The sequence below is a fragment of the Fistularia commersonii genome, chromosome 1 (genome assembly GCF_037954325.1).
Source record: "Fistularia commersonii isolate RoL2024-O1a breed Wild chromosome 1, RoL_Fcom_v1.0, whole genome shotgun sequence".
Classification (NCBI taxonomy): domain Eukaryota; kingdom Metazoa; phylum Chordata; class Actinopteri; order Syngnathiformes; family Fistulariidae; genus Fistularia; species Fistularia commersonii.
The window spans coordinates 5,630,366-5,687,370 of NC_141284.1; the positions used below are offsets into that span (position 1 = coordinate 5,630,366).

General features: G+C 44.0%; 1 protein-coding gene across 1 annotated transcript; it reads left to right on the plus strand.

Annotated features, from left to right (window-relative positions):
• The first annotated feature begins 8,897 nt into the window (after positions 1–8,897).
• nfic (nuclear factor I/C) lies at positions 8,898–50,087 on the plus strand. Its single transcript, XM_086145818.1, has 13 exons — positions 8,898–9,484; positions 21,219–21,389; positions 22,436–22,612; positions 26,785–26,968; positions 35,633–35,707; positions 36,949–37,023; positions 39,508–39,640; positions 40,362–40,483; positions 42,988–43,101; positions 43,395–43,549; positions 43,880–44,066; positions 47,564–47,652; positions 49,626–50,087. The coding sequence occupies exons 1-13, from the start codon at positions 9,455–9,457 to the stop codon at positions 49,644–49,646; spliced, it is 1,533 nt and encodes a 510-aa protein (XP_086001944.1). The 5' UTR covers positions 8,898–9,454; the 3' UTR covers positions 49,647–50,087.
• Positions 50,088–57,005: the final 6,918 nt, after the last annotated feature.

The window sequence follows — 57,005 nt, forward strand, 5'->3', positions numbered from 1 at the left end:
TCATGATTTAGATCCTGCTAATGTTGCCACCCAGGTAACCGATGTGAGCAGGGTGTGTGTGTGTGTGTCTGAGTTTCGGCCTGAATGTGGATCCTGTTCCGTCATATTACATAACATGCGTCTCGAACCTGCGTTCCAGTTCCGCCGTAAAGCCGGGATTGAAACCGTCGCGCACGCGAGACGGGAACTTGGTTTCGCCCTTCAGAGGGTGTTACAGAGTTAGAGGCTCAGCAGCAAATCCCCAAATGGGGTCAGCCGTCCCAGTCGGTTTCTGGGCCGCGTTGACGCCCCTCCCCGGCCTCCCCGTACCCGTTCACCCTCCGGTCCTGCGGGTCCCGCCTGACACACTGGAGCCAGGGCGTCCACGTCTCGCCCTCGCCGTCCTCCTCCTCCTTCTCCTCCTCTCTGCTCCCTTTATCATTTTCCCGGCAGTGAAACCCTCCTTTTAAAGAGAGAGATAGAGAGCTGGAGGCGGCGCGTGCGTGTGTGTGTCTCTGTGTGTGTGTGTGTGTGAGTCAACACTTAGGCCTCCAGGGGGAGCCACTATGCAGACTGGAAGAGGCTGAGTCAGCTTCTCTTTTGTTCTCTGGACACACACACGCATACACGCACACGCATACACGCACATGCGTACGAGTGGAGCTATCCGTGTGCTGACGGTGTCCAGCGGTCAGCAGTTCACGCAATACACATGCACACACACGCACTCACCCGGATTAATAAAGCAGCGTCGTCCAGACGGAAGTACTGGGGATGGTTTGCGCCTGCGCAGTGGGCCGCCGGTGGCTGTTTGCCGCAGGAGGTCTGGACCTACGCGGTTCCGGGTCGCAACGCAACGAATTTTTCCCCCCTCTTTCCTAAAACCATCAAAAAAGCAAACTCGTGTATCAATGCCGTCGTGTGTTGTGCAGGAGGGCACAAACATGCACACACACAAACACACCTTTTCAAACCGATGTATGAAGTACCATTGATTGTGCAGGAGAGACGTCATTTAAATGCCAAATATTTAAATAAAATGCAAAACATTATGATAATGATAACAATGAATATAAAAATGACGATATTACTCTTAGCTCTAATAATATGCAATAATTCCTTCTGTGCAATAATCCATCTCAAATGCTAATGTAGTGCAATAACCAAGCGTAGTACAAAGTGTAGTACCATAAGTTGTGCAGGGTACACATAATTTCAATGCCAAATATTGAAATGAAATGCAAAAAATTATGATAATGATAACAACAACAATAATAAAATTAACAATAATGATGATGATGACAATACTACTTTTAGTACTAATAATGTTCAATAATTCCTTTTGTGCAATAATCCATATCAAATACTAAAATAGAGCAATAACCAAGTGTAGTACCATAAATTGTGCAGGATAGACATAATTGAAATAACAAATATTGAAATAAAATGGAAAACATTATGATAATGATAACAATAATGATAATATTAATATTAGTACTAATAATGTGTAATAATTCCTCCTGTGCAATAATCCATATCAAATGCTAATATAGTGCAATAACCCAGAACTATATATATATTTACTTGTGTATATACTTCTACATGCTTTTATATCTTTAGTTGCTGTATTGATTTTTATATATTGTAGCAATTTAGTAAGGGAAACACCCAGGTGACAATGAAATGTCTGTTTGATGAGCAATAGTTGTTGGCCACAGCCGCGCCACATGAATCTGCAATATAACTAACTGTTCCCGCTCAATTCCAGATAAAAAAACAAACAGAATTCCTTGCACCCCAAACCACACCCACATCATTCCCAGCGACCCCAAAATCACATAGAAAACAAGCATCAACATAAACCCCAACATTCCTGACTCGCTACGATATGTTTTATCTTGTACCCTTTGATTAGGAGTTGCTGCTGTAACAAAAAGCTATTTCTCACTTGGGGATCAATAAAGTAATTCAGAGTCTGATAATAATGATAATAATAATACTCAAAATGGTAATCTCCTCATAATGACATAAAGGTAACAATGAGTGGACCAGAAAATTGTAAAGAATTCAAAATACAAGAAAATGATTTTGATAATAATACCAACAAAAATGAGAAGAAAAGATTTAATGATGATAACGTCATTTATATAAATTATCATTATTTACAGAAGGGCAGCAGTTAATGAGTCATATGCTTTGTCTTTATTTAATTACTTTATTGAAATTAATAAATAGTTTTATTGATTTACTTTGTCAGGTTATGTTTTGCTGTTTTCACTCAGGCGATGAATTTCAGACTGAACCTGCATGTTTGCATGTTTCCTTGCATTGTAATCCCAGAAATATGATTCTCCGTCGTGTGTTTGATATTGATTTCATTCAATGAATCAATATCGATGCTTTTATGTGACAGAGTTCTTAATGGTGTTCACTGATGTTTTAGGAAGTTTCCTGAATCAGATGAACTATTCCATGGTAATCTGCAAGAAAATTGACCAAAAACAAGTTAGAAAAGTATTAACAAAGGAGAAAATGTTTCACAAGCATGACATTTGCAGGGAAAGAAAGAGGATGATGCAAAAATGGAGTGAGCTGCGGAGGGGGTTGGAAGGTGGAGAACTTTCCTGAATTAGCAGCGGTGGCTTCGGCTGGGATATGTCGGGTTTACAACAGGGTTATCTGGACAGATTATCTAGTCGGGGGCGTGGTGGTGCTGGAGCCAATCCAGGCTCTCATTGGCTGAGAGGTTGGGGCATAACCTGGGCTGCTCACCTGTCATTCACAGGGGGACGCTTTTGGAGACATCCAACCAGCCGCCCCCTCCTTCACATCTCTGGGTGATGTACTGTTTGCACTGTGCAAGGAAGAACTTAGAGAGAACCCGGGCAGGAGATCATGGAGAACCCATGCAGAGATAACCCAGTCAATCATTGGATAAGTCGGCGTGTTGCCCTCAGAAATTCTAATGAACTTCCTGTAATTAGCCCATAACTGTCTGAAAAATATGGATGCTTTGGGTCTGTTTGAGGACCACAGAGAACCTGGAGAAAACCCAAGCAGGAGAACATGGAGAAACCCAGTGGAGAAACAGGGAACCTCCATGTGCAAACCACTGCTAGATACCATATCGCTCGTGAAGCTTGATGGAGAAAAGACCTGCACGTGTTGTAATCTGGGTTTGGTCCATGTTCCCCCAGCATTAGCATCTCTTTTAGCACTCACTTCCGAGGTAAAGAATAAAAGGTCCACACCCGACGTCCCCAGCTTTTTTTCGGTGCAGCTTTAAAATGTTTGTCTTTTTGAGAAAGGTGTTGATGTCATCGCAAGCGTCACGAGCCAATCAGATTATTTGACTAAATACAAGTTGTGTCTTGTGAATGCCCCGAACACGGAAACCAAGGTATAGCTTGTGCAGTGGATCATTTTATTTTAATAGGGAATATTTCTTTTAGGGGGCATGGAAGTTAGCGCCTCTGCGCGTTCCGATTCCTGTGTGATGTGCTAACGCTGAAAGCTAAAAGCTGCATCTAAATTACAATTTCTGTGATTGGCAAGAGCGGTACAGGTCAAACCCCGCCTCTCAAACCAGGGAAAACTGGGACAGGCTACTTTCTGCAGGAGGTTTAAGGGTCAAGGTGATAGACTGACTCAGACTGGTTCCTCAAGGACGTTACAGTATTTAAAAAAAAACCAAACAAAATAAAGCCAAAAAGTTGGTGAAATGCAGTTCTTTGCTCCTTGTATTTCTATTACCTTTTTATCTTTGCAGTTCTAATAATAACAATAAGAGTATAACAGTGTAATTTCATTGTGACAATGTGTTATATGAAGTTATATGAGGTATATAGAGGTTTACATGAAGACAACAAATAACCTCAAAGTAAAAACCAGCCACCAAAATAAATTGGAAACGTTTGACTATAAAACATTTTATCTGTGTCATAAAGTGATTTATTTAAGCTTCTGATCACTGATGTTTGATAACAATTGTATGATTTAATTGCAGCATTGAAAGACTCTGGCCATGTGAGTTTGGAAGTGTATGGATCATGTTTGGGGAGATAGATTATCTATCTATCTATCTATCTATCTATCTATCTATCTATCTATCTATCTATCTATCTATCTATCTATCTATCTATCTATCTATCTATCTATCTATCTATCTATCTATCTATCTATCTATCTATCTATCTATCCATCCATCCATCCATCCATCCATCCATCCATCCATCCATCCATCCATCCATCCATCTACAGTCATGATATACAATGATAGAATGTTTGATAGTCAACCACATAAAAACAGAATATAGTTTCCATTATTTTGAGTAATTTTCATGAATTGCTTCATCTTCTTGTTTTAAAACTCATGGGGAATGCAACAATAACAAAAAAGAATGATGATGATGAACTCAATATTAATAATAAACACAGAATGGGTGTACTCGTTGAAAGGAAGTCTGATCATCTGGAGTTGGACTGAGATTTCATCTGGAGATTGATTTATTTTGCAAATATTTAGAAGTTTTGGAGGGTGGGGGGGCAAAGAGGAGGAGATGGCAGTGCAGATTTAACGCCATCTATTTAGATTTCATCAAGAGATTGATTTATTTTGCAAATATTTAGAAGTTTTGGAGGGTGGGGGGCGAAGAGGAGGAGATGGCGGTGCAGATTTAACATTGAATGAAAGCTAAATAGCCAAAACACATCTTCTGGACTATTACTGTACGCATTAAAATATCACCCCCCCCCCCAAAAAAAGAAAACACTTTTCTGTATTGTTTTATAACATTCTTGCTGATATTCATTGCCTGAAAATGAAATGCAATAAAACTGATGAAAGTTTTAAAAATGAATTGGATTTTAATCGGCTGAGATGCCCCAGGACCCTCGACTGCTAAGGGAGGCCCTGCAAAGGGCAGAACCCATCCCACCCCCCCCGCGAACTCCACATAAGAATTTCTTTTTTTATATCTATTTTTTTTTTAATATTATTAAAGTTCGCGGGTGGGGGCGGGGGGTGTGGGGTAAACCGGAAGCAAAGGAGTAGCGAGAAGCACCGGGGGATGCACGGAAGCAAAGCCGGAGCGGGGAGGAGGCGCGGGGCCGGAGAAGAGCCGGAGACCGGCGGGGAGCCGCGGGGAGGCGGAAGGTGAGAGAGCCACCATTCTCCTCTGCCGCAGCCTACCGGGCGGGGGAGGGAGGGAGGGAGGGAGGAGGTGGGGTGGGGTGGGGGGGGTGCAAAGAGGGGGGTGGGGGGGTGCCGTGAAGCCGGATCTTGACGCGGGACGTTTTTCTGATCCGGAGCACCGTGGGTTTACTCCAGCTGGCACCGCACCGAGACCCCGGGGTGGATATGGAATGAGAAGGAGCGACGGTGCGCGATGGGCAGGCGTTAAAATCGGCGTGAACTTCCCCCGGTGGCGGGTCGGCTTCGAAATGGTAGGACAAAACCGGTTCCGGTACAATAATGTAGTAGAGTGTTCCTTCCTATTGGTGTGCTGTTTCCTGTGCCCCCCCCCTACCTCTTCCACCCCCCCCTCCTTCACAAAAAAAGACGCAATGCGAGGAGTTGAATGTGTAACATTAGCTACGCAGCAGGAGCCGCGGCAGCTCGTTTCTCCCACCGTCAGCGAACGCGCTTTCCTCTGTTGTCCTCCCTCCTCCGCCGCCGCGCCGGAGTTCGCTTTGCCTGCCGAACTTGCTTGAGAAAGGGGCCGAATCGGAGGCGGTGCGCGTCCGCGACGGCCGAGGAGAGGCACGGGGGGGCCGCCCGCCACGTTTGGCACCCGCGCTTCAATTCGGCGCGGGAACGGGGCGTAAAATCCAAAGCGCTTTCGCTAAATCCAAACTTTTAGAGTTGGGTCGTCGCTTAAACCGGCGGACGGGGGCTCCCGTCTAGCACAGCGAGCTAGGCGAAAACCAGCGGGTTAGGACGGGATATAACTTGACTTTTTGTGGATTGAAGCCTAATCTGAGTATTGCGTTTACGCCGAATGATCCCCGGCGTGTCACAGAACGGGGTTTATCGCTGTCACGTTTGGGACGCCAAGTGTTTTCATCCCCGCAGGCTGTTTCTCTAAATGTCTGCCTTTTTTGACGGCGGTTCGGAGCGAGGTCGCCCCGGCGCGGGGAGACGGCACGCGCTGGCACAACACCGGCTCCCCCCCCCCTCCTCCCTCTCCGCCAATGAGGCTCCGAGAACCGGCGGCGCGCGGTTCCGGTGGGCACGTGCGGCGGCGTTGACTCCCGGTACAACCGCGGAGGCGCGTGCAGCCGCCGCCGTTCCGATCGTCACGCGGGACGGCGGAAGGCCAAGTTGAAGTTCACCCCCCCCCCCTTCCCGCCTCCGTGCGTGTACTTGTGTGCGTGTGCGTGTTACTCAGCAGAAAATGGCCGCAGCGAGTTCCAGTGGGCCGAGGCACAGTGACAGGCCGACAGAGGGCCCCCCTGTCCCGGCGTGCAAACGGCCAGACGGCCGCAGACCGGGCGGCTGTCCGGTTACCGGTTACCGCAGCCCGTCGGCTGCAAAACACCCGCTGCAAGACTCCGGGGAAAGTTAGGAAGCGACGAGACACTTCCACAGCCATGCACGACACGCAGTAAACTCGTGTTCACGTCCTGGCGTGTCCGTGTCAGTAGACTGATAGCCTGACGTGCACGGCTATCTGTGCTTAAATCGTTCCCACGAAAAAAAAAATTGAAACTGACCACAGCGAAGGGGGGAAATTAACCTGCTTTGCCCAATTTGGTTTTACGACACTTATAAAAACTACAGAAATAACCTTATTTGTCAGGGATTACATCACGTAAATGTAACTTATAACTGCGAGTAAGTCAGAATAGCGTGTCCGTGCAGGTGCGCGTGAACGTGGCCGTGTTCTGGGCCTGAAAAGTTTGGGAACTCCCAATTCGAAGTTTTTTAGCTCCCAGGACGGGGCAGACGGTTGGAGGAGGACTGAGGTAACGCCGGCCTCCGGCTCCACCTCACGCTCAGCAGTAAAGAGCGGCTTGCTTACTTTATGTGACAATTTAATTGAATCCATTTCTGTGTAATTCGTTCAACATGCAGCCTGTCATGCTCCTGTTTGTGGGAGTCGTTTACTTCGGCATGTCAGGAAGTTACAGTTGCCCCCCCTTTTGTGGTCAGATTAACCCATTGCACTTGAAAAAAAAAAGTATTCACTATACCGCAGTAGTATCCTGTACATGCTGTGTTTACATGCGCGCTAATCAAGCAATCATCAGATTAAGTAAAAGGGTATCAGATTAAGAAAAAAGTCCTGTGATGTAAGGAGTATTCTGTTTATTCAGTGCCTGAGGAGCTTAATCTGACGGTTCAGTATTCTTATTTTTAATCTGAGATACTGTTGACTTTCGCATCCTGAACCGAGTAACAAAGTGTTTTTTTTTTTTTTTTTTTTGTTCAAACAGCATCACATAAAAGAAAATGCATCAGCCGGTTTCACTGCCAGGGTATGAAGGGAGCCAGTAATGTGATGCAGTGACAAATGCGGTGTTACCGAAAATCTAATTTGTCTTGCTTTTAATATATATATATGTATGTATAGTGAATCGGCAGGGTTTAAAATCGTCAGGATTGACCTGGCAACGCACCCCAGGTCTGGCTTTCGTAAGTGAGCATTTATTCTCTCTAGCTAAAAAAACAATAACTTGAAAAGCTTTTCAGGAGTATCTCTAATCCCTTCAGCCACTGTTAATTTTAAAAGAAACGCAAGTGGAATAAATAAATTGTTGTTTTCAGAAGTCCAGGGGTTTTCATATGCTCCCCTCAGTGGTCATAACTGGAAACACATCAAATCCGGAGCAACAAGATCACGGCGGTCAGCTTGAGCCGTTGGAACAGGAAGATTTTTTGGATGATTTTGAAAAATGTCCCATCGCTACTTATAGCGTTGCATATGTTTGCACTGTGCTACTTTCTTGAGCAAGCAACGCCCATTTTGTGTATGATAATTCACCTACTTCCTCATTACAATTTTGTTGTAATGTTTTGTTGTCATGTTTGTGCGTGTGTGTGTGACAGCGGGCTGGTCAGCCTTCTAAGGTCACATGTCCTCCTCCTGTCTAATTTCACCCACTTTTACCTTTTTTAAAGTCACGTTTTTCACACTGCGATTCCAAGAAACATCACTGCTGCTGCTATCTAGAGTTTGGGAGGCATAAATGCACCCATACAAGGAAAATATTAGATTGAGCAAAAAAAAGATAAAAAATTGGAAACTTATTTAAAACCTTAAAGATAAGATAAGAGAAGATAATAATGCTTTGTTGATCCCCATTGGAGAAATTCAATTGCCACAGAAGCAGAAAGCAAGAGGACAGGTGACAAAAAAGACATGAGTGTACAGACAATAGATAAATACATTAAATAAGACAAGATTAGCTATGTAAAATGTATAAACGGCTATATAATGGATGAGAACATCTTGATATCAAAAGAACATTTTAAATCGCTAGGAAAATGACTAGAATATTATACTCTTTTAATATAAAACAGATAAGTGCTATTTTCAGTCTTTGTTTCATGGTCATTTTTGATTAAAAGTTCAAATACTCTCATAATTCGCTTCCAAAAACTTTTTTTTTCCATGTTGAAACTGTTCCCATGGTTACAGCCCCGCAAGGAATGCGGGAGTAAAAAAAAAAAAAAAAAAAAAGTCAGTTCCAGAGAAGCGCCAAAGTGTCCTGTGTGTGTGTTTGTGTTTGAAAGGGGATGAGTCAGAAGTGTGTTAAGGCCACAAGCGCAACACACACACACACACACACACACACACACACACACACACATACACACACACACACACACACACGCACACGCGTCCGAAGAGGCTGCCGCTGCAGCTTTAAGCCGCTTGTTTGGGATGGGCTGAATTTCATAACGTCATTTCACTTCTCTTTCTTTTATTCTTCGCCCTCCCTCCCTCGCTTGGTCTCCTTCCTCCTGTAAATGACACGGCCCGCCTCGGCCCCGGTCGTCAGCACCTCCGGTTGGCGCCCCGCTCTCGGCTCGGCTCGGCGATGATCCTCCCAAACTTTATCCGGTTCTCCCCCCGCCGGGGCTCCGCTCCCGGGGCGCAACTTTTCCGGCGCGTCACCGTTTGCGGACTTTAGAAGGCGGTCGGGAGTCATCCGAGGGCGACCGGAGCTTAAAAAAAAAAAAAAAAAAAGGAAAGAGAAAGAAAAAAAAGAAGAAGGGTGAAACACCCCCTTTCCCAACAGCAGCAGCAGCAGCAGCAGCAGGAAATAAATGCAGCGTTTTCTCTGAACCGGAGACGCCGCCGCTCGGGGGAATCGGCGGCGGCGGCGGGGGAAGCGCGTTGCCCGGAGCCGCGGGGGGGAGAGCGGGGTGCCGCTATGGAGGCGGCGGACGCCCGCTGAAGCCGGATCCCGGACCGACGACCCCCCCCGCCCCCTTCCTCCTCCTCCTCCTCCTCCTTCCTCCGCCAATATGATGTTTTCCCCTCTGTCTTTGTCTCAGGTAAAAAAAAACAAAACAAAAACAAATTTATTAACCTTAACCTTCCCCCTTTACTCTCCCTTTTCTTGATATTTGATACACATGCACGAACCGGGAGAGTTGACCCTACATGGAAGCGGCGCTGTCACGTACGCGGATTATTGTCGGGAATTATTGTCGGTTTCACAACTTTTTTTTTTTTGTTTGAGCAGAGAGAGTATTTAAAGTATTGCAAAGTAACGCGTATTTAAAAAAAAGAAAATACACTGCAGTGCATCTATAACTTTTACTGACTGTAACTTGACTGCCAGTAATTTGCAGTGTTCTTATTTTGAAAGGCCCCATTATGACAGGAATACCCTGAAATCAGAATTTTCCTTAAATTATGTGTTAAACCTAAGTCGAACACTTTTTAAACAATTATGTGTAATTTTACTTCATTCAAGAGACTTTCCCTCAAAATGATCTTGACAGCGGTTGGTCTTTATTTTTCATTTAAAAAGAGGAGATAATTTCCCCTGAGAGAAACCGTCTGAATAATTGAGCAAGGCTTTGCCTTTAAGTAAGCAAAAAAAACAAGAAAAAGATAAGATCAACTTTATTGATCCCCATAGGGGAAATTCCTCAAACGCGATTGTATTAATGAGAAATCACCAGAAACTACCTGAAAATGAGATGAAGTGAAATGACAATGATTGAAACAGTGTCCTGAGCGTGAGCAATGAAAGAAATAGAAATGGTTAAATAAGTTAAGCAGTTAAAGATAAGGTAAAAGTAAGTGTATATATTTAAAAGGATATGTGACACTGTGACGTTCCTTCCATTTGAATGATCCTGAAAGGTCCCTGAATGCAACACAGTGTTTGTAGCGCTTTTAGCAACGCTCCTGTGGTTGCAGGTGGAGGCAGATGAAGGTTCTGCTTCTTAATGATGCTGGATTCTTGAACCTGCTGCTTTGTTGTGGAAGCGCTCCCTCATTGATATTCCAGCAATATCATGGACACAAGCATTAAATTTATATTTACATGTCTTTAGAAAACAGGATGCTAATGCTAACAATCCAACACTGCACTGATGTCACACTCCAATGTTCAAGCCTCCAAGCCTGTTAGCTTGGTTCTGTTAGCTCTGGTGTATCACGATATGTAACGACTTGCAACTGGTTGCGCTAGTAGTGTGTCCTGATCCGGTAGCGTCGTGCTTCTACTGTCCCAAACTGCATCAGCTTCCGCCCTGACTTCCTGCTAGGGGTTATAGCCACAACTACACATGAAAAAAGGCTATCTGATCTTATTTTGTTAGCTTCTCCTAGTTAGCTCAATATAGCATATTACATTAACTCCGGTCTTTCAATTACAGGGGGAAATTTCCATTGCCAAATCGGTTTTGACACAAACACTTCTATAAGACTGCAAATTGACGTGCACCTCTGTGTGAGCAGCAGCAAAAGTGTAAGCAGTTATGTCAACAGAGTATTAGCAAACACAAAATACATGCACACAAATCTTAGCTAAGTTACTGTGCATAAATCGACAGCTACCTCCCCCATGGGGGATTTACAGTGATGCTGCGTTCAATGACAGTCAGATGCGTATTAACGGCATCCCACTCTCACTGGCGTTTTTGTTATTGATTTAAAAAAAAAAAGAAAATTAGCTGTTTAGCAAACAGAGCTAATTTTGCTTGACTGCATTCTTCGTGCATGCTCTCATCAAAGTTTGATATTTTGGTCTGTTTCCCCACAACTGTCCCCTGGAGAGGGAGATGGTTGTTTTTGCCCCCCCCGCTTGTCGTTTGAAGTTAATGCTTTGACTGTCGCTAACAAGATTTCGCGCAGCTCTGGCACCGTCCCTAAGTTGTGGTTGGTTAATTAACGCGGAAAAAAATAAAATGCGAAAGCCTTTAGCGTTATGCTGCATCTGCAAGTTTTCCCCGTCTTAAGTTCTTAAGAAGTTTCCCGCTAGAGCTTTTGACAAAACTATCTGACATCTGAGCGCCCACGCAGCGTTTCGTTCTTCTGATATCTCAACGTAAAGGAGATGAGAACAAGGGTTCTAGCGAGAGAAATGAAGAGATGTGTTCAGGGCGTTTTTTTAAAATGTATTAACTTAAAGTTCCATCGAGCTCCGTCTGTCCAGACGGTCGCAATGTCTTCGCGAGCTGTTTTCGTTTTGATTGTGCTCCCTCGCACCGGCTGTGGTGGTGCGAAAGGAGGGTCGGTAGGATGGAAATAACGAAGTGTTTATGATTGCCTGCTTGAGCTGGCAGGGGTTAAACTTGCACAGTTGTTACGCAGAACAATCTGGAAGGGACCCCGGCAGAAACTTGGCTTGGGTGTTCGGTCCAATCACCGGCCAAGTATGATACAACAGTAAACTCGGTACAGAGCCAGTTGAGAAAAGGGCTAAATCATGTTTTCCTTCCTTTCTTTTCTTTTTGGTGGAACCCCCCCCCCAAACACACAGACACACACACACACACACACACACACACACACACACACACACACACACACACACACACACACACACAGACTTGGCACTGATGCTGATTGGCGGAATCCCTCTTGTCTTAGCAGCGCCAAACTAGATCCAACTCTGCCAAAATGGCCTCTGCTGCTATTACCACGTGATCTCGCTAATTTAGCGGCCTAGCATGTTCCAAGTCCAACTGTTTCTGAGGCGCCCTCACAACCATCAGGTTCTGACATTCGGTCGTTTGTTGCGGTAAGCTCTGGTGTAACAGGGAGCTCCACCTGATGGTTGGTGGGATCTGTGGCCAATGAGATGCTTTGGTCTGCTTTGAGTGACTAGCGCTTTCATGCTTGCAAGTTCTTGCAAAATCTGATAAACATCGATGCATTCTGATTTAGGAGCGGTCGTAGGGTCCGTGAACTGAAACTTCTTAGCTGTGTTTTCCTCTGCGACATGCCGAGCTCTTCTTTGGAGGTGCTGTTTTTCATTCACCGTATTTTATGGCACTTGAACTTCCTGTTCCCGCTTCTGAAAATGGGATCTCATGTTGTTGTTTTAGCAGAAAATACAGTTTCGGAGCTCCGTGGTAAATTTAGCTTGCATGGCTCCCTGTCGTTTGTTCCATTTCCAGACAAATGTGTTGCTGTGAGGGTGGACATTGAACTAGTGGAACATGAAAATCATCCATGCATTGTTTCGGGGCAGGAAAAGTCCCAACAAACCAGGACACTGGTGGACAGATGGATTCCCCCCTGGAGCGGGGAGGAGGGATTGTGACGGTTGTTACCGCTGCACCTGTTTGACAGTAGTCTTTAGACATAGCTAACCCCCAATCAGAAGGGCCGGCCCGATGGACCGCAGCTGGTCGGCCATTTTTGAAAAAAAAAAAAAAAAAAAAAAAAAAAAAAAACTTTCCCTCCTCTGTAGTTTGTTTGCCATGTGTCGGCGGCCGTGGCCTTGCTAGGACGCCCCCCCTCCACCCCCCTCTGGCATTTGCCAGAACTGCCAGATGGCTCCAGGCCCTGCTGAACAGGGTCTGGGATTAACTTGTGGCTACGAGGTGGAACACGCTGGAAAATGTGCACGAATGAGGCGAGCTGGATTTGATTTATCGCCCTGCGCGGCGCAGCCTTTCCTGCTCGCGCTGTTTTCTCGGTTGCAGGGAGATTTTTTTAGTTTTATTTATTTATTTATTTATTTTTTTTTAATCGCTCGCGTGGCTCCGAGCATTTGAAGAAGTGAGTGGCGATACTGTCGCGGCGAGGCGCTTGGTTACCCCAGCTCGGACAGAGAGGCCTGGAGCCGCAGTTTATTTTCCGCTGTGGGCATGTTGTGTCTGACACACTGAACTCCCAGCCGGTGATGTTTCCCCGCACCTCTGGAACCGGTCTTATTATGACACACACACTTTCCTGGTCATCCATCGATGCATTTCCTTGAAGCCTCCCGAGAAAGTGGGGCAACGGTTTGATTGCATAAAATGTGACGGTCGCGCTCCCTTTTCTTTCCATCTCACCCAGGATTTGTTATTTTTAAAGTCTGGCCGATGACAAAGCACTCGGATATCTAGGTTCTACCTCCAGACATGTTCCTCTGGGGTTGCAACCCTGTTCCGCTCCCTTCCATCAAGTCACGCAGCTTTCCTTTCAGTCGTGGCCCCGACGAGGTAAAGCCTGTTCCTGTTCCCGTCCTTCAAATCTTCATATATGTGTCTTTGTTTTTCAAGATGTGATCAAGGCATCGGATTGTGAACCCAATTTTTACAGCAAGATATTTGGTTGCAAAAGGCTTCGGACTACTACCTGTACAAATTGGTTTGTGAAAAATATTGCTTACTAAAAAGTACTTCATAGAAGAAGAACACATTGGTTGTCAAATAAATTAACTGTTCACGGGCTACTGACCACTAGCTGAAATACGCTAGTCATGCTGCAGCGTCTGTCGTGCTAACGCCCCGCTGAACTAATTGGCTCTCAGCGCTTCTGTTTTTGATTTTAACTGTTTTTGTGCTTTTTTTCATTCCTGAGAAGGTGAAAGAGATGGTAGTGAGGTGCAAAGGAGGCGTTTCGTGTTTATCCATATCTTGCTCTCGTCGGTCCCGAGAGGTGATGGAGGGAGCTGACACTCTTCAGTATATGAAGCAGAGTCATCAGCATAGAAAATATGCTTTCTAGGCTATCCTGAGCAGAAAATGACCTTAAAACTGTTAATATCTATATTGGCAAGTCAGGAATGGATTGAACCGTTTGCCGTTATTTTTAATTTTTTTTCTTTATGGTTTACAAACAGCAATTAGGAACAAATTTAAATATGTAAACAGAAGCACCGCTGTATTAGCTAAACTGTCACTGGCAAAAAAGTTGTTGACGTTTCGTGCAAGAATTTCTGATATGACTAAAAACGCAGGCAGGAAACTAATGTTACCTATGGTAATTATTCTGGGGTGAACCTGAGTCTTGCTGAGTGCGGCATTGTGGGATCGGTCCACGGTACGATCATCCTCTTGAGTTTTGGGGATCCAATTAAGCCCAGCAAAGTAGAAGTACGACCCGTGTTGTGGAAACAAAGTGGACTACCTTCTACTGCTTCTGTTGCACCTTATGGTAGAACTTACCGTCATGTATGCCATGTATGGCGCGAGATGTCCATCGCCCTGTTTAAAGATGGCCCCCAGTGTCGGCCGTGAACAACCTCTTTCGATGTCCAGCCTCCCATTTCCGTTGACCTTCTTCTAGAAACCTCCCCTTTCTCTTTTTTGGATGTTGACAGCATGGGTAAGAGAGAAAGTTGGTGGTTTGATTCTGACAGGGTTCTTTATGTGTGCGTTAAATCTTCAGTTTGTTGTGAATGAGAGGGTTGGATGTTTATATTTCCCCTTTTGATTGACAGCCGATCTGTCCGTATTTAACCCCGCCCCTCTCCCTGTGGTCAGCTGTGATTGGCTCCACCCTATGTGCAGTATCAACAGCACAATGAATGAATGATTGGCGTCTAAACCCTCCTGCGATTTATTCTGAGCCCTCTGGACTTGACGTTTGATTTAAAATTGAACCAGATTGTAGAACAATAATTAATTCCATATACTATAATTCAGCCTTTGTTCATTAGTCGTCCTATTTACTGCCCATTCGGTCATCGGGAAGTTGGAGCCAATCTCACAAGGGGCTGGGTTTAACCTGGACCGCCCATCTGTCAATCACACCAATGCACAACTTACATTGCACAGTGCACAATTTAAGGAGGAAGTTGGAGAACCTGGAGAACCCATTCCACCTCTGGATGAGAACCGGTAGTCTTGTTGTACCATGAACAGTAAAGTAAACACCCCACTGTCCTGTTGAGGGCGATTGAGGGTAATGAGTCCTCTGCCTCTGATTCTGATTGGAGGGCTACATGTGACGTTCACTTCCTGTATTCATTGTGAGACATAGGACAGAGCCGTTGCAGACGGGACCAAGGCGGATTTTGGACGAAGCTCTGAATCCCGGCCACCTTTTGTGCCGATTTTTAAAAACCGTTATTGGCCAAAGTGATGATTATTGACAGCTGAAGGCCTGACTGGATTATTAACCGCAGGTGATGGCGTTTGTGTTTTGTTTGACATGGATTAGAGATTGGCTAGAGTTCGAGTATTGTTGTGGTGGTTTAAAATATATTTGTTAAAGCAAGCGGGCTAAGCTGACGTAAGGTCATTATTATACATCTGCATGCTACATTATGTGTGTGTGTGTGTTTGAGTTTGGACGCTCTCTCTGGTTGGTAATGCATCAAGTCTGGACCAACAGGGGCGCAAATTGTTTTAAAATGTCTGAAATTACACCATTTTGGGGTGTGTCTGGGGGGTGGCATGTGTGTGGCGGGTTCTCCTTTTTCAATTATAGTCTCTTCTGTTTTCGTCAAAGTTCCCAAGCTCATTTTTTTTTCCTTTTAAAGACAAAAAAATAAATAATCCAATTTAATGCGTGTGTCCTGATTGGTCACCGTCACCGTTTTGAGCTTCCTGAAGAAGCCCTACCAAAATTAAAGCATGACAATGAAATTTGATAATAATTGTGATTATCTTATGAAAACTGCCTTTTTTGGGGTTGGGGAGTTATGGAGCCCACCTAAGACAACGCGTAAGTCCTGAATCTGGTTCTCCACTTGACCGGGTCCGTAGGAGCCACCGGTGTCCGCTAGTGACTCTTATCGGCTTCAAAAACAAACCTCTGAGTAAAAAGCTCTCAGTCCAAAACTCTGGGTAACCAGGGGCGACGGCTGCGGTTCGTAATTGTTTTAAAGCGGAGACAAAGATTCGCCCGGAGCTCCACGTTCTTAATTACAGAAAGATACACAGGCCGAGGATGACTCACCAAAATCCAGATGAAGAACCATTCCAGACTTATTGAATCACTAACCAGCAGAGGCCTTCAGGAATGGCACGTTTTTGTTTTTTTTTTGGTTTCTGTCTCATCCGCCGCAGCTGCCGGGTGTCAGGAATGACCCGGGAGGCAGTGGAGGTGGTGGGGGCGGAACACGAGAAACAGTCGTGGAAGGTCAGCGGACGGCAGAAGCCCGGCAGGTGTCGGAGTTTCCCCGTCAGGGGTTTTTAATCCGTGCCGGAGCTAATCTTTCCCTTGCTGTCTTTATTTATTTTTTGAAAAAAAAAAAGGCATGCCATTTTGGGGTATTTTGAGCAGCGTCTGTGACGACTGCTTCCACTTGGCGACGCTATTTGGATCGGTGAACTCCTTGGACGCCCTTGTCCTCGCTCAGTGTGTTGAATTTACTTTAAGAATCAGTTGATGTTTCCTGTTTGGTCATTTAGTAGCCCGAAACTCAAATTTCAAAACATGGGGATGCTACTTCTGTTTAATCTTTTTTTTTTTTTATTCTGAAGTCTTGAGGGAAATTATTTGCTTCCTCCCATGGCGCCACCTAGAGGTTTGGAGGTGAAACTAATAGAGTTGATGTTCTCTCTTTTGCAGCCCTTTCTGACACACAGGACAGGATAAGAGTGTAAAGATGAATATATGAACGAGTATATTCAGTTTAATGTGAGGAAACTGTGATGATAGTTAAAAGACATTAAAAGTAGTTTTCAGGTTTCGAAACATTATTAGAATTTTTTTTTAAATCTTTCATTTGAATTGTTATTTCGTTGTTAATTTTACTGTGATTTCACATAGATTTTTTTTTTGGCTCATTTCTTTTTCTCAATGTTTTTGAAAATAATGAGTGACCGAGTGGAAAAGTTTATCCACATAGACAAAAAACAAAATTGAATCAAGCTTTATTTTGAAATTTTGATGGTGAAATGAAGACTCGTAAATGTTTATTTGGAAAATCCAAAGACCTCTGTTATTGATATTTATGTTTATATTGGTTGGCATGGTTACAGGATGACATCACATATGGGGGGGGAATCAAAACAGCCCTGGATAAAACGGCCTCGTGTTTTATATCTGTGTTTTTGGCATGTTACTGCACCGTAAACTCGCCTCCTCTCTTATTAATTCTCATTTGTTGTTTCTGCTGTCATTCATGGCGCCTCCTTGCCTTTCCCCCCGTCTGTCTTTATTACTTTTATGCTTTTTATACCGTCCTGCCAAGGCGGCTGAGCATTAGCCAGCTGGCTAGCGGCGGCGTGTGTCGCAAAAACGCCACCTATCTTGCCTTGTTACAGTCAGTTTCTTGCCTTTTTTTTTTCCGATAACAACCGAAAAAAGACGTGCGTTTGTTGCCGTGGGAGAGGAAAGTTGATGTGAGATTTCCTTTCATAATTATTATTATTTATTAACTTTTTTTACGCTTCGGAAGCAGTCAAGCATCAGTGGATTCACTGCTCTGTTGCGTAAGACATAGCTAAGATGGGGGCGGATGCACAGCCCGAAGCGTTTGCTAGGTTGCCCCCGTCACCCTGCTACCCCGATGCCCCCACTGTGACCTTTGACCCCGCCATCCTGCACACAAGCTCGCTCACAGCATGGCCGCCACGTGAGAAGAAATGCGTGCAGGACCCGAGTTTAAATGGAACTGATGTTTGCTTCACATTATCAAGGCCTGTTATCCACATGATAATCATCAAGTAACATAACGCAGCATAAGGTGCTACATGGTAGTGAATAAAATTGTACCTTTGCATGGTGTTACCTGACCGTATGAAGTCAATCGTGATGGAAAGCGGTGAAATGTCATTAAGATGCATCAGGTTGTGAAACAGGATATAATGTGAACCCAGAGAGACGTATCCCATCGGTTCATCGTCCGCACAGGCACCTACGATCAGCAGTTTGGTGGGATCAAGTCCCAATTTCGGGTCAGGGGGCTGCGTTTAAGCTGGGTCCGTCAATCACCGGGCAGACATGGAGAGAAATCCAACTCATTCTTCGATTAACCTTCATGAACAGGCTTACACTTGCACGATATAGTGCGAGTGTAAGCCTGTTCATGCCGGTTAATTCATATTGTCCATGTTCAACTATCGTTTCCGAAAAACCCTCCTTTGATTTCTCTGCCGGGTCTGCATGTTCTCCCTGTGGATTTCCTCCAGGGTCGCCGGTGTCCTCCCTCAATCCAAAAACAGGCAGTAGGTTCATTGGAGATGATCCAGATGTTTGAATGAGAGGGTGAATAGTTGTACGCCGCTCCACAGGGCCCGGTGGACCAGTGACCAGTCCAAGGTGAGGCCCTCCTATCGGCCAGTGACAGCCGGGACAGGCTCCAGCCTACCCCGACTGCAGGATAAACAGTCTAGATAATGAAAGAATGAATAAGTATCTGTTGCTTGGTTGTCTGAAGGATAGCAGGCAGTGTGGGATCCTGCCGTGCCTCTTCTTCGTCGGTGTCAGATTACAAACGACGGAGACTCTTGTTACAATTTTCAGCACTTGTGTGAGCGTGAGCGTGGGTCGTAATCCTGCCCCGGCGAGTGTGAAGTTGTGATTTCGTAGCTCTTTATCCGTCTTATTTTGTAATTGTGTGCGTTCTCTCTTCCGTCTTTCTCTTTCCCTGTGGGTTCCCCGGTGTTTAGCGTTCCAGGAACTCACAGGAAGAAGGTTCCTGGTTTGACCCCAGCTTGGTTTCTCTGTGTGCGAAACCTCTGGGTTCTGTCCAGGTTCTCCGTCTTCCTCCCACAACCCAAAAAACAGTGGGTAGTTTCACTTAAGATTGATTTGTCCGTAGGTGTGAATAAGAGGTTGATTATCCCTACATGTGGCTCTGTGATTGACAGGAAACCGCTTCAATTTAAACCCCGCCCCTCACCCTGCTGTCAGCTGTGATTGGCTTAAAAAAAAAAAGAAACCCCATTCAATTTTATTGCATAACCTAGAAAACACCAAGCGGGGACTCATGGCTGCTATTGTGGAGCTGAGAAACCATTTCTCTCAACCCGCAACCACACACACACACACACACGCGTGCACACATGTACACAAACACTGTAAATGTGCATCTCAGTCAACATACCATATAAATAAAGAAAGGGGAGAGGAGGAAGGTGGTTTACCTCATCGCCGCCAAGTACGAGGAACAGAGGTCACCAGAGGCCCCACAGTGCGAAGTACTCAGAGTACACACAATGCAGTATCACTATCATAGCAATATATTATTTTCTCCAGGAGGGAAAACTCTGTAAACATCTGCTCAACTCTCATTTTTAGTGAATAATCTGCGTGAAATCGCCTTCAAATTCCAAACAAAGTATCTTAAAACTGAAATCTTTATAATTATATAACTATCATTTGGCCAAAGGGGAAGGAACCAATTGGTGATGACATTGAGGTGAGAGGCGGGGTTTAACTCGGACGGTTCAGGTGTCACTCAAATGCAGAAATCGAAAGTTTCATCCTTATTTTCACAACTGAGGACAATCAGAAATCTTCGGAGGTCGAAGAGAAAGACGTAGAAAACATGGATGGAATCAAACCGCTAACCTTGCTGTTAGACCATCTTACAGCCTGAAACATTATTCCTACGCTTTATTATGTCTCACTTACCAAACTCCTCTTATGCATGTTCATTCTTTTGTTTTTGGTGGCAAAACAGAAGGGAGTTCATTGGGTCAATATTTCCGTTTTGCTTTTTATCTTAGCGGTCAAATCGACAGTTTGTCATGTCATGACCGACCCGGCGTTTGCACTCGCAAGGTTGGCCCGTCGTAGAGCCTTCTCTGACGTCCAGTTGGCTGCACGCGTAGCGCGTGTGTGTGTGGTCCCGAGTCTCCCGGGTTTCCGCGACCCACTTATTAAAAAAAAAAAAAAAAAAAAAAAAACGTGTCGAACCTGTCATTATGCTCGTGGTCTCCCACTCGAGATGACAGAACAGTGGCGTGGTCCCGCGGCACCGCGTTCCCTCTGTGGATCCGCGGTTCTGGGCCGACACTCTGGAAGCGCTTCAGAGATTCACTGTTTTTCTTTCTTTTTTATTTTTTTCTCCTTCACTTTCAGGCGTCTCTTTTTCGCCTGCCAGTGCCATTGCGTCGCACCCTGGTGTTTCGATCTTGGGGCTATTTTGTACTTGAAAGTAGATCTGAAAAGTCGAGCCTCCTCTGTTGCCTTTGCTAGGAAGTGCGGTTTTGGTCGGTGCCAGCAGAGGGCGGTGTTTTGATGGAAGGTAACTGGTCGCTTTTGCCGCGGCGGACGAATGACAACATTCGAAACGATATCTGTCTCAAAGTCCTTCTAGTTGTCCCTCAACTCCTGGTTAAATCGATCATCTGAGAATGTTTTTTTTTTTTAAATACTATATTTGTGTGAGAAAGACACACACGCTCACGCAGAAACAAACACTCGAATGACTAATTTTTTTCTTGAACATGTAACTAGCATTTAAGTGGCGTTAAATGTCGCTGATTGATGTGCAAATTAGCTTAAAAACAAAAGAAACCAAAAAAATTCCACACTCAGCTCTGCCCTTTAAAATAAGAATTTAATAAGTAAATTAATTTATAAAAAATCCGGGGATATTGTCAATAATCTCACCCCTTTGTCAAATAAATATTAAACTAAAAAGAAAACAATTGTACTAGATTGACCCCGAAAAAAAAAACCCAACATGATTATTACTAGTCATTATTATGATTAATTAATCACTGACCCTTTTAATTGGTAGTTTTGACGCAAAAATAACCCGTCAGAAAAGAGAAAATAGCTTTTTTAGTTTGTATTTCATTTTCTAAATTCATTTTCTCAAGCGCTGATCGACCGCATGGTGTATCAATTGATTGACGATCAGAAATAAATCTAATAAAATGAAACCCGTTGTGTGTATGTGTGTGTGTTTGTGTACGTGCGACACAGGACGAGTTCCATCCGTTCATCGAGGCTCTGCTGCCCCAGGTCCGTGCCTTCGCCTACACATGGTTCAACCTGCAGGCCAGGAAGAGGAAGTACTTCAAGAAGCACGAAAAGAGGATGACGAAGGACGAAGAACGGGCCGTCAAAGATGAGCTACTGGGCGAGAAGGCTGAGGTCAGAGCGGCTTATTATTTATTTCTATTTCTTCCTTTTTCCGTGTTTCGATCAGTCTACCTCAAACACGGCACACTACTTAGATTTAAGAGAAAAAAAAAGAAGTAATTTTCATGAAAATACCGTAAAGTTAAGCCTCAAAAGCCTCAAAATTAAGACGAAACTATCTTAAATCAAACAGGAAAATACCTGAAGTTAATCAAGAAATTAAAATGATCAAGAAAGTATCTAAACTTCATCAAAATCTTTATTAAATTCATGAAGAAACCAATTTTACCAAACTAAACAAAGTAACAAATTTAAATTTATCAAGAAATTACCTTAAAGTTATGAAGAACTTTATATTCTGTGAGAAATTATTTTACAGTGATCAATTACTTACCTTAATTTATTCAATATATTTCTTTTAATTTCTCAAGAAATTACCTTAAATTCTGTACTATGTTTTTAAATTCAATAAGAAATCACCCTCTATTCTGTAATATATACTTTTCAAGATATTAGTTATTAATATTAGCTTGATAATCACATCGAGATATGACCTCGAATGCTCAGATTTAAAACAACATAACCTCTGTGTCATTTTTCGAGAAAAAAGTACTTCAAGAAAAAGTCATCAAGAAAATACCTTCAGTTAATCAAGAAATTACCTAAACTTAATCAAATACTCATTAAATTCATGAAGAAACCAGTTTCAATCACTCAAGAAGTTATCTTACAATTTTCAAGCTATTACCTCCAATCTATCAATAAAAGTTAATCAAGAAATTACCTAAAATTCATGAAGACATTACCATATATTTTTTGAGAAACAATTTTGAATTTCTCAAGAAAATATCCTAAATCCTGTCATATATTTTTAAATCGATCAAGAAATTACCTTGAATTATTTAAGATAACTTTTGACATTTCTCAGTTCATCAAGATATTAGCTTAATGAATTACAATTAATTTAAATTTCCCAAAGAAAATGACTGGAATCAAAAGTCCGCCAACTCCACAGCTGTTTGGATGGGAGCGTGTCTCAGCTGGATGTGTCCTCGCAGGTCAAGCAGAAGTGGGCCAGCCGTCTCCTGGCCAAGCTGCGGAAGGACATCCGGCCTGAATGCAGGGAGGATTTCGTCCTGTCAATCACCGGGAAGAAGGCGGCGTGCTGCGTCCTGTCGAACCCTGACCAGAAGGGCAAAATGAGACGCATCGACTGCCTCCGACAAGCCGACAAAGTGAGTTCCACTTCCCTCTCGCCAAGCACGAATCCAAACCGCCACCTAAATTCCCGTCGTTCCGTCCAGTTTCCTCCCCCCCCCCCCCCCCCCCCCCCCCCGCCTCGTTCCATCCTGGTGTGAGTTCTCGTTGACCCGAAGACGATCCCCGGCGGCGTCTCGTGTACTTTGTCTTCCCCGAGGCGTCCGAGCGCTGAGTGGACGGCCTCCGAGTCTCCTAGGTCGTCCCAGGGAATCCGGCCTTCTGGCCGGCGAGGGGAAAAACAAACAGAAGCTCGCTCCGGAATAACAGCACGGCCAAATGAATCACATGTGACCACGTGTTGCTATGGTAACGGTGGCGGGAGTTCATGAAATAGACCAACGTGGCGCAGCGGTCAGCGGTCTGGCCGACGAGAAGCAACGGTCACCCGGGATCTTTCTATTTCAATGTTCTCCGAGTAGCTGCCTGGGTTCTTCGGGGTTCTCCACGTGTTCTCCGTTCTCCTCCCACAGTTTAAAAACAGTCATAAATTTAATCGAGACTCTGAATTTTCAGTAGATGTGAATAGTTGCCGCTACATGTAGCCCTGTGATTGACAGGTGGCTAAGCCCCGCCTCCGAGCTGGCGTCAGCTAGAACCCAAAACGATGCAGATGATGAGCAAACATCTTATAAAAGATTTTTAGTCCGGCTGGTTTTCAAACACACACACTGTGGGAATTATCAGTGTGTGTGTGTGTGTATTTCTTTTATTTTGCAGTTTTCCAAAAGGTTGATGCTTCATCATTAGATGGTCTGAGACCTTGTGTTTAGGATGTGTGGAGCATCTGTGTGTGTGTGTGTGAGGTGACATATGTTTTCATTAACTGTAGCCCAAAACCTTTGTTTTCGGGCAGATCACTGTTTCCGTCGGCCACAAAATTGGTTTAACTCTTTCTCTCCTTGATATATGGGGATTCAAACAGCGACAGCCAATCACAGTTGGCCTCTGGGGCCGGGAGGCGGGGTTTAACATGTCACCCGTCAATCATCCAGAGACGTCGAACCAGTCGCTCTCATTCACACCTACGGACAATTAAGTTTTCAGTACTGACGGTTTTTGGACAGGAGGAAAGACGGAGAACCTGCAGAGAACCCGGGGAGGGGAACATGGATGAGGGTACGGGGGCGACTAACTCTCCCCTGTGGGTAAATGTCGACCACAAAGATTTCTGCCTCATATAAATGGACTGAACGGAATCTCTCGTGTGGAGCTGGAGGGGGAAAAAAAAAAAGAAAAATCGAATCCTCAGCCGTTTTCATAAGGAACTATTTTGTCGTGACCACCCCCCCTTCCTCCCCCGATCCATCTGTTCGTCTGTTCCCAACAAAGTGTGCCGATCATCTCCAGTTGCTGAACATCAGTTTTTCAGTTCTCTTCCCCCCTTTATAATGGAAGAGAAAAGACAGACTAGCTTTTAACAGAATAAGAGATTTTCATGTGAAATTAAGCAGCGCTTTTACATAAGTCTTTGTCGGTTATTTCTTGCAGTTTTGCCCTTATTTTTTATTTTGCTAAACGCCAGCATCGTTTTCAAATGTTGAGTTTTAGATGGTTACATCAATTTTTTTTGGCACCACATTACAGAAAAGATTTTAGATTTTGTTTGGAATCATTTTGTGCAGATTTAAAGGTATGATCACCCCCCCCCCCCCCCCCCCCCCCGATTGACTTATCAGTCAGTTGATCGATTCTTGCATGTCTTATCAATGTACATGTGTTTTTCAATTTTTCTTGCTTTCTTTACTAATTTATCAATGCATTTATTTATACGTGTATATAAATCTTTAGTTAACTATTAATGTATGTGTGCATTAAATAATTCATTAATCAAAATACACATACAGTGGGGCAAAAAAAAGTATTTAGTCAGTTCCCCCACTTAAAAAGGTGAGAGAGGTCTTTCATTTTCATCCAAGGTACACTTCAACTGTTACAGACTGAATGGGGAGAAAGAATCCAGAAAGAATCACATTGTAGGATTTTTAATGAATTAATTGGTAAATTCCTCGGTAAAACAAGTATTTGGTCACCTACAAACAAGCAAGATTTCTGGCTCTCACAGATCTGCAATGTCCTCTTTAAAAGGCTTTTTAGTCCTCCACATGTTACCTGTATTAATGGCACCTGCTTGAAATTGTGATCCGTCCACAAACTCAAACAGTCACACTCCAAAATCCACTCTGGCCAAGACCAAAGAGCTGTCAAAGGACACCAGAAACAAAATTGTAGACCTGCACCAGGCTGGAAAGAGTGAATCTGCAGCTTGGTGTGAAGAAATCAACTGTGGGAGCAATTATTAGAAAATGGAAGACATACAAGACCTCTGGTAATCCCCCTCGATCTGGGGCTCCGCGTAAGATCTCACCCCGTGGGGTCAAAATGACCACAAGAACGGTGATCATTTTTCGATCAAAATTTTGCGATTTCGGGTTTTTGCATTGAATGATGAGAAATAGGATGGCTCCACATTTTCAGTCTGTCTGCAAGATAATCCCGCACTTTCTTTTGACATAAATGTCACATGACAAAACTCCTACGTGCACAATGAAGCAGAAAAAATTAGGAAAAAAAACACTTATCTGCATTGCCAGGGGTAAAAATACATGCTATGTATTTTTAAATTATAGCATAGAAATATAGTCTGTGAACAATAGAATATTCTTGAATATCTTTAACATAGACCATACTTTAATCAAATGAAACTTTTTTTTTCATTTCCAAAAAAAAGTGTTTTTTTCAGATAGGAGGTTTTGCATTCCAGCCATTGATTTGGATGATCCGTAAGAGGATTTGGAGAAGGTCCTATGGTCAGATGAAAACAAAATACAACTTTTTGGTAAACTTGTCGTGTTTGGAGGAGAAAAAAATGCCGAGTTGCATCCGAATAACACCATACCTACTGTGAAGCATGGGGGTGGAAACATCATGCTTTGGGGGCGTTTTTCTGCAAAGGGTCCAGGACGACTGATTAGTGTAAAGGAAAGAATGAACGGTGCCATGTATCGGGAGATTTTGAGTGAAATCCTCCTTCTATCAGCACAAGGGCACAGAAGATGAAACGTGGTTGGGTCTTTCAGCATGGCGATGATCCCAAACACACCGTCCGGGCAACGAAGGAGTGGTTTCGTGTGAAGCATTTCAAGGTCCTGGAGTGGCCTAGCCAGTCTCCAGATCTCAACCCCATTGAAAATCTCTGGAGGGAGTTGAAAATCCGTGTTGCCCAGCGACAGCCCCAAAACATCACTGCTCAAGAGGAGATCTGCATGGAGGAATGGGCCAAAATACCAGCGACAGTGTGTGAAAACCTACGGAAAACAGTTGATCTCTGTCGTCGCCAACAAAGGATATGTAACAGAGTATTGAGATGAACTTTTGTTATTGACCAAATTCTTATTGTCTACTGTAATTGGCAAATCAATTCTTTAGAAATTAGACAATTGTAATTTTCTGGATTTTTTTTCTCATTCTGTCTCATAGTTGAAGTGTACCGATAATGAAAATTACAGGCCTTTATCATCTTTTTAAGTTAGCAGAACTTGCACAATTTCTGCCTGACTAAATACTTTCTTGCCCCACTGTATATTTATGCCCTTTTTTTTTCATTTGTTTTGTCTGTGAATTATGCTAATTTTCCGGTGTCTTCCCGACTTGTCCCCTTTCAGGTCTCCTCCCACAGTTTAAAAACAGTCATAAATTTAATCGAGACTCTGAATTTTCAGTAGATGTGAATAGCTGCCGCTACATGTAGCCCTGTGATTGACAGGTGGCTAAGCCCCGCCTCCGAGCTGGCGTCAGCTGGAACCCAAAACGATGTAGATGATGAGCAAACATTTTATAAAAGATTTTTAGACCGGCTGGTTTTCAAACACAATTCTTATTGTCTACTATAATTGGCAAATCAATTCTTTAGAAATTAGACAATTGTAATTTTCTGGATTTTTTTTTCTCATTCTGTCTCATAGTTGAAGTGTACCGATAATGAAAATTACAGGCCTTTATCATCTTTTTAAGTTAGCAGAACTTGCACAATTTCTGCCTGACTAAATACTTTCTTGCCCCACTGTATATTTATGCCCTTTTTTTTTCATTTGTTTTGTCTGTGAATTATGCTAATTTTCCGGTGTCTTCCCGACTTGTCCCCTTCCAGGTCTGGAGGTTGGACCTGGTGATGGTCATCCTGTTTAAAGGAATCCCTTTGGAAAGCACAGACGGGGAGCGGCTGGTGAAGGGAGGCCAGTGCTCCAACCCCGTGTTGTGCGTCCAGCCTCGACACATCTCTGTGTCCGTCAAAGAGCTCGACCTCTACCTTGCCTACTACGTTCAGGAGAGAGGTAGGCGTCCCCGCGCTTGCCGTTTTTACCGTTTTTTTGCAAAGAGTGTCCTAGAAAAACATGGGAAAAGAGTGGGTCAGATATCCGGAGGGAAATAGCAAAACCGGCCAATTTCCTTGAGAAAGAAAAAAAAAAAAAATCCCTCCTGTTATCACCCTCGAGAGCTTTTGTCTGAAATCTGTGAAATAACGAAAAAATAATAAACAGCCGGGGGCTAGTAAAGAGTTTATTATCCTGCTTTTTGTTAAAAGCGCGGCTCCTTGAGGAAGGGGTCAAAGGTTGATTGGGGTTGCGCTCTGTGTCCCGGGAGGACAAATTTGTGTTTGTCCTTCTGAGACCTTTAAATCCAACTGGACAGGACTTGACCTCTTCTGAAGCGCTGGACTCGTCTTTAGCTCGGGGTTAAAGAACCCCCCCCCGGGACGACTGACGTCCCATAAAAATGGCGTGTGAGTGAAGGTGAAACCGGCAGGAGACAGGAAGCGGGATGTTACTTCAAAATTGGTCATAAAACAAAAGCTAAGCATAATGTGAAGAAAAGGAAAGCCTGCTTCTGTGTGAAATCTATTGCTGTGAATGAGAGGATGAATGGCTGGATGATTGACAGGTGAATCAAACCCTGCCTCGATTCAGACAATGAACAGATGAAATGCAATTCACAAATCTTTGAGTGTTAATTTCACTATTTTCTTTTAGAAATTACAGCATGCATATCAGCTAGGAACAACATGTGATTAGACACAGAGCCGGATGTTGTGACTCTGCGGGTTTCATTCAGTGTCGCCCGGCTCCATGATGCTTTGCCTGTTACCCGGGCAACCGATCGGGTGAAGACGTTGGAATTTCCCCTGGTGCTGAGTGCATCATCGCCCAGTTTGGAATTAGCCTGGAGGAGCGGGGGGTTGAAAAAAATTGGCCTTAATAGATTTTTGCCAGTCTGACAACAGCTCTGGCTCGGAGCTGGGTTTTAGTTTGGTGACGTTTATTGGACGGAGGGAAAATCACCATGGATTCAAGTGAGAATGTCCATAACACTTTTTTACTTGTTATTCGTTTTTTAACGTCTTTGGATTTAGTGTCCAGCTCCTTTCCATCAAAAGTGCGTCTTCGGGTCAAGTCAAAAGCACCTTTGAATAAGGGTTCTGTGTGTGTGTGTGTGTGTGTGTGTGTGTGTTTGTGGATGTTCTAATCTTCATATTTCGGGGATCTGAGAGGTCCGGCAGGTCTGACAGAATGGCAGAGCGATGGGACTTGATGGCTTCACATCTGGAAGTGGGTTGTCTCGGACTCGCGGTGACAAATTAAACAATTGAATTGCCATTATCTCCATTTACCGTCACATTTATGACCCCCGCCCACCCTCCGGCACGCCTCCAAAATTTAGGTCTAACATGAACCACATGCCAGAGGTGCCAGGGCCGTCCTCTGGACAGGACGAGATAGCAACAAGAAAAAATTACTGTGAATTTTATGTCAGTTGTACTGCATTAATGCAGTAATGCTGTACCCATGCAGTAGTGCTGGGTCGATACACGTCCTTGCGAGGGGCAGTGTTAAACAGGTTTTCTCGCCAGGGGGTTCGTCTGCTGCTGAAAACGAAAAAAACATCCTAAAAAAACTTTTTTTTTTAAATTGAAAATCAAAAACATTCATGATCCAAGTATTCAAACATGAAAAACTGCAATGGTATCTGTTGAAATGATCTGGGGCTCAGATAACATCATTATCTTTTTCACTCTGATTTGTAGAATAAAATTTTAATCCCATAATCTCTGACTATTCACATTTCAGCCAATGGTGATATGTTTGTGAATATGCTAAACGTCTATAGCTATATCTGCAGATTTGCATGTTGATCACCACAGTTATGGACCAATTTCGGGGAGATTACCGCACCTCCGCTTGGGTGGAGGAGGTGTGTGTGTGTGAGTGTGAGTGTGAGTGTGTGTGTGTGTGTGTGTGTGTGTGTGGTTGCCTTGGCAGGGCGGCATCCTGGCAAACCTTTTTAGGATCTGTATTGTTCACAATATGTAGCATTTGTAAACCTCATGTTATGTGACCCTTGACTTTCTTCTTTGTTGGTGCCTCCCAGCTCTCGACAGAAGTTGGGGAACAGTCCCTCTCTTGTGTCAGTGTTATACTTGGCCATTCCCTATGATTTTCTTTTTTTTTTTTTGGTTAATAGTGGGGGAGTGATTTGAAAAGTGAAGCTGCCAGGTTTGTCCCGGCCAATTATACTGTGGTCGCGAGTGCGTGTGTGTGTTCTTCGCACCGCCGTGACATGACCGCCTCTTACCGCTCTGGTTACAACTGGCTTTTTCTCCCTTTTTTAATTTCTATTTTGGCGAAGCGCCGCGTCTCGTACTGAACATCGCGACCAAAATAGCCTCCCGCCGTGATCCCGTCACATGATCAGAGGTGGGACGGAGGTCTCGAGGTAATTTCTGTTCAGGACAGGGAACGGATTATCGGTTTCAAATATTGGGTTAAGAAGTGAGCCTTGTAGTGCACGTTAGGAGCTGGGACGTGCGTGGTGACGCGTATGGAAGCCCACAGGGAACGTTATAGAAAAGCAGGTGATGTGAAAATTGTAAATAAAACCATCACTCTCCCCAAGCTTTCCATTGAATAAGCACATTCAATTACATCATATTAATAAAGGTATTTGTTGTACACTGTATTGCATTACACAAGTAATTCATTTTGCTGTGATCACAGTCATCTTTATGAAACCATTTTGACATTTGAATGTATTGTTTTTCTGCAAATAATCAAGTGTTGAGGATGATTGTCCATAGGTGTGAATGGCTGGATGTTTCTATGTGATTGGTTAAACTCAACCTCTGGCCCGCTGGCTCTAGGTCAGCTGTGATTGGCTCCAGGCCCATCACATGACCCCATAAGCAGGAAGAGAAACATGAAAACTGAATGAATAATAATTTTTAGAGCCTTTTACCCTGGTGTTGTCTTGCGGGTCAAAAGTGACCCCACTACCATGTTTAGCTATAGAAAAAACACCTTAACCTATTTTTTTCCTTGAAAACTTGAAATTTTATGGCTTTTCCTAAAGAGACCCCATAATCAGAAAAAGTGATACTTCTTTTTTGTTTATGTTTCCATGTGGGCTGTACACCATTAGGGTACAAAGATTGTCTAATGGGTCAAGGGAGGTAGGACAAGGGAGGTAAACACAATGTTAAGATCACACGAGGGTTAAATCAAGTGAAAACATTGTTTGAGGGCTTTTTTTTGGTTCAAAATCCCCGCCCGACGATACACACACGGGCTGAAAATGAACATACTGCCTCCCCACATAGAACACGCCGCTCTCAGCTGTTTCAGCGTCACTCAGGAAAAACAAAGAAAGAAAGGAAGTTTCATAATCTAAATGTTTGCAGCCCCCAGAATGAAATGTTCTGAGCGCCATCTATTTTAAACACACAAATCACAACAAGCCGACGGCATTGCAGGCCGGCTGTTTGGCTGCCGGCGAGCAACAGAGGAGGAGATCTCGACCGGCCAATCGCATCCGCTGTCTCTGAACAGCTCAGCCAATCACTGTCATCGACACTGACACGTCATCAGGGCACATCGATACAGGATGCAGGATTGATTTATTTTTAAAGACTGAAAATGTCAGGGCTTCAGTGCAGTGGTTTGATCTCCGTGTTCGCCACGTCCTCCTGGGTTTTCTCCAGGTTCCCCGTCATCCTTCCACAGTCCAAATTTTGTTCGTTTCTGTTGTTCTGTGATTGACAGGTGACAAATCTCACCTCTCCCACCCCAATGTCAGCTGTGATTTGCTCTACACAAAACAGTCAATAAAAATTGTAATTTTCTCTCTACCCCTGAACTCATACAGTAAATTGGCAACATGAGTTAACAACGTCCAAAAAAATAGCACAGATTGAAAAAGAAATTTCATGGAGTTTAAAAATGTCATCTGAACTGGAAATTTAGCAAAACATACTAAAAATATCACAAATATTTTGTGAAAATTACCTTTGCAGGATTACAGAAAATTATAACTTCGAAGTGTTTTCCCTGCCAATGGGGGGAAAAAAAAATGGCGGACAACAACATCATCAGTCGGACGTGTCCATCAATTTTTATTATTTTTTTTGCAATGATTCACGCGTGGAGAGTTAACGCTCTGGCGACGCTCCAGTTGCTCATCAGCGTTTCTGCCCCCGCAGCCTCACTGGGGGTTTTAATGAACCCAAGGGGTGGGGGGGTCCCGTTTATGGCGTCTGCCTGAATTCTCCCGAAGTTCCAAATTTATAGATCACGGCTTCGCCCACGTTCTCGCGGTAATTTAAAGCAGCTTTAAATAAATCTGTTGCGGGGGGAGGGGGTTAATTAATCTTATTTATCGCGCCATCTAATCCCTCATCCATCCTGGAGTTTGGGAGTCGAGAACGAATAGATATTCAATTCTGGTCGAGATCCGCCGTGCGTTTACTGCTTGAGTACCGCAAAGAATTACCAGTACTAAAGTTGCCACAAGTACTCTTTGGGTAGAATGGCATTTCTTTATTTTTAGAACGTTTGGATGCCTCTATATGTGGTCCTGTGATTGACAGGTGACCAGTCTGGGTGCAGAATAAGCGGTGTAGATAATGAATGAATGAATGAATGAATGAATGAACAAGATGATGATGTTGTTTACAAGCAACAAACCCGTAGGTTTGAATTGTTGAATGAATCCACTTATAATGGAAACAGTGTGTGAGTGAAACTTGCGTGATTGATTAAACCGCACCTCTTGTCAGCTGCTATTGGCTCTACTCCAGCCACCAAACAGGATAAGTGGTGAAGGTACCACACAGGGCGCTTTCTCAAGGTCAGGGAGTTACCGGACTATTGGTCGGGCTGCTGCCACTGCTACGCTTGCAGCATGCTAAAGCAGAAGCTAGTCAGCGGTGGCTATGCTAACACAGCACACCGTAACAAATGGGCCGGTGGCATTTGACGACAAATCCTCCGCTCAGCCACGACGGAGATGTGAGACTTTGCATGTCGGAAAAGGGAAGCAGGAAAAAAAACAAAAAAATTCAAGCTGCTTAATAATTTAGTAATGCACAGAAGAGAGATGTTAAATGCTATTTATTTATGTATTTATTAGTTCTTCATCCTGCACGACATAATGTGTCAGTGGTGCATCACACCTGATTGAGCCGAGAAGCTCCTACGCCGCAAAGAGCCGCCATCTTTGTTTATGTCCTACCACAGTGCAGTTATTTATGAGTAAACAAACACACAGAAATCCCTTAATGCATTCTGACATGCAACCCCCCTTTCTTCCTGAAAATTGGGGGGCAATTCACTAGTAATGATGTGAATTCTTCTAAAAATAATATTTAAATATGTACCAATCTGTGCCTGTTTCCAAAAGCTTGCCCTCGTGGTTTGGGTTTTTTTTAGAGATAAAATATATTTCCTAGGGGACGGGGGAAAGGTGGGGGGAGGGAGGGGAAGTCGTCCCCACTGCTAAGCGTGACACCTCCAGGAAAATGGGTGGGGTGGTAGGGAGGCAGAGCACAAAATTAGACAAAATAGAGGCAACAATAGGTCAGAAGCATGGAAACATACACAAACTGCTGGTATTTCTAGATGAGTGTGGCTATAACCGAGCGCTTCCTGTGGACACACACACACACACACACACACACACACACACACACACACAGACCAGCCAGGTCAAAGTGGTGTCTAAATTTAATAAGACCAATCGGTTATGTAAAGTGATGTGCCTATAAATGACTAATTGCTGTGGTTCGACAAGAAAAAGAAGTCCCAAAACAGCTCATTGAAGATCTCCAAGTTGTCCACTGCAGTGAATGACAGGTTTGATGCCCCCTTGGTCTATCAAATGAAGGAATGACTGGCGAGTCGTGTCCAGTTTGTCTAAACGTTCAAATTAGCAGGTTTCAGTCGTTGAATCCACCTTTAAAAGAAACACTGAGTGCAAAGTGCACCGTGCAAAACAATGGCAGTACCTCTCCCGTGATGTTGACGGGATGGAGGTACAGCGGTCAGGTGACAGGACGGGAAATTGATTGATGTGTTACCATGGAAACAACAAGCTTGGGGGAATTGAGTTTTGCTTAATTAACTGTGTTTTCTTGTCAGTTTGCAGATGATTTGATCCAATATGAACCGGTCAAGTGAACTGATGCACCTTGACTACACACACACACGTACAAACACGCACGCGTCGATCAGGCAGGTACAGGGAAGGAGGCGAAGACAAAACATGATACGGAAGGGTCATGCGGCCGGACACGTGGTCGGGCACGTGATGAGTGCATGATGTGCACGTGACGGGCATGCTGATCCATCCTGCCTTTTCATGCAAAGGTTTCCTGAGCTGGAGTTCATGCCAGATCCAAGATGGCGGACAATGTGGCCAGTTTCATCTGTGCGCACTGACAAAGTTGGCTTCTGCAGCTTGAAAGTAATTCATTCGTTCATTCATTACGTACTCTGCTTATCCTACACTGGGGTTTGCAGGTGGGGGCCGGAGCCAATTCCACCTGGCATGGGGGGGCCAGAGGCGGGGTTCACCTTGCTCTTCTATCGAACGTTTCATGGGCTGATTCCAATATGGTGGACAGTTTCATCCTTGCTTTCGCTTTGTTAGTTTCTGAAGCCAGATATTCATTCATTCTCTCATTATTTACTCTGCTTACCTTGCACTGAGGTGTTCAGGTGGCATGGGGGAGGGTGGGGGTTACCTGGATGGGTCACCTGTCAATCATTAGGCAGGAAATAACATCCAAGAGTTATAATTAAATAGACGCCGGCGTCTTTTGCGTTGCGCCTCTGGTGTGAAAAGCATCAGCTTGTCCCTCTGATAACGGGCCTGGGCGGTAGGGGGGGGGGCGGCCGCCACACCGCCACCATCTCCAAAAATGTCCTCGCAGCTGGACCAGGAAATGCCTGAGGGGTTAACACAAACACAGCAGCGGGTTCCACTCATTCGTTGGGGGGGGCAGTAGTGGTGGGGTATTAAATTCCACTGAAGGCTGTTTGATGTACTTCACCATCAACCACAATGGAGACCAGTTGTCTCAACACTTAACTCAAGGTATAAAGGCCGCTCGCTGGGAATCATCATCTCCGAAACACGATCTTGGAAAGGCCTGCGCTTTTTCTTCTTCTTTGTCTTCTTCTTCTTCTTCCCCCCCCATTCCAGGAGGTTCTCTGCGGGTTATGAGTGTTTTCTAATCCCTGCTCTGGAGCTGTCAGGGACAGGGGCTGTTTAAAAAAAAAAAAAAAAAAGAAACGAGAGAGAGGCTCCGTCTCATTGGCAGATCGAAAACATTTATATAATTATGTTTAATGCAACTACAAGCGCGGTCCAAGAACAACGGTACGGGAATGCAGGGCCCACATCTGGTTTTTATATTGTGGCTCAGGGCGCCATAGGAGACTCTCTTGGCAACATGGCTGAGGCAGCGGCGAGACGGCGAGCGACGGCGCGAGGCACAACCGCGGAAAAACCCACCGGGGAGGAGGCCTTTCGGGTGTTTTTGAGAAACGCGGCGGTCCTTTCAGACCTCCTTTCACTGTCACATGTAGTTTGACGGTTGTCATGGCGATCACCTGCACAAACTTTTATTTTCGGTTTGGTGGATACTTGTATTGAAGTAGACACACACACACACACACGCCCTTATGTACGCCTGTGTTGCCCGCCAGGCGCCCCAGGGGCAGGAAAAAACTCAACGTTTAATTCGCTGATCAGTCCTGTCAATAAACCTCCCGGCGGCAGAGTATGGCTTTTACCGACCCCGGCGGAGCGCCAGGCGTGCACGCCACCGCTTGCCTGCCAATAGGAAAGAGCCGCAGTCGTGTTGTTGCACCTCGTGACTGTGGAAAAGTCAAAATGTCTGCTATGAAAATAAGCAGCTGCTTTACTAAAGCCTGCCCTCTACTGGCAGAAAGCATGGACGACCTTCAACGCGATGTAGTTTGCAGCCTAACGAAGAAAAAAAAGTTTAAAAAAAAATAAATTAATAAATAAATAAATAATTAAATAATTAAAAATTTTTATATATATATATATATATATATATATATATATATATATATATATATATATATATATATATATATATAATACGCCGGGAGCCACATGGGACTGAAATTACGTTAAACCCCACATCCTTTTACGAAAAACAAAGTCGTAACTCAAATGGTTGAGATGAAGTATTTTGTACGACGGTGACGTAAAGCTTGTCAGCGGCGGTTGAGTCTCAAGAGTTGGTCAATATGCGCTGATGGAGGAAAACCGTCACGTGGGCGCTCCTCAGAGCTTTTTTTTTTTTTTTAACCTAAAATTTCTGGTGCGGGAATTCTGATGTTCACATGGAGGAGGGGTTGCCCCTCCCCCCGCCCCCCATGTTTTTCTGCTTTGACAAAGTTTATGGGTTCAATTACCACCGGAGCGTTTGGCGTCTGATTCCAATCAGGCCGCTGGCTGTTTGTTTGGTCAACAGGGACGTTTCCAATGGTGACGTTTCCTTGGTTCCTGAAAGTTTGGACCTGTTTCCTCGCCGCAGGTGTTTGGATATTCCTAACGTCTTCAAGCCAAGGCATTGTCGACCGGCGAACAATGATATCTCTGTCTCTCTCGCTTTCTATCTCTCTCCCTTCCAGAGGCGGAGCAGAGCAGCAGCCCAAGTCGCACAGGAGTGGGCTCCGACCAGGAGGACAGCCGGACAGCCACCATGGGTACAATAGAACAATACTAACAAATCTTGTCTGGGTTTAAAGATAGATATCAAAAATCTTGACTTTTTTAAATCCACTAATGAACTTGAACTTGGCAAATCGTCAAGACGGAGTTCTAGATTGAGTTTGAGGATTACGTCCAGATGGAATCTCAAACTTGGGCTTTTAGTTTGAGATTGAGGTGGAATTTTAGACCAAAATTAAAATTTAGCTTGACACCCAGTTTGAGATCAAGATTATACATGAGACTGAGTATGAGATATCTCGGTACATCGGGACCTGACTGATTAAAAACAACCCAATACCTGACTAAACTCAGTCAAGTGATTATTTTGAGTTCTAGACTGCAGGGTGTGGGGAAGCGTTAGGCGAACACTAGAAGACAATGTGACATAATACCACAAACCTAGTCAGAAAATGACTGAATAATATTTATATTTTTAAAAATTAAAAGGAAATAAATGAATAAACAAATAAATAGATAGATAAACAATCAAATAGATAAATATCTGTCTGTCTGTCTAAATGCCCTTGAAAAGTGTTGCAAACCGATTACTAGTCAAAGGGAGGAGACAGTAAGTTCACATTAGGTTCTAGGTGAAAGTAGGTTCTTGCGGACAGTTACTTGTAGGGTCTAGGTTCCAGCTGACAGTATGTGTTAAGGTCTAGGTGACAGTCAGTTCTAGTTTCTTATTGAGACTATGCTATAGGTTTTAGTAAGTTTTAGGTTCTAGGCTACAGTGGCTTCTCGGTTCCAGCTGAGGCTCAAGGTGACATTAAGTTCTCAGTTCAAGGTGACAGAAGGTTCTAGGGGACAGTAAATTGTAGGTTCTAGACGACAGAAAGTTATAAGTTCGAGGTAACAATAGATTCTAGGCAACAGAAAGGTCTAGCTTCGAGGTGACAGTAGGTTCTAGGTTCCAGCTGACAGTAGGTGTTAGGGTCTAGGTGACAGTAAGTTCTCAGTTCTAGGTGACAGTAGGTTCAAGGGGACAGTTAGTTGTAGGATATAGGTGTGACAGTTAGTTCCAGGTTGTCGATGACAGTAGGTTCTAGGTTCGTGACAACGTAGGTTCCAAGTTCTATAGTACCAGTACATGTTAGGCTCTAAGGGAGAATAAATTCCAGCTTCAATGTCTCTATTCTTTGCAATTTTTGCTCTGTGTTCTATCCGTTAGCTCTGGCCCAGGGTCACATGGTTCTGGCCGTCTCACCATTGTCGTGTTCTTGTGGTTCCACAGATGGTCCGGAGTTCCAGGAGAGTTTCGTGACCTCAGGAGTTTTCAGCGTCACAGAGCTGGTGCAGGTGTCAAGAAGTAAGTCCTAAATTGTACCCAAACTTTGCTGAGAACCCCCAATTTAAGGTTCTACACTGAAAGTTCTTGAACCTCCCCATGTTCTGGATCACCCTCAATTCCCAGAGCTTCAAGAGTCTGGGATATTCTAATTCCATGTTTTTTTTACGCAGAAGGTACATGAATTTATGCTAATTTGCTAATTGTTGAAGAAAATGAGCCCAACAATGAATCCTATTCGGGATAATTTTTTGATTTTTTTTTTGTTTACTATTTTAACGAGTTCAACACGAGGAGTTAGCTTAGCAGGCTACATCAAGCGACACATGCTAAAAAAAAATTCTAATTCTGTGTTTGGAATTCCCCAAGTAAATCTGGTTCCTTTGAGGTTCCTTTCGAAGATGCGGTAATACGTAGCTTAACCCTAAAGGAATGGAGGGATTTATCGTAAGCGCTGGCGGTTTTTGCTTTGCTACGTGGCTAGCACCTAGCTTAGCCATCCCTTTCTCCACAAACTTCAGGTGTGTTGACTGTAGTGTTGTCGGAGACGGTCTCGTGTGACATTCAAGCGCGTCGCTTGGATAGCACGACCCGACGTCCTTCAAATGTGTTTGAAACACTTTGCTCAAAGGCCGGGGGCCCACATGAGGCCTCCACATTGGCTATCTTCTCCAGGCACATCTGTATTGTAAAGTTCTATGTAAAGGCTTATAATTGCCGGTAATTAATCCCATGTGACATCAAAAGACATCATAAGTCTGGTGCAGTGAATGCCTCATCTGCCGTCCTCCCCCGGAGGACTCGTCCTCCCGTCATCAATGAGAGTCATTTCCCATCTCCCCTCCCGAGAGAACGAGCTCCCGGCGCACATTGTTTCTTCATCCCCGCCTCGCTTTGCATTCCCAATCACAAGACGCTCGGACGGCACCAAAAAAGAGTGTAAATAATAAACACGGACAAAAGAAAGGGTGTCAGGTTTTGAAGTGACACTGAAAGGCAAGCAAGGTCACTGAAAGCAGTTTGGGAAGTCTCTAGTACAGATTAAATCAAGATGTTGGGTTCAGGTGTCCTCTTCAAGTTCTGATTATTTGGGCTTTTAGCTTCCTTGGATTTCAAGAACCAAGTCTGTAAGCCAGCTAGCAGCTTTTTGTTGTATGTCTGAGGAGATTGCTGGTCTTCCTGGTCCATCCTGGTCTTCTGGATGTGAATGGGTTGTCACTTCTAAGCCACGGGAATTGGGATCAATAGTTGATATTGAAGTCCTGACGGGATCCGACGTGTGTGTACATGAGTACCGCAAAAAGAAATAATACTAAAATGGCCACAAGCACTCGAAGGGTAAAATGTCATTTTTGAAGCCTTAGTTCTGATCCGTTTCCTGCTTCGGTCCCAACCTTGCTGGGTTCTCTAAGGTTTCTCTGTCTTCTCCCTCTTGGGTTCTCTAAGGGTTCTCCAAAACAGCTGGTGAGGACTCTGAATTGTCAGTTTCCTTGAATGTGAGGATGAATGGTCAGTTACCTCGTGTGATTGACAACAAGCCATCCAGTCAGCGTGTTTTGCCTTTTTCGGCTAATATCCGACATCTGTCCAACATCTTGCCTGTCACTCTGACCATCAGCCGGTGATCGAAGAACGTCATATCAGCCAATCCCAGCCGATATCGTACGAGAGGCGGGGCTGAACTCCAACAGATCACCTGTCAGTCATGTATAGATCCAGGGAAACGACACAGGATGCATCCCTGCGAGATCACACCTGTACCTGGACGCGGAAAGGACCAAATCCCCCCCCCCCACTCCACCTCGGCCACCTGCCTGTTGACTCAAAGATCCCAGTTTACAGCTTTAAGCCTCTCACTATGCTAAATTCCTTCACGTTAACTCCATTCCAATCACAGGAAATTGCACACGCATCCATCTTTTCCGGCAAGGAGCCTGGAAATTGTCAATCACAAACTTGACAGCAGCTCAGAAACCAGGCTGAAGATGGTTTGATTTGAAAATCTCAAGCCTTTAGACCGTAGCGTGTGGTTATCGATCAGGGATCAGACGTGTATTGATAAGTCCTCTTTTGTATCAGCGGGTGTCCCTCATGGTTCTGATCGCGGTCAGTTTCTGCTAGTTTAAATTCTCAAAGCGCAACGACACACTTCCTCTCTGCTGTAGTACAGAAAAATCAGTCAGCTCATTCATTCATTCATAAACTCTTCAATTGGCCTACTTTGGGTATTTTTGGAATGATGGAGAACCTGGAAGGAACCCAGGCAGGTGAACGGGGCAAGAACACGCAAAGAGAACCCAGATGGAATTGAGCCGAGAAACAGCAAATTCCACCTGGATGGCTAAATACAGAAGCAAAACCTTAATATAGCCGACTACATTCCGGGTGCATTGCATGCAGCAAAAAAAAAACAACACATCCGACTTAAACGTTGTGATTAACGTCGGCTCAAAACAAGCCAGGGGGTTAAAAAAAACGTGTGTGTGTGTGTGTGTTTGCACGCAGCTCCGGTTGTTACAGGAGTTGGACCCAGTTTCTCCATGGGGGAACTGCAGGGTCACCTAGCCTACGACCTGAACCAGTCCGTCAACCAGCCAGTCAGCCTCCGACGATCCCTGGCCAGCACTTCGTCCAGCGGGTAAACACGCACACACACACACAGACACACACAGACACACACAGACACACACACACACACACACACACGCATATATATATATATATATGTATATATATATGTGTGTGTGTGTGTGTGTGTGTGCATGTATGTATATATGTATGTATGTGTGTGTGTGTGTGTGTGTGTATATATATATATATATATACATATATCAGGTGCAGGTGTCTTTGTTTCTGCAGTGAATTTACTTACACTTTTAAATCCTGTCAAAACTACATAAGAAATGACAATTTATAAAAATATATGTATGAATAACCCTTTAAATTAGGCATTCAGAACATGTTTGTTTTTGTTTTTTTATTTTTAATGAACAAAAAGTTACAACTACAATAACAGATTATATACGTTGAAATAAGCCAAAAAAATGTGTCAACAGAATTAACTGAAACAAAAAGTAGCTAGAGATAAAGTGAAGCGATTGAACTTAAAGGAAATAACCCTGGAAAGTATCAGGAGCGGGAGAGAGTATTAAGGGAAATAAATAAAATCGAATTATTCGGGATTTGTTTTCACTGGGTCGGGATTCTGCGATGAGAGTGCTGCTGCAGCCAGATGTCTTTTACAGTAAAACAGGAGATAATTCAGCAAAAATTATTCCCTGATAGTCATCAACGAGTTTTTAAACTGTTATAAGATAGAATAACCCCCAGATGTGACGCCCTTTTTTGTCGCGCTGCAGGAGTAAGAGGCATAAATCCGGCTCCATGGAGGAGGAGGTGGACAGTCCCGGGGGGGAGTACTACCACTCCCCCTCCTCCCCCGCCAGCAGCTCCAGAAACTGGACAGACGACATGGAAGGAGGTAACAGGAGGAGATCGGGACTCCCGTCGGGTTATATATTTTTTAACCTTTATTGATTTTGAAGTTAGATTTACAACGGATTTACATCAGCGGAAAAAAAATTACCAGAAAGAAAACAATAGATTACCGAAAAGCCTCTGAGAAATAACTTGCCAAAGCCAGGGGTGGGGTTGTAAAGTAATATATTACTTGCATAACATTATCGCATAATAAATTAAGTCAGATCCAATTTTCTTCACAGACGGTGTCCCCATTTCTAGATAAATTCAAATGTGCGGATCTACTGTATGCCCACATTTCTAGATTTGTGACCGCTTGTATAGATCTACACTATATAGCCAAAAAGTATTCGGTCACCCATCCAAATAATCAGAATCAGGTGTTCCAATCACTTCCATGGCCACAGGTGTATAAAATCAGACTCAGGAGCTCAGTGACCTCCAGCGTGGAACTGTGACAGGATGCCACCTGTGTAACAAAAAACAGTCGTGAAATTTCCTCGCTCCTAAATATTCCCGGTCAACTGCCAGCTGTATTATATGATCATGGAAGTGTTTGGGAACGACAGGAACTCCATGTAAATTGACGGAGCTGGGTCAGCGGAAGCTGAGGTGCATAGTGCGAAGAGGTCGCCAACTTTCTTCAGAGTCAGTGGCTTCAGACCTCCAAACTTCGTGTGGCCTTCAGATCAGCTCAAGAACAGTGCGCAGAGAGCTTGATAGAATGGGTTTCCAAGGCCGAGCAGCTGCATCAGAGCCACACGTCACCAAAAGCAATGAAAAGTGTCGGATGCAGTGGTTGTAAAGCATGCCACCACTGGCTCTAGAGCGGTGGAGACGTGCTCTCTGGAGTGACGAATCGCGCTTCTCCATCTGGCAATCTGATGGATGAGTCTGGATTTGGCGGTTGCCAGGTGAACGGTACTTGTCTGACTGCAAGTGTGAAGTTTGGTGGCGGGGGGATTATGGTGTGGGCTTGTTTTTCAGGAGCTGGGCTTGGCCCTTTAGTTCCAGTCAAAGGAACTCTGAAAGCTTCAGCATACCAAGACACTTTGGACAATTCCATGTTCCCAACTTTGAAGGAGCAATTTGGAGCTGGCCCCTTCCTTTTCCAACACGACCGTGCACCAGTGCACGAAGCAAGACATGGATGACAGAGTCTGGTGTGGATGAAGTTGACAGGCCTGCACAGAGTCCTGTTCTTAACCCGATAGAACACCTTCTTGTCCAACATCAGAGCGTGACCTCCCAAGTGCGCTTCTGGAAAAATTCCCATATACACACTCCTGAGCCTTGTGGACAGCCTTCCCAGAAGAGTTGAAGCCGTTATAGCTGCAGAGGTTGGACCAACATCATATTGAACCCTATGGATTAGGAATGGGATGTCACTTAAGTTCATATGCAAGTCAAGGCAGCTGACCGAATACTTTTGGCCATGTGGTGTGTGTGAATGTGTCATATTTCTGATATACTGATCCGTACAGGCAATTCTAGATTTATGTTCACTTGTACTGTTCTCAATATTTCTCAATATTTGTCTATGCATGCAAATCTATCCGCATATTTCTAGAATTGTGCCTGCTTGTTCAGATCCATGTATAATATTTCTAGATTTGTTAGCCGATGTGCAGCATATTCAATCATTTCTTGATCCATTCAGACATTCTAGATTTGTCTTCGCATACAGATATATCTACACACACACAGATTTGAGCTCACTTGCACGGATCTGTGCAGAATATTTCTAGAATTGTCTCCATAAGCACAGAGCTACGCAACTGTTTCTAGATATATGGTGAAACCTGGGGTTTCTATGCTCATATTTCTCGATTTGGAGAAGATATCCAGTCTAGTCAAACATTTCTAGATTTGTGTATGTGCATGAACAGATCTATGCAGGTTTGTAGATTTGTGGAAACATGGTTGTAAATAATGCCTTTAAACTCAGATATTATATCACTCTTAGGATTGTGTATGTACTGTATAGTACATGTGTACATGTCTGGCTGCATGCACGCACGCACGTGCACGCACACATACACATAGTTGACTGGCTCCATTCTGCCACAATCACAATTAGAGTTACAGTTTTTTATGAGCGCACATTATTACAGGGAACACATCTTTCCAAACGCGACTGGGAGCCTCTGAGGAGACTTCTGGGAAAAAACAAAAACAAAAACAAAACAGTATCTGGTTTAAAATCAAACTTTGATGAATAATGTAATGTTCACAGACACACACCCTGAAAACAATTTCTGGGCGACAAATGAGCTCAGAACTGCCACTTTCTATGAAGCTGCTCTTTCATGATGAAAACACACGCACAGCGAGACACACACACACACACACACTCACACACCATTGCACATCTCCATAAGCCATCTTCTGCTTGATTGTTGAATTCGTCCCACAATCGAATGGCGGTCTTTGTCCACCTGTGTTTCACCTTCCGTGAGGGTCTCACAATGTGTGTGTGTGTGCGTGTGTGTGTGTGTGTTTCAGGTCTGTCTCCTCCAGTGAAGAAGGCAGAGCTGGATAGTCCGTCCCCACAGGAAGACTCACCAAGACTGGGCTCCTTCACACAGCACCACCGGCCTGTCATAGCTGTTCACAGCGGTGAGGGAAACACACACAAACACACACACACCTACACACACACACACACACACACACACACATGGGCACATGCACGCACACACACCTACACACACACACACACACACACACACACACAATAATCCCTCTTATTATACCTTTACATCTTATTGTCTTTTAAAGGCGTGTTTGCAAATCTAGGACTCATTAAACCATATCGGTGATAAATTTAGCATATTTTATGAAACATTCTGTCTGATGGGGAGAACATGAAAAACGGATTGTGACGTTCTGTCGCTCCCGTCTCTATCCAGGTCTCTCACGTCCCCACCCGTCCTCCTCTCTCCATTTCCCATCCTCCTCCTACTTCCCCCACGGCGCCATTCGCTACCCGCCTCACCTGGCCCAGGATCCCCTCAAAGACCTGGTCTCACTGGCCTGCGACCCTGCCAATCAAACCCCCAGCTCAGTGAGTCCAAATAAAATCCAGTGTTCATTCTCTAAAAGTAAAAAATAATCTAGATGGAAGATATGTAAATATCAAGATCAAAACACAAGCGTTCGCGCTTCGCTGAAAACTCGTTCCACTCCGTTGTGGTTAGTTTGTTCTTCATTCAAAATGTTTATTTGTGTATTAAGCTCAGAGGGTTTGTTCAGAAAGATCAATTTGTGCGGGTAGTAGTTCTTTCTTAAACCAGGGTGCCGCTGCGCACCGCCGATGTTGAGAATCTTAAATACTGCAAGTTTATCTCGGTACTTCCTCATCTCGCTCTGGTGCGTCTGATCCTTTCCTTTCCAGCTGAACGGCAGCAACCAGATTAAAGTGCCCAGTCACTACATCTCCTCTCAAATGTTGGCCCCCCCTGGACCGGCGCCCTCTCTGGGCCCCCCTCCGTCCTCGCTCCCCCGGCCCACGCTGCCCGCGGAGTCCAAGGCCACGACTACGTCCTCGTCGGATGGCGGCACGCACTCGCCTACATCTCCTAGTAAGTACCTGGAGCACTACCACTGCACCGCCTCTCCTCTTGAAATACCTTAACCCTGATATTATCCACAGTGCAGTGCTTTTTATTTTGACTTTAGAACTTTACCATATTATTATTAGTTTTATTAATGGAAAAATGAGAGAGCCCAAAGTTTAAATTGAAGTGTCTAGTGGGTAGAGTTTGGCAGATCACCATGATGAACAAGGTTGCCAATGCGATATCTTTTTAGTGAAATTATGTTAATGAGTTAATGACATCATCCACCTGTTTACTTTGTGAAAGCCAATGGATACGGCATGCAGCAAAAAAAAATTAGTTATTATGTTTGCAAGTTTTCCAAGGTAAACGCAGCACGCTAACGTCCCGCGAATGCTATGGAAACTAGGGTCTTAGCTATTTGCATTAGCATACTACAATAGCTTGCTAACACATAGTAATCAATACCTGAGCTTGATGAGTAGCATAGTAACAAGTAGCTTGCATTAACAGAAGCTTCTTCTTTGACAACTCTAACAACAAACTGCAAACATCAACTGAATTCATATCTTGGCTAACTACAGTAGCATGCTAACAAACTGTGAGCGTAAGCTGAATTTAAGTGCCTTAGCTAATTATGGCCGCTGGAAAAAACAAAACTAATATTAACCAATGTCCATTAGTTTCTTTTAGTTTTGATGCTAACCGCATTGGTATAGAAATAAAATTGTTAAGAAATGAGGCAGAGGGTCCATATTAACTAACGTAGCTTGGTATTGCAAAGCAAACAGTCAGTGATCTCAAGAGGTGTCTCAACTAAATATTGTACCATGCGGAACACAAAGCTTACATTACCCTGACTAGAGTTTCCTGGCTAATAACAGTAGTTTTTTACTGCAGAAAACGATGAAAGTAAATTAGCTCAAGAGGCTATTTAGCTAACCACCTTACCATACTAACAAGCAGCTAACATTAACTGAAACAAAGTTACTTTGCCACCCACAGCACCATACTAACAAACTATGGATATTATCTGAATCCAAGTGTCTTAGCTAACTATAGTCGCTGGCTAACACAAAACTAGAAGCAACTGATATCTATTAGTGTCTTCTAGTGTTATAGTCATCAACAGTAGTGTGCTAGCACAAAGCAAACAATACTTGCTTTTAACAAGTGTCTTGTCAAACTATAGTAGTTTGCAAACAAACAGCAGGTATTTTCTACACGATTTAGTCCAACGCCATAGGTGTACGAATGTGATTGACGGGGTATATTGTAAAGTACTTTGAGTGCAGTGAAAATAGGAAAAGGGCCTTGGAATTAGCTATTAGCAAAGGTATGCTTAATCTGATGTTTAGCTTGGGTAATGCAGCGATTTTGTTGCATGTTGCCATGCTGACTGTTTTCCAGGGTCAGTCTGTACAAAAGATTCCAAAAGCTTTGTGTAAAATATCAATACATACTTATTTTCACACCCAAGAACTTAAATACTATGAAAAATCCCGTACTAACTTGATTTCACAGTGAGGGGCGAAAGTCTCCTGGCTCAGTTATACTCAGAGGCTACTTGACTACATATGTTTAAACAAACAGAGACTTATTATGAAAACTTTCACAGTCATTACAACTTTCTAAAACATGTAACGAGCGACCACATGAAAAGGAGCGCCACTTTAGACGTGATCTGTGTGTTCGATGTTTCACGCCAAAATTGAAAACATAAATGCGGCTGCAGCAGTGCACACACAAATTTTCCCCACAGACCTTCACTCTGCCCTGTAGCTTCTGAATTACACAAGCCATTTGCTAATCAGTTTAGCATGCAAGTATTATTTATTTGTGGTGGGGATTTTATTCGCCCCGACCTCTTGGCTGAGAAATCGACACGGCACAAATAAGATGCCGTGATATTAATTGAATTTGATGCTTTTCATTTGCATCTGGTAATAGCCGGAGAATAAACGATAAAGCTGCGACGGCTGGCCCCTCTTCATTACAGCAAGGAGAAATTGAAATGATCATTTCAGGGCGTCTCAAAACGAGGATGGGGGGATGGAGGGAGGGGGGTAAAAATAAACCTCAAGTGATAAAATGAAAGATTAGGAATGACACCTTCACTCGAACTGTATTTCAGTCACATTAGCACCCCCTCCCTCCCTCCCTTTGGTTGCGATGGTTGTTAGAATCCTGCAGTGCAGCGTGGCGGAGTAATGCCGCGGGTCGGACCGAACCAAAACAGACACTCGCTGTTTCTGCCTGGGATGTTGGACTTGTAGTGCCCGCTAGACTAAATGCCGAAATACTAAGTAGCTAATTAAAGATGGCGGTAGCGGTTCTGCAGACAGGGTTAAAGGTCTTCACTCCTATAACTAGGTGCAAACCAGGCCATCGGGAGCAAGTGGGGGGAGCAGGGCACATTGTCTTGCCCGAGGGCACTTTGACACTTTGAACCGCCAACCTTCACCTGCTCTACCAACTGACACACATATGCTTATATTCAACTAATATAGAAATGATCAAATTTCCTTTATACAGTATACCCTTGTTTTTCACGGGGGTTACGTTCCAAAAAGAACCCGTGATAGGCAAATCCGTGAAGTAGAAACCTTTATTTTTTTTTACAATTATTATACAATTAAATACTGTATTATACATTGCTGCTGTCGTCCTTATGTTTTTTTCTTCCTTCTTTATGGAATGAACGGAAGATTCATTAATTCCGTAATGCCGACCTACAGCCGCATAGCTTTTACCTTCCCTTAGCATGTCCAGAAGTTTAACTTTATCTGCGATAGATAGCATCTTCCGCTGCCTTTTGGGCCTTTTTGTCGGTCCAGAGCGTTTTGTCAACATCCTGGGTTTTAGAGAAACTCGAAATCGCAAGAGAATTTGCACGTACGTAATGTAAATTCGGCAAGCTGTTTTACGTACGTGTACATATTAAACTGCAACGTTATTGAGGCACAGGTAGAGAAGAAGCGGAGTGACTTTTCAGCCAATCAGAATGCAGAACACAATACACGATGCAAATCCGTGAAGTAGCGAAACCGTGAAAAGTAAACCGCGTTATAGCGAGGGATCACCGTATTACTGTTTTGGAGCGACCGTTGTCCTTTCCTTCGGGTCAAACGTAACGAGAAAGTGCATTACCTAAAGAAAACAATGCATAAGCAAAGGAGGATGTGGTTCTGCACCAACACAGCGAATGTTTCAATTTCATTATTTTTTTACTCCTCTTCATTTTATTAATGGATCTTTTCCCCCCCGTTATTTTCATTTATCACGGCGAAAAGAATCATGTCTAGATGCTCGGACAATGTATCACAATTTTTCCCTCGCTCGATCGTCTCGAACGCCAAGATAGGGGTGGGTGGAGGTGGAGGTGGGGCAGGTTCCTGCTGTAGCTTCTTCTGTGATTTGGACAGATCTGATCACGTTTCTGTAAAAGTGCCGCGTCATGCTACTTGTGGAATGAGGGGTCGACGCCGCCACACTGATGTTGTTAACGCAAACACCCGCAGCATACTCGGCCCCCGGGACACCCCCTGCCAATCGCTCCTCCTTCGTCGGAGTCACCCCTCGAGATCCAGGTGGACTCTACCAAGCCCAGGTCAGTACAGCCTGCGCTCGCCGCCGCGGCCAGCGCCGTCCGCCGTTAAAACAGAGGAAAACAATCCAGTGTCTGTCAGGATGCAGATGTGTGGATGCAGTGGTAGGTGTAGTAGAAGTAGTAGTAGAGTAGTAGTAGTGATGGTAGTAGTGGGTGGGGGGTTGTACTTGTAGGAATATAAAAATATTACTCAGCTGGTAAAGAGTTATGTGACTGCAGTTTGGATCGTATGTGGCTGCTGCATTGCAGTGTGTCAGAGCCAGAGGAGCCCGGCAGAGAGTGCTGAGCTAGGAGCCCTCCCTCTCCCTCACACACACACACACACACACACTCACATACACACACACACACACTCACTCTATGTCCATGTCTGTTCTCCTCCCTATCACACTCTCCTTCCTCTCTCCCAGCTTTTCCCCGTCTGAGGCCAGAATATCATGCTGTTGTTATCATGCCGCTCCAGCCGCCCCCTCAACACACATACAGGCACTCTCTCTCTCTCTCTCTCTCACACACACACACACACACACACACACACACACAGATTTGTTGTTCGAATGGAAAAATCCCAAAGTCTGTGGGTTGTCAGGACGCAGAACAAGTACTTTGGTTGTTACTACACGCGGCCCCAACGTCATGGACCCATTCTTTGCATCCCATAATAGACACAGATTGACGGTGGTGTTGTAAATGCAGCAGTATCTGCGGCTCTCAAAAATTAAAAAAAGAATAAAAAACAAGGGGCGTACAGGATTATCAGGCTCCGGATCAGAGACAACCAATAAAGCGTGATAGGCCCTGTGATTGACAGGTTATACATCTGGGTCAAATCCCGTCTCCTGGACAACTGCCCCCCCCCCCCCCCCCCCCCCCCCAATGCCCATGAAAATATTCTGAATACATTGCATTATGCTCAATATCATCCGACTGTCGTAATCTACCGGGGATTTGATGCTTTTGGAGATTGTGATACATGATTGTCCCTCATCCAGGCAGGGATTATTTTCTGCAGGAGCATATGAGTCAACTGGCAATTAGTCACCTTTACAAATACAAAACTAATAAATAAATAGATCAATAAATCACTGCCTGACAGTCACATAAAGAAATGAAAAATCTGTCAATCTAATTATAAAGCTCAAAAGGTAAAGAGATAGAAGCATTCATGAAGCAGGCCAATAAAATGAGACGTTTAATCAGACCTAAGATTGTGCATACATGTAATCATACTGTACATGGTATTTTGATGCTTTTTATTTTCAATAATTTAAAGTTAAACTTGGCAGAGCATGTAGTGTAAATGTTCGTGTTATTTCCAGTATTTTACACCTGATCCCGGCAGAGCGTGAAGTATTTTGATCTTTATTGTTTTCAGTACTTTGCACCTAATCCAGGGAGAGCATTATCTTAAAAAAATTACCCTGAAAATTAATGTTGCAATTTTAATTGTATTACTTCCAACAATTTACCGTTTACTTTTATTTTTATGTTTATTTTAAGTATTTTACTCTCAATTCTTACAGGGAGTGTAGTATTTCGACCTTTGTTATATTCACTATTTTACCTATATTCTTGACAGAGCATGTATTGTTATTTTTTTTTGGTTAAAGCGTATTTTACACCCAGTCCTGACAGTGTGTAGGATTTTGATGTTTATTATTTTCAGTATTTTACAATTAATTCCTATTGAACAAGTAGTATTTAGATGTTTATATTATCAGTATTTTACGCCTAATCCAGACAGAGCGTGTCGTATTTTGATGAATAAGTTACAGTAAATCCTGACAGAGCATGTAGTATTGCAATATTTCCAATGTCTCACTTTTGCATCCATGCATAGCATGTACAGTAGTGTTTTGATGTTTATTGATTCTCTAAACTTCATCCATGTCCAGAAATACAGACTGGGATTATTGTATTTTGTTTATTTTTGTTTTAAATCCCTGACCGTGCGCCATGTCTCTGCCTTCCAGTCTTGGTATCTGGGCAACTGAGTGCACTGTGGAGGAGAGGTGATGGCCACAGCGGCGCCCCCCCGGAGGAAAACAAACAATGTCACCCGGATGTTGCCAGAGGAAAAGTATATTCAGCTTTGTAGAAGCCTAATCCGCGGTCTTATATATATATATATAAGTATATAGCCACATATATTTATATATGTGTATATGCCCAGAGGAGATGTCCCGGATGGCGGCAGGAAGCCGCCCCTCTGTGCCGAGTGGCTCCAACAGACCGGCATGGGTTGCGTATCGGGCGGAGCTGCAGAATCCGGAGGGGGGGGACCCTTGGCTCTACAGACCCCAGAAAGCTCGTAACCCGAACTGTGCCCCTGCCTCAGAACCCTCCACCCCCACCGGGACGGACGTCAAGCCCCGTCAAAATCCACACTAAATCCAACAACGGATATAGAACCCCACACCCTTTCCCCCCTCCCCGCCACCCTTTAACTCCCAGAATGCCCCTCTCCGCTGCAGGTGCTGCTTATTATATATGCAAATAAGCCTCGCTTATTTTCTGAATGACTAGAAAGAGAAGATCTTTTTTTTTCGTCGATACGTAACGTTTCTTTGCACTTTTACAATTTTTTTATCGATACGCCTGGAGAAAACCAAGAGGTGAAACCGCTTCCTTTTTCTGTTTCTTTTTTTTTTCCTCTCCTTCCTCCCTTCTCTCTCCTCTCTCTCCTCCTGCCAAAGGACAGAGACTTTGTCTTTTTTATTGACAATCATCAGCCTGAATCCATGCAGTTGCTTTGAGAGACTGTTAGATTGAGCTTTCTTTCTTTTTCTTTTTAATCTGAAAACAAAAATCTGGAATATAAGAGCTATTACTCATTCAACGCGACGCTACAGTGGACGGTGTGGGACGTTTGTCCGAACTGAACTGAGAACGGGCAGAGACGCTGAAGACGGCGGGATGGGGAAATGTGGTGTGTGTGTGTGTGTGTGTGTGTGTGTGCGTGTGTGTGTGTGTGGGTGTGTGTGTCAGAATGTGAATGGGTTTTCCGGACACGACGGGACATCTAGACTCCAGGGTTCGCTGTAAGTTGAACTTCCCGTTTGAAGGTGTGTGAGTCCTCGGGGTCGAACCGTGACCTCCTACCCCCAAACAAGCAACACCTCCTTCATTCTGTTTTTGACCCTCAACCAAGTTTTAAAAAAAAAGGCAAAGCAATATTTGATTTTCTTGCCGCTACATCTGGCCGCAATCTTTGTTTTGGTTTGGCTTAAACTTGCAGAGTCACGGTTAATGTTTAGCGAGGATCGAAGACGCCACGGTTACTGTAATACGGATTTACTTTAGCCGATCAACATCGTCATGGCGACCAGATATTCATCTCTGCAGTTTGGGTCTCATCTGGCCGCCTTAGGACCTTCCCACCCTGCCACCGCCCTCAACACACACACACACACGCAGGAAGGTCACCTCCATGGGCAGCGCAAAGGTAAACAGGAGTGTGTGTGTGTGTGTGTGTGTGTGTGTGTGTGTGTGTGCTTGTGTTAGCAAATGAGCTCTGGGACGGTGAAAGGGTTTGTTGTCACGTCAGCCTCAACTGGCCATGCCGCCAGATTATTTTGGACTTTTTGTTGCGAAAATTCTGGAAAAAGAATATCGGACATGGGTTTGGCATCAGAGGGATGTTTGATTGACAAGCGGCGCAACTGGACGCTGAAATCAAAAAAAAAAACACCGTCACTAATGTGTTCATCTACGGCTCCTCTCGCCGGGGACAGTAGGCGGGGTTTAACGTGGACGGATCACCTGTCAATCACAAGGTCACGTCCAACATGGGGGGGATTTCAGAGGCATCGGAGAAGCCGCTATTTGTTTTATTTTGTGAGGAAGATGGAGAACCCAGACAGGAGGCAGAGAGAAACCCAGTGGACCCTTGTTTTTGAACCAGCAACCTCCGTGCTGCAAAGTGACATTGCGAACCCCTGCGCCCGCCCAACAGCACAAACGAAAAACGAAACGTCAATCTTCATACCAGTCATCTATCGGGGATCATTTTCAGCTGACCCACTTGCATCCAACAGAGGGACGATGTCTTAAAAGCAGGCTTCTTCATACCACAGAGTTCCTAATTTTGAAGAAAATCCCTCTTCTGTCAAGCGTCATGATGCATTTCTTTTTTTTATCTTTGTTTGCCAGGAAATCAGAGGCAAGGACATCCGGCAAGACTCTGCACTAGCTTTTTTTTTTTTTTTTCGAAAATGCAATTTTAAGGGGTAGAATTTTGTAACTAGCGCAATCATCAGAACTCTCAGCTGCGATGAGCTGTTTCCTGCGTCAGGATATGAGGTTGTTTTTTTTTTTGTTTTGTTTTTTTGGACCGAAAGCCGCCTTTAACTTTTCACTCAGTTTTTTTTTTTTTTTAAATTTCTTACACAGCAGCATTTTAAACGGCATGCCACGGCGACATCGTGAGCCTGCGCTCGATAGTCACAGCTGCAGTTGGGCGGCCTAGACGCTCACTAGCATGTCGTGTGTGTGAGAGAGTAGGTGTGTGTGTGTGTGTGTGTGTGTGTGTGTGTGTGTGTGTGGTTGTAATTGGAGATTGGGATGCAGGAAAAAGCAGTGGGAACCAATGCTAATTTCGGGGAGGGGTCGGCTAACGCAGGAGATTAAGCTAGCGTTGGCTGCCGACCGCCGGTGGCTTCTCTAGATTGAACCCTCGTGTATCCGCTGTCAAAAAAGTGCCACTTTGTGTTGAGTAAACCATCCAGGTGTTGGCCATTCTTGAGTATTATTCAGGAACTATTGGCCAGTTCCCGAATTAAACCCATCATAGATTCCCATCCCTTTTTTTTTTTTGCACCATGTGCCACCAAGCGGCGTCCGTGTCCAACTCTTGTCAAATCATCCACGACCCTGGTGCGGGCATGCGGGGCCGCCCCTTCCGTCCGACCGCTTTCCTGGAGTTCCCCTTTAGTTTCTTGAAAACGCCAGTGTGAAACAAACCACCGTCCAGAATTGGCGTTTTTGCGTGTCGCGCTTCCGGACGGCCTCGTCTTTTCCCCCGTTTTATTTCTTTTCCCCCCTCTCTCTCCTCTCTCGGTATTGGGGTTGAAGTTGACAGCAGTCAGTGCCTAACAGGGGGTGGAGATTTTGTACTGAGAAGTGAGGAGGCGAGCCAGGCGTGGGTGGGGTTTAAGGTGTTTATGAAATTGGCTTCAAGCTGATGTATACTGCATGGTGCTGCCCTGGTCGCTGTGCTGACCTGAAGAATGCATGGCTCAAACATATGATACCTCTCCCTCTATCCTGCTACTCCTCGCCCTCCTCGTCCTTCCCGAGCAGAAGGAAGTGGAGGGCGCCGTCTATTCCCTGGTATTTTAATAATAGCCGTGTCGTTGAACTTCTATTTTGCACGATATCTCATGAAACACATTATGTGCCTTGCCTTCGGTTAAAGAACAATAGTACATTTTCGGAAGAGCGGTCATATTTTCATGGTACAGCTGGTAGTACTTAAACGTATTTAAAAAAAAAAAAAATTGTTGAAAAAAAAATGTTGCATGTGTGAAGGCTTGACAGGAAGCAGCGTAGCAGGTACACGGTTTCTGGGCAGGCGGAGTTGCAGCAGCTTACGGTGAGAGTTGTTGTTAGCTTCGGCCGAGGAAGCGACTGCGTCCACCGAAAGCAGTTTCCCACCGCGTTAAAAGAACGGTCTGACATTTTGGGGACGTGGTTCACGGGAAAAACAACCCCCTTTTGATCTTTTTGATTCTCTATCTTCAGTTTCCCGTCCGGTTAGGTTTAGTCCGCATAATTGCTTGTTCAGTCGTTAATAAGGGAAAGAACAAAAATCCAGTGTTGTTTTGTAAAACCTAATGCATTAGCATTAGCTTGCTTGCTGGCTTGTTTCCCGAAACACGGAAACTAAACGCACTGAACACTTAAATTTGAATTTTATATAATTTTGATCTGTGGACATGAAGCAGATCATGTTAATAATTAATTTTAAACTGTTCTTTCACCCCCCCAAACATCTGCCATGTTAGACAACTTCCTGTTTGAGACACTTGCTTGCTATTTGGACTGTATTAATACTAGTTTTGTGCCAAAAACAGGTTAACAGCTGAACAGAACATCCTGATCAAAGTTGTTAGCTCCTCCGGGTACTTTTAAATTCAAAGTTTAAATTTTGACATTAGATATTCTTCACCTAGCTAGCTATGTCACAGTATTTCTTTTTCAATAGCTCTTTATAATGCCGCGTTTTATGACATAATGTCATGGTTGTACTCGCTGATGGCTAGCTAGTATGCTGACGGATGTCTCAAATGCATTTCTTTTGAAGAAGTCTTAGAATAAAAGTGAAAACAAATCCACACAAACATACAAATGTATAAAAAAATAACTTGTAGACTTGAAATATTAGAAGTGATAATAATTTATACGTATTTGTGAGGAGCAACCCTTCCTGCTAACTTGTATTCCTCAGCCATTGATTTGACCCTATCCATTATCTTTAGCATTAGCTTTAAAGTCCACCCCTTACAAGCGCGTTCCCAAAATGTCATGGTCTCCCTCAAGTGTGGGTTTCTTCTCTGCGACCCCACAGACTTTTGACGATCGAAGCTAACTGGTACGTTGGCTTTACGGACTAAATCCAGCTTCCTCCACTTCCTGTTTCCCGATTTCGCAGTTTGCGATGAACGCCGGATGTGGTTGCTTTTTTTTTTTTGTCAACGCAAGAGAGATAGATCCCCACGTTCCCTGTCGAAGACTGGCTGGAAGTACACTAAGCATTTCCCAAGTAAAAACTCTGACACCGCATTTGAAAAAAAAAAAAAAAGCCTTGCTGCTCTTCCGTTTTCTTTTCTTTTTCAGATCTTGTCGCTGATTGGCTGTCAAAAATGCCCCTGTAACATTATAAAGGCTGTGGATTATTATTTTTATTTTCATTTTTTTATAGATATATGCATGCACTACACACCATCTTGACTTCACTCGGCTGATTTCTAGTTACTTCCTGTTTTGGTTTTTATCGTGTTATATTTGAGGTGAAGTTTAAACACAATAGAGTGATTTATTATTATGATTTTTTTTTTTTTTAATATCTACATGTACGACATGAACTTCGGTTATAAAATGAGAATGTACAGAATGTGTTTTCGTATTATGGTATGCCCCGCTTACTCCGGCGGCCACGCCGCGGAGGAAGGGACCCATGAAATGGGACAAGCGCGGGCACGCCGGTCGTTTGGTCACGTGAAGGACGATAAAATGAGGGGCGTGAGATTCAAGATTGTAAGTGAGATAAAATGCGCTCAAAGAGCGCATCCCTCCGCCAAGGCTGCAAACTCCTCCAAATCTGTTACTTCAACCGCTTTTGAGAAACCTTAATCTGAGTGAACAGTCACAACCAGTCTGCTTTAGCACCTCTCCGTCTCGGGAAAATGGTTTATTCCAATACCTCTGCAGTTTCTGCGATTTTCAATGAACCAAAGGAGAACTACACCGGACGGGAACCGGGCAAGAACGGCAGAACGTGCGATTCCTTCCACAGCAACAGTTTGTACCGAGGTGTCTCTGTGGGAGGATGAGATACATGTCGTTTGTCCCTTGGGTGTTTTCAGACCTGTCTGTCGAGCATAATTGTAGAACATCCAAAAGTGATTTTCGTCTGTCCCGGAGTCGTCGTTTAAGGAGTTTTGAATTAAGCCATAGTTAAAGAAAAAAAAAAGTGCTTTTATAAGCGGCCACGACGTGGCAATATTGCTCCATTCTGTCCAGGCGAAGGCCACGCCTCTTCACTCAAACTGTGTTCATGTTCACCTCCGGGTTAGCGCAGCCGCTTTAATTGCAGGGCCTCGTGTTTCTATGTATATATTTTGACCGAGGATGAAGATGTTGAAGAAGATCTTGGGGCAAGATTGATCCATCACACAGAACTGGTTTGACGGCTCTGCCTTGAATTAAAGCGGCGAGAAACCGAATCCTGTTCAGTAACAAAAGTTACGCCCAAGCTGTTGTGACATTTTTTTTTTTTTTCGTGGATTAGAGGAAGTTGTTGAGGCTTGGGGATTGTTGTGTCAAACTCTCCCTTCCCATCTGATATAAAAAAAAACACACACACAAAATTCTGCAGTTTAGTCCAATAATCTGATCCATTCTCTTTTGTGTCTGCAGTAACGCACCACGATGTTGTTTTGTCGCAAAACAAATCCACGGAGATGTCAGATTATTGTGGATTACGATAATACCAGTGAGACAAAATGCAATGGAATTTCCCTGAACCTGAATTCCTGGTTGGTGGTTGTTGTGTCAGTCCAGATTTACAAGTGTGAAAGTTTCCTCAAAGTCCACTCAAGGACTAAAACCAATGTCGGTGTGGTCTGGAGAAACCTAAAGTGCAGATATGTGAAGTGCTCCTAATCGGGCGGAATTTAGAGACACCGCACTTACATTTCTTATGCTTACGATAAACCAGCAGGTCGATAGAATATTAAAATACACAAAGGTTTCAAACAAACAGTGCCTATCGTTCGTGGCTAGTTTGCTCGTCTGTGGTTTTTACCCAAATTCTGCAAGGGGTGGTGACAAACTCTCGCCCAGAAGTTGGAGCTTGCCACCCAGAGCGTGGCGAGACATGAGGTGACAAGCCATAATCCAACCCAAAGATGTAAAGAAAATCTAGAGGATACAAACACACACACACACAGGTAGGCTGTGCTAATCCCGAGCTAATTTCAATCCACTGGTTTCAGTTAGGTGTTCTCATGTTGATCATGTTTGATAATCTGGGGATACTTATTTTATTTTTGTGAAAAAAAAAAAAAAGATTAAATTAAGACGGAAAAAAACAATTGTGTGAATAGGTTTTCTTCCCATTTCAATTTGTTTTTGGCTCATTTTTAGGCAAGTTAATTCTCACTGCTCTTTAAAGGTGACATCAAGCTTATGTACCCTGAATATTTAAACTACATCTGCGAAGTATAGTCATTAAGAAACTCCACAGTATGATGTCCAAACAAATCCGCAAACGGTCGCTAATGTTTTTGCGTCACCACGCAGTAAAAATTTAGATCTTTCAGTGAATAAGTATTCACTTCAAGTGTCATATTCTGGATAATTAAATGTATGTACTTTGGGAAGTCCCACCCCTGCTGGCTTCCATAAAGACCCACCAAATTCCACATTTTTCTGGTAATTCACTCCTGATGCGAAGCAGCTTCAACCTGGTGCAGTATGTATGTGATGATTCCTAGTTTTTTACTATCCGGTACTGGTGAAGTGCTAGTTAGCTTTGCTGTTAACACCGCAGGTGGAAGTAGCATTCTTAGCCGACACACCAACCGAGGGAGCGTGCCGCATATTTGTAGGGAGAAACACAGCGGTGATTC

Coding starts and splice junctions, on each gene's coding strand:
- nfic (XM_086145818.1), top strand. CDS start 9,455: ATGATGTTTTCCCCTCTGTCTTTGTCTCAG. Junction 22,613..26,784: donor GCCTCCGACAAGCCGACAAA/GTGAGTTCCACT, acceptor GTCCCCTTCCAG/GTCTGGAGGTTGGACCTGGT. Junction 47,653..49,625: donor GTGGACTCTACCAAGCCCAG/GTCAGTACAGCC, acceptor TCTGCCTTCCAG/TCTTGGTATCTGGGCAACTG.